Below are 72089 nucleotides of genomic sequence, written 5' to 3'. Positions count from 1 at the left end.
ATTATTATGCATTTGATGGGTTGAAAATTATTGACATTTATGGTGAATTCCCTAATGTACCCCTTAATGGTATACAAGGAAGAATTAACTACAACCCCGTTTTGGCTCGTCGTCAGCTTGGGTTCCCCTTGAAGGATAAACCTAATAACATTCAGTTAGAAGGCTTGTTCTATCAAGAGGGTAAAGATCCAGAAAGTTTGAAGAGTAGGATGGTGCGTGCTTGGCACAATGTTTATAGGAAGGGTAGATTCGAGCTTGGTCCGTGCAATTATGTAGCTTTGGAAGCTTACACTAATTGGGTGAAGAAGAGAGATTTGGAGCTTAAGATGTCGTACGCCTGCGAGAGACCTATGTCTATGGTTATGGTTGAGCCATCAACTCTCCCTAACCAAGATGTAGAGGAGTTAGAAGATGAATTTGCTAAGATGAAGCAAGAGAGAGACCTGTGGGAAGAGCGGTTCCATGCCTAGCACCGAAAGCAAGTAGAGTTACAACTTGAGTTGAAAGACAAAGATTCATTCATTGAGATTCTTGAAGAGCATACAGTGAAGAGAAAGAGAGAGAGAGAGAGAAAGAGAGAGAGATGGAGGATTTATTTTCCTCTAGTATGCCTCAGCCTTACGGTGCTTGAAGAAGATCGTCGATCAACTCATCATTGAGAAAGCTTAAATGAAGACCTCTTATGAGTCAGAGATCAGACGCATTTGAAGGAAGTACACTCATTTGGCTAGTTCAGCTGATGTAGTTGTTAGAGATCCTTAGGATGATACTTTCCTTTTTTTCTTGTATTTGTACTTTTGGTTTCTGAAATTGTACTCAGTGTAATCCTTCCAAATTTTATGAATAGAACGAGATTTTATGATCAATTCCAAATGTTATTATTGATTATTATTATTATTATTCAAATATTTGCAAGTAAGGCTTTATATGTTCCTTGAAATAATAAAATAAAAATGTTGTATTTCATGCATCATTCGCATAACAGGTTTCTTGCCTTCTCGCCCTTTGGCCAGATGTCTCATTATTCTTCGTATTTGTATCAGATAAGCTGACTCATCACTACAATACTTGTGCTAATCGTCAGAGAAGGATGGATCAGATGAAACAAGAGAATCAGAGCTCAGAGAAAAAGTTGCCAGACTCACCGTGTAGCGGTAAATTCATGACCATCGAGCTACTGGTTAGCTCAACGTCAATAAAACCAGAGTCGTCATTGCGCTTTTATTGTTTCCAAAGGAAAAGAGCAAAAGTACGAACAAAATCAAAACTAATAAAATGTTAGAGATTATAGGTAAGGGGTTTGGTTACAGAGAGGGAAGGTATTAGCACCCAAGTGTTTTTGTTAAAAAGATGTTTGATAAAGATATAATGGGGGGATGAGGAAAAAATTCATTTATTATATTTTTGTGTTTGACAAGACCTTTGGTCTTATGCCTACGTACCAACATAAAAATGAGGGATCAAAACCCCGTAGTTCGTGGTAAAAATTTCACAGAGGTTGATAAATTGATTTTATCAAAGTTTTTGAAAGAAAAGGCACAAAATGGCCAAAGGTTTGAATGAGGTTGTTAGTTCTTTCTGTCTTTTGAAATTGGGGTTAATATTATTAAGTTTCTTAACAATTTTGATTAAGATTTTTTTTGAAAATTCAATGGTATAAGGCCAAAATTTCTAATCATTAAACATGTCTAAGTTGAAAACACAAACAAAGAAGGTTTTGAAAAAGAGGGAGAGATTTTGAAATTAAAGAAGTGGGAGGAGATGAAGGGATTATCCTAGACAAAAATTAAAAGTTAAGAGTTGAAAAGATATGTCTAATGGGGTGAATCCACAAGACAAGAATGTCAGATAGAAACTCATTTCCTTTGGACTTTTGAGCAAGAAAATAAGCATAAGAAAACATCCAAGCAGATCATATGAAGACCAAGACATCAAATAAATATAGTCATAACATCCAAGCAAGCACTCCAATAGCTAGAAGTCTTCAATGTCTTCCAATGTATCAGGTGAAAGTATTCCTTGGCAAATTCTCAGAAAACAATCATCAGACATCAATCACAAAGTCAAAATAACTGATTAAACAAAGAGACCACAAAATAGATGAACCAAGGGCACTTCAAGGTTCGCATCAGATGAAAGGCACAGTCAAGGATAACCCAGTCTCAACTAGTAGCATTGGCCAGGTCCTCAAAGCATAGGGAAGTTGCCTATTCTAAGTCCAAAATTTCAGATCAAGTCCAACGGTCCACCAAGATATTTTTTAAGGCTTTTGTTGATATGAAATATTTTAAGGTCCTAAGACCACAAGCAGAACAAAATCACAAGCACACAATATATACAATCACAAGATATGGCTCAAATGAGCAAAGTGAAAAGGACTGAAACATAAACATCTTGCATGAAATGTAAATGGCAATGAATGATAAATGTACTGAAATTTAAATTGCATTAAGTAAATGACTTTAAAATAAAACAATGTTAATGAGGGGTTAGTCAAATGTTAGTGAAGAGTTCAATTTGTTTAAGTCATTCTTTGGAGAATACTCAACCATTTATTCACAAGTATGAAGGCATGAACCAAGACATCATCCATGAGAAGGGATCCAACTTGGATAAATCAAAAAGTATGCCACTAGCTTTCATGAATGGAAAAAAGGTCAAGTTTTCACTCAATGCCATGAAGAATAGGAGACTTACAATCTCTCTTACAAGAATGTTATGCCTTTTGGGACAAATTAAGCTTTATGTTAAGTAATAGTAATTAGACTTATGTAGAAGTCATAACTATCTGAGGCCGGGCAATAAAATATTGGTGTTAATGCATGTTGGAGACATGGTGTAAGACCCCAATTTTGACCCTAAGATCCCTCATGGCATCATAACATTGCATTTGCATTGCCTCAAGATCTTTAGCATCTTGGTTCCCTTTGCCTTTGGGTGGGACTCCTTGTGATTGGTTTGAGCTCACCAAGCATGCTTGAATTATACATCATTGTTTCTCTTACTTTTGTTTACTAACCAAAAGCACAAAAATGTGTCACTAACATCTTTTGTTTGAAGCTTGAGTATCATCCAAGACACTTTGTGGGTTCTATTTAGATGATCAGTCAACACAAGGGAATGGCTTGAGATACTTCCAACAGGTTCAAATGGGGTCTATTCGTCAGTCAAAACGTTAATCTTGAAGGAGCAAAAGTTTGTTCATGAGCTGTCATGCTCGCTAGGCGAGCAGAATGGGTCGCCTAGCGAGTCCCAAGAAAAGCCACCAGAATCACCTACGCTCAGAGGAATTTCTTGAACTATCATGCTCGCTAGGCGAAGCCCACGTGTTTAAAAAAATAATAATAATAAAAAAATAATAAAAAAACAAAAAAAAAACAAAAAAAAAAATTTGGACTTGGGCCTCTCTCATTTGAGCCCACAGGTCTACAAAAATCAGGTTATAAATTCAGAGTTTCGGTGAAACAAAAGGAGATTCCATTCCTATTACCCTGGAAGGAAAAAGAAAGTGAGAGAAAAGCTAACAGAGAACTCAGAGCAGCCTCCAAACCCTGAAGGGAACTCAACTGCACAGAATCACCTATGCCTCACATAAACCCTAAAGATTGTTTTGTAAACCTCACGGGTGCAACTCAATTTCAATCAAGCTCTCCAATCAGGTTTGCCTTATTCCCATAATTTTATGCTCTTAATTTGAATCATCTGAGGGTATGAGGTATTATGGGTGAAATTGATACCCTTTGGATGCATGTGTTTGACAGGAGGTTTAGGCCTCCTACCCTTGGTTGCTTTTTGTGAGCTTTTTTGTGAATTTTAATGGCATGATTCCTGTGGTTACATTTTGATTTGGGGGCAACCCTTGATTACCCTTTTTTTTGTTTCTCTAACCTGTTTGTTGAGTTTTTTTTGAGAGGGCTCACATGACTCTTGCAGAGATGGCCTGGTGTTCCACTTTATTTGTGGGATACCACCTGGAGGTTTATTCCGATTACCTGTGCTTAATGGCTTGAGATATTTGTTTGTGACTGCTTATTCCAAAGGATGGGAGCTACTTGGATCATCAATATGATCTCAAGAGGGGAACTCCTAATGTGGTTTTATTTTCTTTTCCCTTATCTCTTGTATGTTTAGGAATTTAACCCTTCTTTTTTTCCCCATTCTAACCCAAGCCAAAACTTTTTGTGCAAACAATAACTTTTGTTTTCAACATTAGAAACCTAAGCCTTATGCTTTTGATTTTCAAACTTATTTTTCATAACACTTATTTTGAATTGAACCTTTTAATCCACTTTAACCCTATTTTTGTAAATACTTTTAATTGGTAAATATAACCCATTCAAATACTTTTTGTGGTTTCAATGGCCACCTTCTTAATCAAACCTTTTTTTATAACCATTAGCTATTAGGTTTGAGTTATCCTTGAGGTAGATATAATACTCACCTTTATCCTTAGTGATGGACAATGAGTCTTCCATGCTTATTATAGGGTTAACCCCTCACTAGCATGTTGAAGCTATCCTCACATGGTGGATTTGTGGTTTTAGGTTGAGTTTTCTCCCTTTGATAACAAAAGACCTTAAGGTTTTTGGACCAATCAATTCACCAACTTTTTTTTGAATTTTTTTACCCCGAACTACGAGGTTTTGATCCTAATCCTTTTTTAAGATGGTACGTAGGCAATGGGTTCATCCATTCAAACACAAAAATGTAAATAAATTTGTATATTCTTTTCTCATCCCTTCAATCATGTTTGCACAAATAAATTTTCACAAAAAAAAAAAAAACAACAACCTTACAACAAATGTGAAAAGGGCTCCCTAGGAGTACCTAAGATGCTTTGGGTGCCTAACACCTTCCCATTGCATAACCAACCCCCTTACCCAGATCTCTGACATTTTTACTAGTTTTTGATTCGATAAAACTTTTAGGTTTTTGTTCGCTTTCTAACCATTCCTTTGGATAAATAGAAGTGCGGTGACGACTCGACTTGTATGATTTACCTTGGATTTAGCCAATATCTCTAATGGTAACGAATACCCCGCTACACATGGTACAAAGAACCAAGCTCCCAAAACATACCACACACAAAAATAAAGTGGGAAGGACTTATCTCAGTCAGGCTTATGTTGATTCATCTGACACAAAGTCATTCATGAATCAACTAGCATTAGACTTGGAGAGAATTCATTGGTCAATGATGGATGAATATGGATGAATATGAAGAAGAAGGGGGGAATAAAGATCCAAATTGATCATAGGAGGAATTTTATCTGATCAATACTATCCATTCATTTTGAGGTATGAAATGTACATTTCATCAACCCCCTAAATTCAATAGTATTGATCAAATGGAAGTTCAAATCAACCATGGTCAAGGCAAAACAGGAAGTTATACAATACAAAGTCAAACAAATGGCTAAACAATATATTTAAACAATTAAGCAATTAAAAATCAAATTAAAAAGCATTTTCCAAAGTAAAAACCTCAAATCCCATCAAATCACCAAATAAATGGCCAAGGGATTTATCCTAGGTCAAACAAGGTCTAAGGACCTTAGACAAAAAATTTGAGAATTTTTAGAAAGTCAGAAGTATTTTAAAATATTTAAAAACAAGTCCAAAACCAATTAATTCACAAAAAATATCAAAATTAATCCAAAAAATGATTTTAATTCAAAATATTGAAGAGGAAAATATTTAAATATATTTTGTGAAAGTCCCATATTTTTTGGATTAAAAATGAATTTAATATAAATTAATCAAAATAGAAGTAATTAAAATAAAATCAGAATAATAAAAATAAATGGAAAAAACAAGGGCCATCAAATCTCCCTCATTAAATTAGGTGACAAATCGGATGGCCACGTGTGTGCAGTCTACCAAAGGCCAAGTCAAACGTGTTCCAGGAATGGTAATCAAAACCAAGGGCTCTGATTAAAACATGGAACCAGGATCAAAGGGATAGGATAATGCCAACACACCATCGGAGCTAGGGCTCCGGTCATCTTCTCCGGTGGACCTCACCGGATTGGTCCACCGTCAGCCTTTACCAAAATGAAAAGTGTAGACACTAATTTGAAGAGAAAATTGTTTGGAATCCAAATTTGCCCTCAAAACTCTCCAGTTCTAAGTATATTGAAAGATACATGGAATTGAAAATTGAGGAGTATGAACTGAGTTGCTTCGATTTGACCTCGAAGCAACTCAATCTTGTTGCCTACATTGGTAGGTCTTCAGACAATCAAAGAACAAGCAAAATAATGGAGAACTGAGGGAAAACTGAAGAAGAGAAAAATCAGAAAATTCACCTTCGGTTTGCTTCAATTGAGCTTGATCTTGCTTCCAATTTGCCTTGGCTAGCCTCTAACAACTTACAGGAAGAGAAATGAGTGATTGAAAGGCTTGGATTCTTGGAGTTTCAATTCCAAAACAGAATGAGAATTAAAACTTGATTTCAAGAGAAATCTCCAAGTTTATCCTTTAATGGAGGTTTAGGGAAGAAGCAAGTCAAAACTTGGGCAAGAGGGATCCAATTCTGAGCTCAAAGAACATGTATATATAGCCTACACGTTGCTTTTCACACCATTTGAAGTTTTGCCAAAAATAGCAATGCCAGGGTGCATGCTTTAATGGGCATGTGCTAGGCCTAAATAATGATTGGAATATGTCCAAAATTCACATGTGATGCTGAAAACAATTCATGAAGCCAAGCATTGTGAAATAAAAAATGGTCATGAAAATCTTCCAAATGGAGCCATGCATTGCACCTATACACAAGTCACTCAAAAATGCTCCAAATGCGTGATCTTAGACTCTTTGGAAAGGCAACATGAAGGGGATAAACTTTTATGTTGAAACTCTTTCCATTTGGAGCTTGGATCATGATGAATTTTGAGGTGGAAGTTGGATAAATCAAACATAGTTGAAAATTTTCAAAGTTAAAAGTCAAATGATCACTTTTTCCACCTTGAATAACTTTTGCTATGAGCTTCAGATGAAAATGGTTCCTTCTTCAAAGTTGTATCTCTTTCACTCCTATTCAATTTGGTCACAAATTTGACACCATTTTAATTTTTCATGAGAGAGTTATGGATTTTAGAAGTTAAGGGAAATTGCTTGTTAAATGATGATGTCCCAAAATGACCTATAATCTTTCCTCTTAGTACATACCCTTGCAAGTATAATTTTACATTTATCAAAGAGGAAAATTTGGATAAGACATATTTAAATTAATCATGAAACTTGGATTTCCTTCATATAATAAAAAATTAGCAAGGTATGATTCTTGGAAGTTGACCTTCCATCTAGGGCACAAACAAAATGACCTATAACCTTTCACCATAAAAAATGACTTTCTAAGCAAAATTAGATCTTGATGCCAATATGAAAGTTGTTTGGAATGTCATAAAGAGTAACTATTATTTTGGAATCATTTTCATATGACAAAAAGTGTAGGATATAGGGTCTAGGGAACCCTAGATTTGACCAATTGACTTTCTCTGGTCAACTTCCTTGAACCAACTTGCAAACTTGAAGTTCTTTTGATATTTGGGGCTCATGGAGAATCATATATGATTTAGATTATGTATAATGGAGTATACCTTGATATATTTGACAAATTGATGAAGAAATTTGTTGAGGAAGTCACACAAGATACCTAGATGAATTAGGGCTTCCAAGGCAAACAAGCTTCAAACTCTTGATGAATTCTTGATCAAAATGACAATTAAAGAACATGGGGATCCATATATGATATTTAGAACCAATGTCAACTTTTCCTTGATTGATATCTTACATTGAGGGTCTCAAACCATAGATATGAGCTTGATGAGGCATAGGTGGACACACATTAACACAAGAAAGAAAGCTACACATAGATATGTATTTTTTGGCATTTTGGTTAGTAAACAAAAGAAAATAAAGTATGATACAATCAAAAGTGTTTGGTGATCTCTCCCAATGCAAACCCAATGAATGAGGATTGAGGAGGATGACAAGGTGTGATCCCAAAGCCAATGCAAATGATAGGATAACATGAGGGATCTTAGGGTCAAAATTAGGGTCTTACAACTGCCCCTATTTAAGGACATTCTAGCTGAGGATGTGAAGGTTAAAATCTTCGTATCAACTCAGTAGAATGGACTTAAATAACAACATCAAGAAACAAATTTTGGTCCCTAAGAGACCTCATGATGCAAATGATATGAATGCAAAAATAATCTTTATGGGGAATATATTGCCAGAAAGGAAAAGAAGCTGGAGAGACCAAAAGTTTGCAGGAGCACAATGCATTCCGTAAGGAACACTCACTAGGGCGACAAAGACTCTGGGATAAAAGTTACACATAGGCCAGGCTACGACATGAAAATTGCTGGAGAATGTAACGGTAAATTCATGACCATTAAGCTATGGATAAACTTAATGTCAATTAAACTAGAGTCGCCATCGCGCTTTTATTGTCTCCAAGGGAAAAGGGAAAAGTGCAAACAAAACCCAAAGATAAGAAATTTTCAAATCAAAAATAATAAAATTCCAGAGATTACAGGTAAGGGGGTTGGTTACACAGAGGGAAGGTGTTAGCACCCAAAGTCTCCTAGGGAGCCCTTTCTTGTGTGCATATGTGTTTTTATATAAAATGATGTTTGAAGTAAATAGAGTGGAGGGATGAGAACATAATTCATTGATTATATTTTTTTGTTTGACAAGTTCTTCGGACTTATGCCTACGTACCAACATAAAAATGAGGGATAAAAACCCCATAGTTCATCGTATCAATTTCAAAGTGAGTGACTTGCTTTTAAAGAAAATTTAAGTTTAACAAAGGCACAAAAGTCCTAAAATGTTTGAATGAGTGTTAGTTTTTTTTTCTTTTAAAATTTTAAGTCAAGTATAGTTAAGTTTATTTACAAATTTTGATTAAGAAAAGAGTTTAAAAATGCAATGGCATAAGGCCAAAGTTTCTAATTTGGAATAAAGTTTGAGTTTAGAAATCACAAGCAAAGAAGATTTTTAAAAGGAGAGATAGGTTTGAAATTAAAGAAATGGGGGAAGAGATGAAGAGACTAATCCTAAGCATAAATTTAAAAGTTAAGAGTTGAAAAGATCTGACCAGTGGGATGCAATCCAATAGACAAGAGTGTCATATAGAAATCCACTTTTCTATGGAATTTAAAATCAAGCAATATCAATACACAAATAGAAAGATGAAGAGCAAGGCATCAAATAAAGATATCCACATCCAAGCTTAGCAACTCCATGATCTTCTTCAAAATTTCCCATGTATCAGATGACTTCAAAGGTAGGCATTAGGCACAGGTTCAAAGTAACAAATTCAATATGATCATGTTGCAGATGAACTCAAATGTATCTTCAATATTGTATCAGATGAATGTTCACTTCATAAGCACTTGGTTTTAGAAAAGTTGGCATTGGCCAATTCCTTTGCATAGGGAATGTTGCCTAATTCTAAGTCCAATGTCTCAGATCAAACCAATAGTCCACACAAAACGTCTTTTAAGATTTTTTGTTGTTATTATGTACATTAAAGTCAAAGGAACACAAAAACAAACAAGTATATACAATCACAATATATTCACAAGATAAGGCTCAAATTAGCAAAGTGAAAATGACATTAAGTAAAAAAATTGAATGGTATGAACAATGGCAAATGAATAAAGACTTGAAATTAAAGTTCATAAAAGTAAATGGCTTGAAATTAAATGTTAATTGTTAGTTGATTAGAAGTTAGTATTGTTTTTGCTTTTGTTTTGTTTAAGTCATTCTTTGGAGAACACTCAACCCACTTATCACAAACATGGATCCTTGAACCAAGACATCTTCCAAAGGAAGGAAAAAAGGCCAAGTTTCCAAATAATACCATGAAAGGGGGGAGACTTACAATCCCACTTACTAGAATGTTATGCCTTTTGTGTCAAAATTTAGCGCTATGTTAAGCAATCGTAATTGGACTTATGTAGAAGTCACAACTATTTGAGGTTGGGCAATAGAAATTTTAGTGTTAATGCATGTTAGAGACATAGTATAATGGACTATGCTCCTAAAACATACCATACTTAAAAGAATATGCAAAAAGATGGACCTAATCTCATCCATACTTATGTTGATTTTGCAATCAACTAGCCTTAGGATATAGAGACATTATAGGTCCATGACATGAATGAATAGAGAGGGTGAATGAGATGAAGAGGGAGGGGAAATGGAATCAACACAAATTGGTCAAAGGAGGACTTTTACCAAATTAAGATCATTCATTCATTTTGGGAGATGAAATGTACATTTCATTAATCCCCTAAATCCAATGATCTTAACTCAACAAAGTCAAATCAACCTTGACCAACGCCCAACAACACAAGTCAAACTCAACAAGTCAAAATTAGAAGCTCAAAACAATTTATTTGGCATTTAAATAATTAAAATCAACTAAAATATGCATTAAATTAAATTATGGTTTATCGAGTTCCTAAAATCTCATCAAAACACCAAAGAAATGGCCATGAGATTTATCATAGGTCAAACAAGGTCAAAGGACCATGGAGAAAAAAATTCATAATTTTTGGAAGCTTAAAAAATATTTTTAAACAATTAAAATTATTCACAAAATCAATTAAATCATGAAAAATATTAATAATGATCCAAAAAATATTTTTAATTCACAAAATGAAAGAGGAAATTATTTAAGAATTTTTGGTGAAACTCTCATATTTTTTGGATCAATATTAAAATTAATATGAATTAATGAAAATAAAACCAATAAATGAAAATCAAATAATCAAAAAAAACGTGGACCACTTGATCTCCCTCATTAATTGAGGTGGCTGATTAAGTGGTCACAAGCGTGCAATCCATGATGGGCTCTAGTCAGCGCGCTGCAAACTTGGTAATTCAAACCAACACTTATGATTATTTCATTTCAAAAGGATCATGTGGCTCTGAACACGCCAACTCACCAACGATGCTACAACTCTGGTCTCCTTCTCAAGCGAGCCTCACCGGACTGGTTCAGTCATAACCATCACCAAAATTAAAAAGAAGGATATGATTTTAAAGTATAAATGGCATTGAGCTCGAATCTGGCCTCAATTCATCCTAACTCCAAGTATATGGGAAGATACAAGGAGTTGAAATTTGAGATGCACGATCTGAGTTGCTTCGATTTGACCTCAAAGCAACTCAATCTTGTTGCCTACATTGGTAGGACTTCAGACAACCAAGGATCCAAGAGAATTATGGAGAATTGAGTAAGAATCGAAGAGATGAAAATTTCTAAAATATACCTTCAATGTAGGTCTGAATTCGATGGTTCTTGCTTTGATTCGTGCTTGATCTTACTTAGAATGCTTGCAGCAGTAGATTAGAATGATCAAAAGGCTTTGGATCCCTGGAGTTTTTAATCTCAAAACAGTGAGATTCAAACTCAATTTCCAATGAAAATTCTCAGGTTTATCCTCTCAAATGGAATGGTTTGGTGTTTGGGGTCAAAGCTGGTGCGAAGGAGTCCTCATTTCTGATGCATAGGGCCTCTATTTATAGCCAATCCAATTAATATTTGCACACTTGAACATGGAATCCAAAAATAGAAATGTGTGATGCATGGATGCATGGGCGTGTACAAGCCCATGAGATCATGTCATTTGGTCCATAATTGAGTACACACAAGTCTGAGATCATGTTGGAATGTTAGGCAATTGTGCATGGAAGTTTGAAGTTCAATCTTGCCAAATGATGATGCAAAGTTCAAGCCATGCGTATCCCATTCAAATCTTGTCCAAAATGGATGAAATTGTACTTTTTGGAAAGGTTAGATCACGAGGAACAACATTCATGTTGAACACTTTTTAATTTGAGGTGGAAGTTTGGAAAGTTAAACATATCAAAAACAAATTTAAGTGTCAAGCCATATGTTCACTTATTCCACCTTGGCTAACTTTTTTATGTGATCTTCAAATGAGAAAAGTTCCTTCATCAAAGTTGTATCTCTCTCAAAGTCCTTCAAAATGGTCACAAATTTGACCTCATTTGGATTTAAGATGAAGGAGTTATGCATTTTTGAAGTCGAGAAAAATCACTTGTTCAATGGCATTGGTCCAAAATGACCTAAAATGTATCCTCATATCACATGCTCATAAAAGTTGAAATTTATCTTCCTACAAACATCAAAGTTGAATTAGACATCTTGGATTTGATTGTGAAACTTGGAAATCTTTCATCTCATAAAAAATGATCAAGTTATGGTCTTGGGAACTTGACCTCCAAATTAGGGTTTAGACAAAATGACCTATATTCTTTCACCATAGAAAATGACTTTCCAAGCAAAAATAGATCTAGACCTAAACATGAAACTGTTTTGTAATGTCATTTAGAGTAACTTTGATCTTGAAATCATTTTCATATGACAAATATTGTAGGAGATGGGGTCTAGGGGACCCCAGATTTGATCAAATGAATTCTTCTGGTCAACCATCATCAACCAACTTGCTAGCTTGTATTTCTCTTGACTTTTGGGACTAATGGGAGATCATATACGCATAAGATGATGAAATTTGAAGTATCCCTTTAAATATTTGATCAATTGTTGAATAATTTTGTTGAAGAAGTTACACAAGATACCCAGATGAATTAGGGTTTCCAAGGCAAACCAATTCCAAACTCTTGATGATTTCTTGATCAAAATAACATATGAAGATCATGGGGATCCATATATGATTCTTAGATCCATTGTAGACCATTCTTGATTTAACTCTTAAACAATTAGGGTCTTAAACCCTAGATATGAACTTGCTAGATCAAAGGTGAGCATATGCCCTACCTACAAAAGAGTTAGACAAAATGCAAAGACATATTTTTGGTATTTTGGTTAGTAAAAAATGATAAAATACAAAGTATGATACAATCAAATGGTGCTTGGTGATCTCTCCCAATACAAACCCAATGAATAAGGGGTAAGGAGGATACAAAGATGTGATCCCAATGCTAATGCATATGATGAAATAACATGAGGGATCTTAGGGTCAAAATTGGGGTCTTACAGCTTCCCTTATTTAAGGACATTCTAACTGAGGAGGTGAAGAGTAAAGTCTTTGTATCGACTCCATAGAATGGGCTTAAAATAACAACATATAGAAAAAAACGTTGGTCCCTAAGATACCTCATGATGCATATGATATGAATGTTAAACTAAATCTCTGTGGGGAAATATTACCATAAAGGAAAAGAATCTGGAGACACCGAAAGTCTGCATGAGCGTAATGCATTCCGTAAGGAAAACTCACTAGGGAACAGAGACTCTGAGGGGATAAAAAGGTTGTGCGTAGGCCAGGCCACGACTTAAAATTGCTGGGGGACTCGAGGAATTCCATGAAAATAAATCAATGGAAAGACTCAGCCGGGGAGTAAAGGGAATAATCTGCAGGGGGGAAACAGGTAAATCAGAACAAAGATGAAATGCCTGAACCAAGCAGGGGATAGTGACTCCATTGGGGAAGCACGCACTCGAACTCAACTGGGGAAGAAAAGACCTTCAACACAAGAGGAGAAGAAATATATTACCCACTACCGGTTACTGGGTACGGGGATAACAAAATCTGACAGGGAGGACATCTGTTACCGGTTAGGGTAAACATATTAAGGATGACTCGCCGAGGGTAGCCAGGAGGTGTATTCATTATCGGTTACTGGGTAAGAATAGACTTGTCGGGGAAAAATAGGATTTACAACAACCAGTTACTGGGCAAAAGACTGAAGGTGGAGAATACCCGTCACTGATTAAAGTGAACATATCAAGGATAAACTCAAAGGAAAGAAAATCCGTCATCGATTAAGATGAACATATCAAGGACAGTCTTGCCTGGGGATGTTAAGGAGGATACCTGTCATCGATTAAAATGAACATATCAAGAATAAACCTCCATAACGGAGTAGGAATTACATCTATCAAATGTTGGATAGAATACCAAAAGGGAAAATATATGTCACCGATTAGGATGAACATATCAAGGATAGACTCTAAGGGGAAGAATGAGAATTATATCTATCAGTTACTAGATAGAAAACCACAGGAGAATATCTGTCACTGGTTAAAGTGAATATATCAAGGATAAACTCTGCAAAGGGGAGAAAAAACAGGATTTACAACTACCGGATACTGGGTAGAAGACCGCGAAGAGAAGGAAACCCATCATCAGTTAGGATGAACATATTAAGAATTAACTCTCTGGGGAACAAAATAAAGATTACAACTACCTTTTTACTGGGCAGAATACCAACAAAAAAAGAATATCCGTCACTAGTTAAAGTGAACATATCAAGGATAAACTCAACAGAGGGGAAGAAAATATCCGTCATCGGTTAAGATGAACATATCAAGGATATACTTCCTGGGAAACGTGAAAACGAATCCGCTGGGGAAGAAAATGGGGGTTACTTTTGCTGGGTATTGGGCGAGAAGTAACAAACTGCAAACTAAGAAGAATATTACCAGTTACTGGGTAATAGACTCTTAGAGGACCAGGGACATCTATCTAGGTAAGATCTTGAAAGAGACGGTCAATCAAAGACTCAACCCAGTGAGGATATAACTCAAGGGGAGTGGTTCCATCCAGATAATCAACTGGGAAGGAAACTGAAATAATAATCATCCACGAGGAAATAACTCAGTGGGGAAGGGAGAAAGGTTAAAGTCGTTCTGCTTAGGGGGGCTGACACTCTACAATTGAAGGAGGACAGACACACCGAACCTGCATGGGGATAAAGTACCACCATAACAGTGGATTACTAAATACAATAATGCAATAATGGAAGCTATATGAGTGGATATGTATATGTATATGTATATGTATATGCATATATGATGATTATGCTGACAAAACAATCACAAAGGATACAAAATGTCGCTGGTTTGAATCATCGATAAAATTCTAGGCCAATCTTCACAGGAGGGAAACAACTGCTAGAGAGAGATCAAACATCTCGAAGGCTCAACCCTAGCTGGGGAAGAAAGGAGAAGATCTGCTGAGGAAACTACTGTCAATCCTATGGGGAATTTTAGGTCAACCCCATATTACATGGGAGACAACCCTGCAGGGGATGACCATAAATAACTGCTCCAAACTCCGACCCAGGACGAATCTGATGGCGACTTGTGGGGAAACAAAGTTATTTCGAAACCATGGAAATTGCTGCAATGAAATGCCTACAACCCGAGGGAGGACAATCACAAACTCAGCTGGAGAAGATGAACAACTCGGCTGGGGAAATCAATAAACATCAGGTCCTGATGTGCTGTCGGTAATGAAAGGGGAATTACACCAACTGCTTGGGGAGAACCAATAATGCTCCACACTTAGGGCTTACCTCTTTCAAACCACTGTGGATATTCCTTTTAAATGAGATTGATTGCTTAAAATTAATGCTTTTATATGTTTAAGAAAATAGGATTTTGATAAAAAAATTAATTTCAAAAATGATCATAATAAAAATTTAAATCTATTTGGCTAAATTAAACAAGAGTAGAAACAATTGGATAAAAGCTCAATTTTATTTAAGAGAATGGTAGTCTGTAAATGACAAGACTCCATAGATCTTTACAAAAGTCGAAAAATGGTAATTTACACAGAAAAGGGCTACATTGAATACAATGATCACTAATCCTCCTGCCAATTCTTGATATCCACTGTGCTCTTGGCCGCTACTGGGGATGATGGATCAAAATCTGACAATATGCTCAAGAATGTCTTCAAAACTGAAGATCAGCAGGATGCAATTACTTGCCATAATCCCTAATTTTTGCATAAATTTCCCCAAGGTGGGGTACTCAATTTATCGGGATAACCATCCATAGTTGTAAGAATCAAAGCACCGCCTGAAAAGGCTCTCTTAACAACATATGGGCCTCCATAATTAGGAAACCATTTGCCCCTAGAATCTGGTTTGAAAGATAGAATCTTCTTGAGCACAAGGTCACCTTCTCTGAATACACGAGGTCTGACATTCTTATCAAAAGCTTTCTTCATCCTTTGTTGATTAAACTGACCATGGCACATGTCAGTCAACCTCTTCTCTTCAATCAAACTCAGCTGGTCAAATCTGGTATGACACCACTCAGCCTTAGACAACTTAGCTTCCATCAAGACACGCAGTGATGGGATCGCAACCTCTACCAGGAGCACAACTTCCATGCCATAAACAAGTGAGAAAGGGGTTTCCCCTGTTGAAGTGCGGATGGATGTACGATACTCGTGCAAAGAAAATGGGAGCATCTCATGCCAATCCTTGTACGTTACAACCATCTTCTGAATGATCTTCTTGATGTTCTTGTTTGCAGCTTCAACAACCCCATTCATCTTCGGTCTAAAGGGAGAGGAATTATGATGTGCAATCTTGAAGTCTTTGGAAAGAGCTTCTACCATATTATTGTTCAAGTTTGATCCATTATCAGTAATGATCTTACTTGGCACACCATAACGATATATAATCTGATTCTTGATAAACCTCACAACAACTTACTTGGTTACATTTTCATACGATGTCGCTTCAACCCACTTTGTGAAGTAGTCAATTGCCACCAAAATGAAACGATGTTCGTTCGAAGCTTTGGGCTCAATCATGCCAATCATGTCAATTCCCCATATGGAGAAGGGCCATGGAGAGGAAATGACATTCAACAGTGTCGGAGGAAAATGAATTTTATCTGCATAGATTTGACACTTGTGGCACTTCTTCACAAACTTGCAACAGTCAGATTCCATTGTCAGCCAATAGTAACCTGCTCGCAACATTTTCTTTGCCATAGCATGTCCATTGGAATGAGTACCAAAGGAACCTTCATGGACTTCAGTCATCAACATGTTTGCTTCGTGTCTATCCACGCATCTTAGCAAAACCATATAGATATTTCTCTTGTGAAGCACATCACCATTCAAGTAGAAATTGCTGGCTAATTTTCTCAAAGTCTTCTTATCTTTCAAAGATTCCCCTGACGGGTAAATCTGATTTTGGAGGAAACACTTGTTATCAAAATACCACGACTTCTCATATTTGACCTCTTCAACAGGAAACACATGAGCTGGCCTATCAAGACGCATCACAGTAAGGTTGGGAACTTCATTCTAGAATTTGACGACAATCATTGCAGCTAACGTTGTAAGAGCATTTGCCATCCGATTTTCATCTCGAGGGATATGATGAAACTCAAACTTTGTGAAGAAAGTTGAAATCCTCCTCGTATAGTCTCTATATGGTATCAAACCGGGTTGATTCGTCTCCCATTCACCTTTGATTTGATTTACAACCAAAGCTGAGTCTCCATAGACGTCCAAATACTTGATTCTGAGATCAATGGCCTCTTCGAGCCCCATAATGCAAGCTTCATACTCCGCATTATTGTTTGTACACTTGAAAGTCAATCTAGCTGTAAACGGAAAATGCGTGCCTTGAGGAGTAATAATCACTGCCCCAATGCCATTACCATACTGATTAACAGCTCCATCAAATACCATGCCCAACAGGAACCAGGTTCTGGCCCTTCTTCAAGCAATGGTTCATCACAATCTTTCATTTTTAAGTACAAAATCTCTTCATCAGGAAAATCATACTTCACTAACTGGTAATCTTCGATTGGTTGGTGAGCCAAGTGGTCATCCAAAACACTACCTTTGAAGGAACCAAAATAAATAATAATTGGTACGTAGGCATAAGTCCGAAGGACTTGTCAAACACAAAAATATAACCAATGAATTCTTTTCTCATCCCTCCACTCTATTTACTTCAAACATCATTTTATACAAAAACACATATGCACACAAAAAAGGGCTCACTAGGAGTACCTAGAACACTTTGGATGCTAACACTTTCCCTCTGTGTAACCAACCCTCTTACCTGTAATCTCTGGCATTTTATTAGTTTTGATTTGAAAACTTTTTATCTTTGGGTTTTGTTCGTACTTTTCCCTTTTCCCTTGGAAACAATAAAAGCGCGGTGGAGACTCTGGTTTAATTGACGTTAAGTTTATCCATAGCTTAATGGTCATGAATTTACTAGAAAGCTTTTGACAATATCAAAGAGTATCTGCTTGAGCCCTCGATTTTGTCTCCGCCTGTTGAAGGAAGACCGTTGATTATGTATTTGACTGTGCTTCATGAGAGTATGGGTTGTGTTCTAAGGTAGTATCTTGGCTGACCATCTGGCTCACCAACCAATTGAAGATTACCAGTCAGTGCAGTATGACTTCCCTGATGAAGAGATCTTGTACTTGAAAATGAAAGATTGTGATGAACCATTGCTTGAAGAAGGGCCAGAACCTGGTTCCCGTTGGGGCATGGTATTTGATGGAGCCGTTAATCAATACGGTAATGGCATTGGGGCAGTAATGATTACTCCTCAAGGCACACATTTTCCACTTACATCCCGATTGACTTTCAAGTGTACAAATAATATGGCAGAGTATGAAGTTTGCATTATGGGGCTTGAAGAGGCCATTGATCTCAGAATCAAGTATCTTGACGTCTATGGAGATTCAACTTTGGTCGTGAATAAGATCAAAGGTGAATGAGAGACGAATCAACCCGGTTTGATACCATATAGAAATTATGTGAGGAGGATTTCAACTTTCTTTATAAAGTTTGAATTTTATCATAGCCCTCGAGATGAAAACTGGATGGAAGATCCTCTTGCAACGTTGGCTTCGATGATTATGGTGAAATTCTGGAATGAGGTTCCTAATTTAACTGTGATGCGTCTTGAAAGGGCAGCTCATGTGTTTGCTGTTGAAGAGGTCAGAGATGAAAAGTCGTGGTATTTTGATATCAAATGTTTTCTCCAAAGTCATATTTACCTGCTTGGGGCATCTTTGAAAGATAAGAAGACTTTGAGAAGATTAGCCGGCAATTTCTACCTGAATGGTGATGTACTTTATAAGAGAAATTTCGATATGGTTCTGCTCAGATGCGTGGATAGACATGAAGCAAACCTATTGATGACTGAAGTCCATGAAGGGTTCCTTTGATACTCATTCCAATGGACATGCAATGGCAAAGAAGATGTTGCGAGTAGGTTACTATTGGCTGACAATGGAATCTGACTGTTGCAAGTTTGTGAAGAAGTGCCACAAGTGTCAAATTTATGCAGATAAGATTCATGTTCCTCCGACACTATTGAATGTCATTTCCTCTCCGTGGCCCTTCTCCATGTGGGGAATTGATATGATTGGCATGATTGAGCCTAAAGCGTCGAATGGACATCGTTTCATTCTGGTGGCAATTGACTACTTCACAAAATGGGTTGAAGAGACATCGTATGCAAATGTAACCAAGTAAGTTGTTGTAAGGTTCATCAAAAATCAGATTATATGCCGTTATGGTGTGCCAAGTAAGATCATTACTGATAATGGATCGAACTTGAACAATAATATGGTGGAAGCTCTTTGCAAAGACTTCAATATTGCACACCATAATTCTTCTCCATACATACCTAAGATGAATGGGGTTGTTGAAGCTGTAAACAAGAACATCAAGAAGATTATCCAGAAGATGGTTGTAACGTACAAGGACTGGCATGAGATGCTCCCATTTGCTTTGAAGGGGTACTGTACATCCATCCGCACTTCAACAGGGGCAACCCCTTTCTCACTTGTTTATGGCATGGAAGTTGTGCTCCCCGTAGAGGTTAAGATCCCATCATTGCATGTCTTGATAGAAGCCAAGTTGACTAAAGCTGAATGGTGTCAGACCAGGTATGATCAGCCGAATTTGATTGAAGATAAGAGATTAACGGTCATGTGTCATGGTTAGTTATATCAGCAAAGAATGCAAAAGGAATTTGATAAGAAGGCCAGGCCTCCTGTATTTAGAGAAGGTGACCTTGTGCTCAAGAAGATCCTATCTTTGAAACCAGATTCCAGGGGCAAATAGACTCCTAATTATGAAGGCCCATATGTTTTTAAGAGAGCCTTTCCAGGCGATGCTTTGATTCTTACAACTATGGATGGTGAAGAGTTCACTCGTTCTGTAAATCCGGATGCAGTCAAGAAATATTTCGCCTAAAAAATAAAAGAACAGCTCGCTAAGTTGAAAACACGAAAGGGCGACTTAGGCAAAAGTGACCGCCTCGGTGGATTGAAAACCCGAAAGGGCGATCCAGGCAAAAGTTAGAGACATAAAAAGAATTATCCTGATAAATTGAGTACCCTACCTTGGGGAAATTTATGCAAAAATTAGGGATTATTGAAATTCTAGTTAACAGACTTTCGATGTCACACTGGATGTTATGACATCCAATTCTACGCAGACAGGAATGTATACAACAGGTAAATGTAAAGGATAGTAAATAACACAGAGAATTGTTTACCCAGTTCGGTGACAAACACACCTACGTCTGGGGGCTACCATGCCAGGGAGGAAATCCACTATTAGCAGTATTAATTCAGGCCTTAAACCAACTGTTTAATCCTATCACTTAATACCTACCCAATGCAATTTCAATGTAAACTAAGACCAGAGTTCCTACTCACTCCCCCTCAATCACCACAGTGATTACAACCTTTAATTAGTTTAAAGTTAAATGGCGAAGTTATACTTCAAACAACTCTTGATTGTGCTTAACAACTTTAATCAAGAAACACAGCACTCACGCTTAAAAGCTTAGAGTGACACAACACTTACAACTCAATGAACACCCTAGTCCAATGCAATCATCTAGGTGATAATTGCCTGGCTCACAAGATAAAACCTAATACAAAACACACATAAAAATACAGCAGTGAAGTATGATGGTACAATGAATGCTTCACGCTTAAAACCCCTGAGTTCTGAAAGAAGGATTTCCATCCTTTTATATTGCAGCACTTGGGCCTTGTACTTGTATTTCCTAAAATTAAGGTTAAGCAAGTTAACCTAATTTCCACATATTAGGGTGCTAACAAATAGGCTATTTGTTAGGTTCATTAATTGTAGCTCAGTTGTTAGTTTCCTGGATTTTAGCTCAGCTGTTAGATTCCTGAAAAATAGCCTGAGAAAAATACTGAAACAGAAAAACTAACCATCCTACACTTTAGCATATGCTGTCAGGAATGAATGTCACAACATTCAGTTTGACGTCCAGAACATAGGCCATATGCTAGGTCTGTTATTCTCCTGAAGAACAGACTGGACTAAATGTTGAACTGTAACAGAAAGTCCAACCAGTCTATAATACAGCATCTGCTGTGAGAGATAAATGTCATAACATTCAGTTTGACATTTAGACAATAGGCCATATGCCAGGTCTGTTATTCACTTGATAAACAGATTGAAATACATACTGAACTGTAGCAGAAAAACCAACCTGCCTATAATTCAGTATCTGTTGTCAAGGATGAATGTCATAACATTCAGTTTGACATTCAGACAATAGACTATGTGCTAGGTCTATTATTCACTTGATAAACAGACTGAAATACATATTGAACTGTAGCAGAAACACCAACCTGCCTATAATTCAGTATCTGCTGTTAAGGATGAATGTCATAACATTTAGTTTGACATTCAGACAATAGACTATGTGCCAGGTTTGTTGTTCTCCTGAAAAACAAACTGAAATAAATACTGAGTTATAACAGAAAACCAATTATTTTATAGCCCAGTATCTGCTGTCAGGGATGAATGTCATAACATCGAGTTTGACATTCAGTAAATCTTGTATTAGCTACTCCTGCAGCATACTACTCAAGCATGTCATGACATCAGTCAAGACATCAGAGTACAGTTAGTGTTTTAACATAAAATGCAGCCAATCAAACATCTACAAACTCCCCCTTTGGAAATTTTTTGGCTAAAACAACTTGGCATCACAACAGAGTTCACGGCAGCGGAAAACACACATCTAGCATAGAACTTAACATAGCTAATACCCTCAGAACAACAACACACTCAGCACACATAGAAGTTAAAGAAAAACTTCACACAGCAGCACACATAGAAGTTAAATTAAAAACTTCAAACAGCAACACACACAAGTAACACACTCACACTCATCACACATAGAAGGTGAACATTAAGCTGCAGCACAACCTCTGGATTAGAGGATCTTCGATATATGTTCAAGCACATAGCAAATCTGTTGTCCTGGGGCACAGGTGTTACTCCCCCTTTTTGTCAAAAATGTTGCCAAAGCAACACTTAAAATTACAGACCAACAGAAATAAAATTACAAGCAAATTTCAGAAACACACACTTGATTTTACTTCATAGTTTCAATCAAGAATACACACTCTTGATCTTGCTTTACAGCTTTGATTAAGACTACACCCACTTGATCTTTCTTCACAGCTTTGATCAAGTAGATACACACTCTTGCTTCACAGCTTTAGAGTGATGAATTTCATCCACACATCAGATCTTCAATCAAACACAGATTGCCATTAAGTGTGCAATCACAAAACACCAGACATTCACACTGAATGTTTTGTGTACAGGTTGTCATGACATCGGGTCTGACATCCTGGAAAAATCCTGCATAATTCCATAATTCCTTTTATAACTTCCAGCAGGTACAACCATATCAGATGCCATGACCTTGTGTATGACATTCTGAAACAATCCTGCATGAACATGTTCTTGAACTCCAACATGTACATATCATATCAGATGCCATGACCTTGTGTATGACATTCTGAAACAAATACTGCATGAACATGTTTTTGAACTCCAGCAGGTACATAGGACATCTTATGTTAAGACATCACATATAACATCTTGTGAACACTCTTTGTTTTACCAAAATTGCTCCCCCTTTGGCAAATTTTGGCTAAAACATATATCTTTCCTTTTTGTTCACAAGGTAAACTATCAGCAATTAAACACCATAACAGTAGTTTGAATAGCAGCAGGAGCAACATAATTACTAGCTTTATAGTTACTAGTACTACACACATGCACAAGGGTACTTCTCCTCCCCCTAAATCTGTGCAACAAAAACAGAATTACTAGTTAAGGATGCAACTAGTAAGACACACAAATGCACAAGGGTACTCCTTCTCCTCCTAAATTTGTGCATACATCAGATACTAGTAACTCCAGCACCTGTACCAGCCAGAATGTCATTCTGACATCTGCTTCAACATCAACACCTGTGAACCATATCAGACATCCTCTTTGACATACTGTAACTCAGAATAACATTCTTGTTTTAACACCTGTGCATTTACTTCAACAATAGTTGTCCTTCAGTTCAGCTACATACACAACTGCTTCCACATTCCACATTAACACTTATCAACCCTTCTCCCCCCCCCCCCCTTTTAGTCAAAATTTACCAAAGGTGACAAATTAGACAAAATAAATGTCAATTAGTCTATCAGAGAATGTTAGGACAGATGTTATAACATTAAACATGTTAACATAATAGTTAAGCAGTGCAAACCATCATCATACACAGCTGAGATAGCTGAGATAATGAACAACTCCAAGGAACTCATTAAGAGCCCAAAAAAAAAATACAAACAGGCATCAATGAGGACTGCAAGCATCCAACCATCAACACCACATCTTTTGCCACAACACATTCTTCACACAAATTAACAATAGCTTCCTTTACCAACATCTCATAACATTTGTTGCAAGTGAAATAACTAGTATCTGTTGACCAATCAGAGCATACTTTCAATTGTTTAATACTCTGAAATATTAAATAGTAAATTCCTAACATCATTAGTTGCTATAATTCCTCAGAAGGACAAATTCCCACTTTGCCCCTTAAATTTTCAAACTGAGTAGCATCCAATGTCATGACATTCTAAGTGACATTGTGCTCAGTCTGCATCTGGTTCATCCATACCAATGGGGAACAACTACTACCAGATGCTAGGTACTTAGCTTCTGCAGTGGATAATGTTACACAATTCTGTTTCTCCCTTGCAACTACACCATTTTGCTGAGGACTAATAGGTGAGGACAACTCATGACTTTCAATCTGCATAGGTACCATTAAGTCCATCGGCAAGCATTCCAGAATTTTGGATGTTTTTAGATGTCCAATCTTGGGATGTGACATCTTGGTTAGCTTGCCCACCTGACATTTTCCACAACCTTTTCTTTCATCCATAAGCAGAGTTGGGATTCCTCTAACTACTTCCTTGGATATGATCTTCTTCATTCCTCTTAAATGAAGTTGTCCAAGTCTTCCATGCCACATCACTACGCCAAAAAGGTTTTTTAACAGCGCATCTTAGACAGCGCTTTTAAAAGAAAGCGCTGTCTAAGGTTAAAATAAAAATAAAACACGGAAAATGTTCTAAAAATTTAATGAAAGCGCTGTCTAAGGGGGGGTCTTAGACAGCGCTTTTGAGAAAGCGCTGTTTAAACTGATTTTAATTTTTAACGATGTAAGAGAAAAGTAGCAGAAGAAAATAACACCAGTTTAGTCAGCGAGTGACTGAGTGATGAGCATGAAGATGAAAATGGAGGAGCAAGAAAATCTAAACCTAATCCCCCCAACAGCAACCCTAGAAATAGACAAAGACCTCACTCTCCTACCACGCATCAAACTCAACCTCACCGTACACCCTTCCACACCTTCATCCTCCATAACAAACCAAATCGACGAATGGAAAACCAAACGAGCCTTACTCGATTTTCTCCAAACCTCTCATTCTCTTCCCTTTCCTCTCCCCGAAGAAGATCTTCAATTCAAACGCTTCAACAAAGACCTCAAAAAGCGTAAACGCGAAGATCCCGTCGTTTACGGTACACTCCACATCTGGGACCTGTCGTTTTTGAGTGAGAAGAATGAAAACGACGTTGTGAAATGGAGGAATGGTCTTCGGAATGTCAATCGGAGTTCCAGGCGCGAACCGGATACGGTTGTTGTTAGTGGTGTGCCGTCGCGGTGGTTCGCGGAGACTAGGGTTTCTTCTAAACCTTCTATGCTTGTTACTCATACCATTTTTTCAAAGTTTGGCAAGATAAGGTTTGTTTTGAATACAATTTATAGCTTTTATGTGCTTATTTTGGGATATCATGGGGGTATTTGATCTATGTTGCTGATTCCACCTTAATGTAAACGACCTTTGTTGTTATCGTAAGATTTTGTTGTAGAATGTTCAAATTTAAGTGTCAATTGGCTTCTGCTACCATTTCATAATATATGCAAATTGTTGATCTTATGTCACAAAAATTATTCCCTCTTTTGCAGCTTACTACCGTGGAGCCATGGGTATTTTGCTTGTATATGACGTTACTGACGAATCTTCTTTTAACAGTAATTTTCTCTTCCTCACACTCTCGTGTTGCATGCTATTCCTCTTTCATCATTTCCACTCCTTAAATCCGGATTTACTTAAATCTTAATGTCTTAGTAGAACACCCATTATATTCAGCCAATTCAATTATTCAACAGTTCAATTGGACAATTTGGCTTGCAATGTGTTTTAAGTTCTTTTACATGACAATACAACTTATTTTACTGTGTCCAGATCATGTGCTTCAAATGTATTTTTATTTCTTTTCTACATGGCAAATAGTCTTATATCATCTTGTGTCCATATATCAGGAATTGGATTCGTAACATTGAGCAGCATGCTTCTGACAATGTTAACAAGATACTGGTAGGCAACAAAGCTGATATGGATGAAAGCAAACGGGTATGTCATCTATCATCCTTACTTATACTCTTGCCAATCGCGCCTTTCTTGAAACCAAGAAGGCTCAAAGCAGGAACCACAGACTGCACCTGGCTTATGGTCATGGTGTTTGTTGTTAACAACTATGGTATTCCTAAATTTCTGAATATGTGTGAATATAGATCAAACCTATGTTGTTGTGACATCCACATCTTCATTCTTTAGTTTAACTGTTTATCCAAATAGGCATTAATTTGCTTAGTTAGTATGTTTGAACTTGTTAATAGCTAGTTAGTTAATTCTTTAATAAGCTTTATATATCGATGTTTTTGAACGGGTGAGATCTTTGGGTCATGGTTTTGAATAGCTTGAGCTTAGGTGAAAGTGTGATTGATCCGGTCAAATAGCCGAAGTGTAAACAATGCAGTTCACAATTCTACTGGTTGAATGGCTCGCGGTTTAGTCTTTGAAACATTGCGAGCTTCTTGTATGCATCTTTTCATAGCTTTTGTGTGCTTATAAATTTAAAATTCTTCACTTATGATGAGTTTCAAATGGCTAGATGTATGACTTTATCAAATAGGTCATGCCAGGTTTGTAGTATGTAATGTATGGTTGGTTTTTATTTTTTGATTGATGGCTCTTGATGACTTACATTTGATTGCCTGTTCTGTGTTTACCTAGGACTGAGGTGCACGTGTAATGATTATTGTGGCCAGTTATGAAATAGGAAATTCTTGGTTAAAAACTCAATATTTGGAATAGTTAATCTTCTATTTCCATAAAAATAACCTATCTGTACTAACTTCAAACAGAATGTGTGTGGATGCTGTGTGTTTTGTTCAACACATGCAACTGGTTGTTTGTGGTTGTGCTGTGCCCCAGCAGTGTTTTTGTTATTCTTCTGAGCAGTAGCTATTTTGCTGTTGCCACTACCCTTGGCTGTTCTGTGGTTTTTGACGGTTCTGTTATTGAATTTCTGTTCAGTTCTGCTTAATCTTTTCAATATTGATGCATTATGTAATTTTGCTTTTTTCATTGGTTGGTAGATATGGTGTTGGCGCTGGGTTTGGGAGGCATTCTGTCAGAGTTTGAGTTTAAATAATGAAAGGGAAATGTATAAATTTTTTAAAAACATTCAAGTCAATGTTAATTATACCTTGTATCTTCTATTAGAGTTAGAAACTAGTATTTCATATCATAGATCATTTAATGAATTTCAGCACTTGTTTTTTTGGCTCAAATTGTTTATAGTTTTATTGGATATGAATTATATAGTCAAGCTTTCATATCTCATTTTGACATATATTCTGTAAGGATTATATGGTGATATAATAGTTTATGTATTTAAAACTGCTTTACCAACCTGATTTTTCTATGCGTCATTCTAGCATAGTACAAATAGCATGCACGCCATAAGGAATTGTCACAATCTACACTGTTGAATAAATCTATTAGTATTTGAATGACATGGCCTTGTAGTTTGTAAACTTGTCCTTGTAATGGAAGTGGTTTTCTGGTCAAGGAGTCAGTCTTTGACCGATTGAGATATAAGTCTCAGTTTGTTTTTACTAGTACTTGTGAATAACTGTTCTTGCCTTATCTTATAGGAAAGACAAACAGCACGAGAAGGTACCGATGCACCATGTGCTTTCAGGATATCATCTGAAGGATTGCCCCTTATTCTCCCATACATAACAAAGCAAATTATACAGGCTTCTCCCGTGGACTTCAAGCATCTTCTGCAAGACAAAGATGTAAAATTTACAGATTTTGCTGATGCCAAGTTTGGTAAAAAGGCAGAAAATCTATTGCCAGGCTGTTACGTGATAGTTCTGGGTAAAGGTATGTATAATCCCAGGTGATGCTCTAGAAAAGTTTAAACTATCCCGTTGACATCGATATATCTGATTACTGGCATTTTTCCTTTTCTGCAGAGAACACAGTTACTAAAGAGTCCCTCAAAGTTGATGAGTCAACAATAGCCATCGGATGCTGGAGGGGTAGGGCAAGGTTGTCAGTGATGGTTACTGCAATGGACTGCCAAGAATTGCTTGAAAGGCTTTTAATACGTCTAGACACAGAAAAGGGCTCTTCTGGGCATGTCGGAGGTGAAGCCTGTACAGAAGTTGAACAATAAAGACCATGATGTTAAAGCTACTGACAGTTAGAGGACTCCTCAACTGATATTTAATACTCTGTTGTAACAGATATTTATTCACTCATGAAATGATGATTTTTTCCTTCACTCATGAACTTTCAATTATAAGTTTTTGTTATTAGTTTCTTAGACCTTGGTTCATTTTTGTACTAGTACTCATAATCTAAAGCTTGAAAAGTTTGCCTAAATTGTTTGAGAAACACTCTACAGTTGAGAGGTTCAGCATGAAAGATGAGTCTAATTCTACCATGCATCCAGCTTAATTCAACAAAATATAGTGTAAAAAAGCGCTGGCATAGGGGGGTTTAGACAGCGCTTTTTCAGTAAAAGCGCTGTCTAAACCCCCCCTATGCCAGCGCTTTTTTAGTTAATTTCAACATGAAATTAACTAAAAAAGCGCTGGCATAGGGGGGTTTTAGACAGCGCTTTTACTGAAAAAGCGCTGTCTAAACCCCCCCTATGCCAGCGCTTTTTTAGTAAATTAAGCGCTGTCTAAGACCTATACCAGCGCCAGTATAGCCAGCGCTTTTAAGCGCTGTCTAATGTCAAAAAAAGCGCTGTCTAATCCCTTGTTTGGCATAGTGCATCTTCACTTCCCGTTCTTCCTTGGCTAAGGGGCACTTTAAGGAGTAGTTTGAGACTTTAGATTCCCACAGATAACAATTATCTTTGGATCTGGATCCTCTCATAACTTCCTGATTGTCTCCATTCATCACCACACATACTTCCTTAGTGAACTGTACCTTGAAGACTTGATCACATAGCTGGCTTATGCTGATGAGATTAACAGTTAGTCCTTTTACTAACAGCATATTATTCAGTTCTGGAACTCTAGGACTGTCCAGCTTACCAAACACCTTTGATTTTTCCTTTAGCTCCATCACCATAGGTCACGTAACTGGTAGTATGAGGTTGTATATCTACCAATAAGTTCTCCATCCCAGTCATATGTCTTGAGCAACCACTATCAAAATACCAGTCTTCTCTGGTAGATGCCCTTAGAGATGTGTGAGCTAATCTAGCAACCCATTGTTGTTTCTTGATGGGGGCATTATGCTTAGATGCCTTCTGCTTAGGTCTGACTTGAGGGGTCTGGTTAGGATAACCATGTGTCGCAACCTGAAAAATCACAGAAGGCGAAAAAACAACCGGTAAAAAACAAAGACAGAAGAGTCGCCACCGTGCGTTATTTATCCCGAAGGAGGGAAAGGAAACGCTCGAAGTAAACCTGGAAAAAGGAAAGGAAAAGACAAGGTCTCGCAACCAAATCTTAGGTTGGGGAGTCGGTTATGTGAAGGGAAGGTATTAGCACCCCTACACATCCGTAGTACTCTACGGGATCCGCTTTTGTTGTTCTTGTCTAAAGGGTGTGGGTTTATCTAATGTACTATTTACTAAAAGAGGGGTCAAAAGAAAATGACTCGCACGGATGTCGCATCCACTGCATACGTATCTCATCTGAATATGAGAATCAGAATCTTCGTAGCTCGGCTACCTATGGGTTAGGGGTTAGTGTGTTCGGTAAGACATCGCGTCTTATGCCTACGTATCTCATCTGGAATGAGAATCAGAGCAAGCCGTAGTTCGGCTAACTACGGGTTAAGGGTTGTGTTTTGGGGTGAACGACGTTACTACGCAATCTACCGGATGCTCGACCTTTGGAGGCTTACTCGCCTGTAGTAGAAGGAGTTAAAGTGTTCTTAGGAGAAGAAAAATCAATGAGTTTGTTTGTGTTTTTAGGAATGCTCATGCAAAAAAGGAAGTCCTAGATGAAGGAATCGTGCTACCTTAATTGACATGCAAACGAGAGACTATACGAAGCCTAGCAATCCTATGGGAGACGATCACCCTACAAAAACATTGCCTCCTGTTGAGGTCTTTCAGCTAAGAAAGCGATAAAATGCGGGAAAGAGGTAAAAATACCACACGAATAAAGATCTGAAGTAACAGCAACTAAGGGGACAAGAAACCCAAAGATCTCTCAAGCTGGTACCATCAAAGAAAGCGAGTCAGTACAGGTAATCGGAATAAACCTCCAAGGGGTATCCCACAAATAAAGTGGAATACCACGCAAGCCATCTCTTTTAAGGTCATGTGAGCCCTCACAAAAACTCAACAAACAGGTTAGGAAGCAACGCATGGATGCAATAGAAAACATATCACAACAGAACACAAAACAGATTAGAGCAAACAGAAAAAACAACTACTATCGCGATCGTTGCTGCATCGCCTAGCGAAAGCTTAGCGAAGATGCTAGCGAACGCCTGCGGGTTTTGGGTTCTTCATGGATAACAGTACGATCTCGGAAATCCCAAACCCTATGGTACACATTTCAGAAATTAAACGATTAAACACTCAAGGCATTGATTTACAGATTCATATACATCTAAACCCGTGTGCAAAACCTAACGATACCTCATACATTAAGAGTATTCAAATTGAAAGCATAGAGAGTAATGGGAATAAGACAAACCTGATTGGAGAGATCGATTACAATCGAAAGGCACGGTTGGGTTTGCAAAGCACTGTTAGGGTTTTCGTGAGATGGAGGTGAAAAAGTGTGTGAGTCCGAGTGAACTTCTCAGAGCTGTCTGGAGGCTGCAGATTAGTTCCTAGGTCTTTCTCCTTTTCTTCCCCTTTTTTCTCTCTTTTTTTTCCCTTTCTCTCCAGGGTTTTTCTCTCACTGAAACTCTAGTATTTATAACCTGATTTTGTGACCTGGTGGGCTCAGATGAGGGCAGCTCAAGCCCATGACTTTCTGTCATATTCTGAAAACGCGTGCCCTTCGCCTAGCGAAGGATCTGCTCGCCTAGCGAGCATGACAGTTCAGTTCGCTTAGCGAACCATGTTGCTCGCCTAGCGAGCATGACAGCTAAGGAACAAATTTTTGCTTCTTCAAGATTAGTGTTCTGAATGGTGACTAGACCCCATTTGAACCTGTTGGAAATAGCTCAAGTCTTTCCCTTGTGTTGATCGATCACCTGGATAGAACCCACAAAAGCGTCTTGGATGATGTTTAAGCTTCTTGGATCTGATCCTGATTGACATGATGAAATGCAATATGAAATGCTAAATGACCTAAAAATGGATGCATGAATGAGGGGGGCAAATTTGAGGTGCTACAGCTGCCCCTATTCAATCAACTGTGAACCTGAACGGATGAAAGCAACGGCTATCAGACTTTCAAGGTAAATATGGATTGAATACCAAAAGAACCAGAGAATTTGCACTCTATAGGTGACGAATCAAGGAAAGCAAGGCCATTTACCGATGCCGGCTTCAAAACAAATTTGATATTTACCGATATCAAAGAAAGCAAGGCCATTTACCGATGGCGGCTTCGTTGGGGGAAAAAGATGTTTACAAGTGAAACGAGACCAGACATTTACCGATGACTGGGATGGAACTCGATGTTTACCAACATCGAACAAGATATTCATAACGAAACAAGACCAGACATTTACCGATGACTGGGAAGGAACTCGATGTTTACTGACAAGACCAGCCATTTACCGATGACTGGGAAGGAACTCGATGTTTACCGACATCGAACAAAGGTGTTTACCGACACCAAGGAAAGAATACATTTATGAAACGAAACCATTTACCGATGGCGAAAATGAAGTATTCGATATTTACGGATATCGAATCTGCTAGGGAATCTTAGACGACAAAACCATTTACCGATGGTTAACAAGCGGCTGATGTTTACCGACATCGAACAATGATGTTTACCGAAACCAAAAAAGGAAAGGACACCCACGGGTGTTGACATAAGGATTTTTTTGTAGACATCATGAGAGACATGCCATTTACTAATGGTCAACAATTGGGATTCGACGTTTACCGACATCGAAAGATGATGTTCGCCGACATCAGAGAAAAGCACGGACACTTACGGGGGATCAGCACGACACCTACCGGTATCGCCAGGATGATATTCACGTATGTCAAAATAAGGCAAACACTTGTCGGGGGCTAAATCGGAAGAGAATCAAGCTTTCTTTTCACGGACTGGTGAGAAAATAAATCTCACTGGGATTATCGGTTATGACTGTTACCAAGAGCAACTGTTGCAAATGTGCTACACTGATGTTGAAAAATGATCCGTCTCTGGTGGGGATAAGATCCAATCTGGTTTAATGCATGTATGCATATGTTTGAGTTTTTTTATGGTGTAATGCTCCATACTGAGAGGATGCAATGCAATATGATTCTACATGCAGGGATGCGAAATGCTAGGTTAGAAATAACGACAAGCCGAGGCAAGGAACTCTGCTGGGGAGAATGCCAAGCCGAGGCAAGAACTCCTGCCGGGGAAATGATTACACTCTTCTTGACCCAGGCAATGCTGTTGGAGATACACAACACAATGAACTCTGTGGTGAAATGACCGGTCATGCGGTGTTCAGGCAATGACACAATACCGAGACTCTGACTGGGGAGAGAATGGCACTGGAAGCTTGTTGTTGAGGAAAGCGACAGTGGTTTTGGCAAACATAATCTGCGAGAGAGACGACTTAGCAGGGGAAGCGAATACCGATACGGTACCAAGATTCTGCTTCAAGGAAAGAGACCATGGATCTGGCGTCGAGATCATCGATCTGGCATCGAACTCTGAGGAGCAGCCGCTTCTGCTGGGAAGATACAGTTTGGCACTGTCAACTCCGCTGGGGATATGCAACAATTCTGCTGAGGATACTTACTGATCTGACATTCTCGGAACGGTATAGAAACCAACTCAACTGGGGAGTCACTTGTTGGGAAAACACCAACCTCTCGACCATGCTGGGGAAACAAATTCTGAACTTGACTTAGACGACCTAACTTCTTACACGACTAGACAGTATTGAAACAACAGGGTCTTCCTCCGATCAAACTTTGGCTCATCTGCTTTAGCCATCAATCAAAGATAGTAACCTGCAAAACGGCAAGACATACATGCCCCAGGGGATCGTATGGACAAAATATACTCAAGTGTACTCAACATTCAAAATGATTTTCAGATGTTTTATCTTTCCGCACGTCATTGTCTAGCCTTCATGTTTTTAGATGCAATGTTTATCAAAAATTCAGACGTTTTTGCAAACAAAACAGTAAAAATAAAAAACAAGAGAGCAATTTGACTGAATGACGACTTTTATTGATTGAAAATGGCCTATAAAGGCGAATACATCAGGAAGCACTTCCTAGGAAGAGGTAATTGCGCCAAAAGAGAAAATAAACTATCCTATTGGCAATGTGAACACGTCATTCCACTATTTTCAAATTCTGTTAGGACTCATAGATCTTCAATTTCCCCCAAATTCTTTGCTTTCTGAGAAGAATGATTGGACTGATCATATCCTTCAAGATGGTAGACACTGAAACGCGATGAAGTACAGATAACTCAGACTGTAGTCTTCGCTTTAATCCCTCTTTTGCCTGGACCGCCTTTTCAGGTTTTCAATCCACCGGGATACCCATTTTTGCCTAAGCCGCCTTTGCAGGTTTTCGACTTACCGGGTGTACATGTTTTTTTTATTCTTTATCCCTAACTTTTGCCCGAACCCCTTTTTTTCTCTTGGTTCGTCGGGATGCCCATTTTTGCCTGGACTATTCTTTTTACTGTCCAGCGGGTCAGTTTATGCGAAGTATTTTTTGACTACATCTGAATTCACAGGACACGGAAAACCTTCACTATCCATAGTTGTAAGCAACATATGGACCTTCATAATTCGGAGTCCACTTGCCCCTGTTATCTGTACCGGGAGGAAGGATCCTCTTCAAAACTAAGTCACCTACCTGATAGCTTCGAGGACGCACCTTCTGATCAAAGGCCTTCTTCATCCTTCTCTGATATAGTTGTCCATGGCACACCGCTGCTAATCGCTTTTCCTCAATTAAATTTAACTCATCAAACCTGGCTCGAACCCACTCAGCCTCGTCAAGTTTTACATCCATCATCACCCTCAAAGAAGGGATTTCAACTTCTACTGGCAAGACTGCCTCCATGCCATACACAAGTGAAAACGGAGTTGCCCCGGTTAACGTACGCACTGAGGTACGGTACCCATGCAAAGCGAAAGGCAACATCTCATGCCAATCCTTGTACGTCACAACCATCCTTTGCACAATCTTCTTAATGTTCTTGTTTGCCGCCTCTACAGCACCATTCATCTTTGGTCTATAAGGAGAAGAATTGTGGTGTTCGATCTTAAAGTCTTTGCAAAGCTCTTTCATCATCTTGTTATTGAGATTCAAACCATTATCAGTGATGATTCTCTCAGGAACCCCATAACGACAGATAATTTCTTTCTTAATGAATCGAAACCACTTGTCTGGTAACATTGGCATAGGAAGCTGCTTCCACCCATTTGGTAAAGTAATCAATCGCGACTAGGATGAAGCGATGTCCATTAGAAGCAGTAGGTTCAATCTTTCCAATCATATCGATGCCCCACATCGCGAATGGCCAAGGAGAATTCATCTAAAGCAGCCCCTATTTTGATTTCTTTCTTTACGTCCTCAGTACCAAGGTTAATGACTTCCAACTCTTCCTGATGACGTTGAATGACCCTTTCCTCCTATTTCAATAGTCTGGCCAAGTCTTTGGGGAGTTCACAATCTTCTTCACTCTCCTCTTCGGCTTGGTAAATAGGATTATCGAAATCATACTGAGCCATAACAGAACTGTTTTTAATGGAATCCGTAAGATCAATTCTGCACGAACGATGCTTCATGCTTTTTTTTAGAAAAGAGTTCAAGAAAGTCACAAAAAAAGAAAAAAACATTGCCATTTTTATTGTTTCGAAAATGAGAGTAATAAAAATAGAAAGACAGGGAACACAAATTTGATGGCAAAATGTCCTTTATTGATGATAATCATTGAAAATTTAAAACATGATGTGGCCCTACAATGAACCACTACGCCTTGGGCGGAGCGTAGGGCTTTCATGCAAAATGCAAAACAAAAGAAAATTACTCTGTCTGAAGAGTAACTTGGACTATTTCTTCAGCAATCCAGTTGTTGATCTTCTCCCCTAGAGCACACGGGCGCACCATATCACAATCACTGTCACCATCTTCATTGTCTGTTGCAAAGACATCCCCGTGATTCATCAATCCAGCACTAGTGAAAGTACACGGCCCTTTCTGATCCTGGACACCCTTCTCTGATGATTGAAAAGGCTGATAACCAATGCCAAACATGTCTTCTTTTACGGGCACATCAATCATCTTGCCCTAGCCTTCCGCGTCACCTGAATGAATGACCTCCAGAGCTTGTTTATAGGACGCAATCGAGGTACCTGGTTTGTTCTGTTCAACAAAAGCCACCTTCTCAATACTGACAGTCTCAAAAGCTTGACATAGAGTTTCATGAATTTCGCCATCCATCTCCACATATTTGAAGGAGGATAAATGGCTCACAAAGATGTCTTCTTCGCCACACACGGTCACAACTTGACCATCCCACACGTATTTTAGCTTTTGGTGGAGAGTCGAAGAAACTGCTCCGGCTCCATGTATCCAGGGACGCCCCAACAGACAACTATATGCTGGTTGAATATCCATCACATAGAAGACATGATTAAATACTTCCGGGCCGATCTTCACAGGCAACGTGATTTCACCACAAACTGATCGCTTGGATCCATCAAAAGCACGGACAACAAGATCACTTGGTGTGGGAACAATCCCTTCGGCATCAAGCTTACTCAAAGCCTTTTTGGGAAGCACATTCAAAGAAGAACCGGTATCAACCAAAACATGCGACAAAACGGCGCCTTTGCATTCCATCGTGATATGCAGAGCTCTATTATGATTGCGACCCTCAGGTGTCAAGTCTAGATCCGTGAATCCCACACCATGTCTCGTGTTAACATTTGCAATAACACCTTCAAGCTGGTTAACAGAAATCTCTTGAGGCACATAAGCCATATTCAAAATTTTCAAGAGGGCGTTACGATGTGCCTCGGAACACATCAACAGAGAGAGAATAGAGATTTTTGACGGTGTCTGGTTCAACTGGTCCACGATCTTGTAATCACTCTTCTTGATAATTCTCATAAATTCCTCCACGTCCTTCTCAAAAGAATTCTCGGGCACTTCCTTTCGCACTGGTTCTTCTTCAACTACAACTTGTTTTCCTTTTTTTCTAGCAAGAGCCTCAGCATTGTTATCATTCGGAACCTGAGGCGCAAACAAACGACCATTTCTCGTAAATCCTTCGGGTCCTCCCACATTATCCACAGCCGAACCAACTATTACTGGAGTCTTATTTGACGAACCAATCATCACTGGAGAAGAAGCATTGTCATATTGCAACGGAATTGCTTTACTATTCTCATAGAGTCTTCCACTAGAAGCAGCAATGGTGGTAGGAGTACTGATAGTTACTGGAGCATTAATAGTCGCGGGAACACCAATAGTCACCGGAGAAGATATGGTCACGGGCGCAGCTACGGTCACAGGAGTACCAATAGTCACAGGCGCACTTGGAGCACGTACAGAACCTTCTGACGGTGTAAAGTAAATGGTAACGGTCAATACCTCTTCACGGTCTTTCACTATTCGATCAAACTGTAAACAACCTTCATTCATCAATTCCTGGATACCTTCTTTCAATTTCACACACCCGTTTTCATGATTACCACAATCTGAACAATTCTTATCACATCCCGGGAATACTCCCCCTCTAAGCAGACGTTTCTTCACTACAAACAACGAAGTCTGAATGTCATCAATATTGACTACCAAGTTCAAATTTTCCCCATCTTCCACATTGTTCACCCTGGGCCCTCCGTGCTGAGGTATAGGATTATTCACCACATTCGGAGTAGGAGCAAAGTTAATCGTCTTGGTGTCAATCAAATCTTGAACTTTATGGTGAAAAGCCCGACAATTCTCAATATGGTGCCCTGGCGCACCAGAATGAAAATCACAACGGACATTAGCATCATAACCAGCGGGAATCCTTGTTAATGGAGCCATAGTGCGAAGTTCAACAAACTTTAACCTGAGCAGTTCAGGGAGTAATTCAGCATAAGTCATAGACGGCGGATCAAAATGTCGATCTGGCATTCTTTGTCTTGGTTGGAATTGGCGTTGCTGTTGTTGTTGTGGTTGTCCTCTCTGTGGTTGTTGAGGTTGGGTTACTGGAATAGTCACAACAGCAACTTGACGGTATTGTTGTCCTCTGTTTCCATTGCTCTGATTATATATAGCATTTGTCTCACCCTCTCTCCTTCTGGGTGCCCCTGAAAATGGTTTCTTAGCACTTGAAGAACTTGAAGAACCAGGGTCTTGGATTTTTCCCGCTTTGATGAGACTATCAGTTCTTTCTCCGCAAATCACAACATCCGAAAAACTACCAAACGGGCAACTTCCCATACGATCCATGAAAACACCTTGCAGGGTTCCAATGAACATATCAGTCAATTCTCTCTCCAACATCGGAGGTTGTACTCTCGCAGCTAGTTCACGCCACCTCTGGGCGTATTCCTTGAAACTCTCACCGGTCTTTTGAAACAAACTCTGCAACTGGGTTCTGCTCGGAGCCATGTCTATGTTATGCTTGTACTGCCTCAGAAAAGCTTCACCTAACTCTCTCCAGCTTCTAACAGATTCTTTTCTCAAGTCCATGTACCAATCCAAAGATGCTCCAGACAAGTTGTCTTGGAAAAAGTACATCCACATTTTTTCATCATCAGTATTAGCGGATATCTTTCGGTAATAAGCTTGCACATGAGTTCGGGGACAAGAAGTGCCATTGTATTTGTCGAAAGATGGCGCTTTGAACTTGTATGGGATCCTCAACTTATCAACTAAACCAATATTAGAAACATCAAAACCCAACGAATTCTGGAACTCCATGGCGCGAATCTTTTCAGCAAGGGCGTCGACCTTTCTATCTCTCTCTTCCACTTTTCCAAATTCATCATCATCACTGGGAATGGTGAACATATCTTCTTGCTTGTCAACCAAATGAGAAGGATGGTGAACCGGAGCACGTGTCGCTCGAGCATTAACAACCTCTCTAATGATGGGTTGTCCATTGATTCTGATACCACGCAATTCGTCACTATTGGCATGGTTGTTGACAGGGTTGGTAACAGCAGCGTCATCGACAGGGGTCTCCTCTGGCGGACTCTGACCGATAGGGGGAATCACAGTTTCTTGTCTCTGGACCAAGGCTTGGAGTTCCTCTTGCCCTTGCACTACCCCTTGCATCATACTCATGAACTGGGCCATGTTGGTCCTCATCTCTGCTAGTTCTGCTTGAACTTGATTCATGATCCTCTATTGATTCTGCCTTGTTGCGTAATGGTGCGGACGATACTCACCAATCCTGCCTGAAACGGGAACCGGAATGAGAAATCCTCCTCAAGAACACCTGTAATGATGCAAGAATGATATGTGCATGATGCGTATGCTATTTTTTTCTCAGATATGCATATGCGGGTTAACTTTTTTTCTTTTATATGCACTATATTTTTTTGAAAATAAACATGATGCGATGCAAAATGATGTGATGCAATGCAGTGACATGGAAATCAGGGTTGCTATATCCGCTTGAACATCTGTCGTGTTGCACTGTCTGAAGAGAAACCCACTGAGGAATATAATACAAGATCAAAACTCCGCTCCAGAAAACCGGGTTGGTTGAAGGTTAAGGTTTCCTGAATTTAGTCCGCCCCTCACTGGTAGGTTCTAGGAACAGAAGTTCGTCAACTTCGGCCCTTCAGTCGAGAGTAATACGTTTACCATTGAAGGTTTGGCATTATTACGGGATAAAAGACCTCCGCTGACTCCCCTCAACAGGATATCCTAATAGCAAGTTCCCAGCCTCGGGGTCCTAGGGTTGAGCAGCGAGAATGCGCCCACCAAAGCTAACATAAACGCATCTCGGAGGAGAGGCCTCAACTGAGTTCTCGGGAAATGGTCACCAGAGTCGACGATTTCTAGAGGAACATCATGTCGTTATGGAACACCCATAGGACATAATATATCCAAAAGAAACCTCGTCTGGATGTGGGTCTTCATGAACAACTTAACATAGCAACATGCCACGCAAGCCTCATGACTATCCACTCTAAAACCTGTGTGTACACTCAAGCCTGGGTAATGGGCTTATCTCTCATAGAACATCCCATCCCAATAAACAAACAAACCAACAACAGAGCCAACAGATACAGCAGACATATATACATGAATGCAAGCAAGTAAATAAATAACTGTACAACCGAAATAAACGCCCAACCAACAAGAAACCTACAAAAGCTAGGAGGGACTCGCTTAGGGAAACCGGGTCCCCAGCAGAGTCGCCAGCTGTCGCAACCTGAAAAATCACAGAAGGCAAAAAAACAACAGGCGAAAAACAAAGACAGAAGAGTCGCCACTATGCGTTATTTATCCCGAAGGAGGGAAAGGAAACGCTCGAAGTAAACCTGGAAAAAGGAAAGGAAAAGACAAGGTCTCGCAACCAAATCTTGGGTTCGGGAGTCGGTTATGCGAAGGGAAGGTATTAGCACCCCTACGCATCCATAGTACTCTACGGGATCCACTTTTGTTGTTCTTGTCTAAAGGGTGTGGGTTTATCTAATGTACTATTTACTAAAAGAGGGGTCAAAAGAAAATGACTCGCACGGATGTCGCATCCACTGCATACGTATCTCATCTGAATATGAGAATCAGAATCTTCGTAGCTCGGCTACCTATGGGTTAGGGGTTATTGTGCTCGGTAAGACATCGCGTCTTATGCCTACGTATCTCATCTGGAATGAGAATCAGAGCAAGTCGTAGTTAGGCTAACTACGGGTTAAGGGTTGTGTTTTGGTGTGAACGGTGTTACTACGCAATCTACCGGATGCTCGACCTTTGGAGGCTTACTCGCCTGTAGTTGAAGGAGTTAATGTGTTCTTAGGAGAAGAAAAATCAATGAGTTTGTTTGTGTTTTTAGGAATGCTCATGCAAAAAAGGAAGTCTTAGACGAAGGAACCGTGCTACCTTAATTGACATGCAAACGAGAGACTATACGAAGCCTAGCAATCCTATGGGGAGACGATCACCCTACAAAAACATTGCCTCCTATTGAGGTCTTTCAGCTAAGAAAGTGATAAAATGCGGGAAAGAGGTAAAAATACCACACGGATAAAGATCCGAAGTAACAACAACTAAGGGGACAAGAAACCCAGAGATCTCTCAAGCTGGTACCATCAAAGAAAGCGAGTCAGTACAGGTAATCGGAATAAACCTCTAAGGGGTATCCCACAAATAAAGTGGAATAACACGCAAGTCATATCTTTTAAGGTCATGTGAGCCCTCACAAAAACTCAACAAACAGGTTAGGAAGCAACGCATGGATGCAATAGAAAACATATCACAACAGAACATAAAACAGATTAGAGCAAACAGAAAAAATAACTACTGTCGCGATCGCTGCTGCATCGCCTAGCGAAAGCTTAGCGAAGCTTCGCTGCAGGCTCGCCTAGCGAAGATGCTAGCGAACGCCTACGGGTTTTGGGTTCTTCATGGATAACAGTACGATCTCGGAAATCCCAAACCCTATGGGACACATTTCAGAAATTAAACGATTAAACACTTAAGGCATTGATTTACAGATTCATATACATCTAAACCCGTGGGCAAAACCTAACGATACCTCATACATTCAGAGTATTCAAATTGAAAGCATAGAGAGAAATGGGAATAAGGCAAACCTAATTGGAGAGATCGATTACAATCGAAAGGCACGGTTGGGTTTGCAAAGCACTGTTAGGGTTTGCGTGAGATGGAGGTGAAAAAGTGTGTGAGTCCGAGTGAACTTCTCAGAGCTGTTTGGAGGCTGCAGATTAGTTCCTAAGTCTCTCTCCTTTTCTTCCCCTTTCTTCTCTTTTTTTTTTCCCTTTCTCTCTAGGGTTTTTCTCTCACTGAAACTCTAGTATTTATAACCTGATTTTTTGACATGGTGGGCTCAGATGAGGGCAGCTCAAGCCCATGACTTTCTGTCATATTCTGAAAACGCGTGCCCTTCGCCTAGCGAAGGATCTGCTCGCCTAGCAAGCATGACAGTTCAGTTCGCTTAGCGAACCATGCTGCTCGCCTAGCGAGCATGACAGCTCATGAACAGATTTTTGCTTCTTCAAGATTAGTGTTCTGAATGGTGACTAGACCCCATTTGAACCTGTTGGAAGTAGCTCAACTCTTTCCCTTGTGTTGATCGATCACCTGGATAGAACCCACAAAAGCGTCTTGGATGATGTTCAAGCTTCTTGGATCTGATCCTGATTGACATGATGAAATGCAATATGAAATGCTAAATGACCTAAAAATGGATGCATGAATGAGGGGGGGCAAATTTGAGGTGCTACACCATGCAACCTGTAACAGAAGGGTTTTATGTGACCAAATCTACCACAGTAGTTGCATCTCCGTCTTTGAAATTTCTTCTTTTGATGGTTAAACCTCCTGCTTCCATGATGTTGTGACATTGGTTGTGACTTTTGCTTGGTTTTCTGAACTTCAGCGTTTGAGTTGTTGAATTCAGATGGGGATTCCTTAACAAAGCCTAAACCAGACATGGTTCCTGATTTCTGTCCCACCTTTAGAATTTCTTCCAAAGTGTCGGTTCCTTTATTCAGATTTCTGATGGATTTTGTCATGTGATCTAGCTTAGAGGACAACAAGGTTATCTCACCATTTAGACCATCTATGACTGTCAGATGCTTCTTCTTCTCAGCTTCCAGCTCCTTGATGAGTTTCTTCTGCTTTTCTCCTTGAGTACACACTTTTGCACTTTTGACACATAACTCTTTATATGAAGCAGCAAGTTCATCAAATGTAAGTTCATCTCCACTTGAGTCATCATCAGAGGCACAGACACTAGTTAGTGCAGTGACATGTTTTGCAGATTCTCCTTCTGATTCACTCTCAGAGTCTCCCTCAGACCAGGTGACAGATAGTCCCTTCTTTTGCATCTTGAGGAAGGTAGGACATTCAGCTCTAGTGTGTCCAAAACCTTCACATCCATGACACTGGATTCCCTTGCCTTGGTTGAACTTTTCTTCAGATTTTGATCTTCTACTGATGTCAGATGAAGAGTTCTTGACATTTGGTCTACCTTTTTGATCAACCTTCTTTATGAACTTGTTGAGCTGTCTTCCAAGCATGGCTATAGCTTATGATATGCTTTCATCACCTCCAATACTTCCCTCTTCTGAATCCTGTTCAGTATTTGATATGAAAGCTATGCCTCTGTTTTTCTTTTCAACATTATCACACAAGCCTGTAACACCCCAAAATTTGCCCTCCTTATTCACGCATTCAGTTTTAGGTAAATAAGAATTAGATACATTGCATTTCATCATGTCAATCAGAATCAGATCCAAGAAACATTATTTAAAAAAAACGGAAAAAAAATGAAAAAAAAAATGAAAAAAAGAAAAATTTAATTAAATAAATAAATTAAAAAATATATATATATAATAGAAAAATCTTGGACTTGGACCTCTCTCATTTGAGCCCACAAAGCCATGAAAATCAGGTTATAAAAGAGGGAGAACAGACAAAAAAAGGAAGAGAAGCAAAAAACACTCTGAGGTTTCCTTGGAACAAAACCCTGGACAAAACCTGAAGAGAAACCTAGACAGAGAGAGTGAGAATTAATCTGCAGCAACCTCCATGCAACTCTGAAAGGTTCATTCTGACCCACACACTTTCAGCTCAAGCAAACCCTAACATTGGTTTGCAAATCCAGCCGTGCCATTTGATTTCAACCGATCTCTCCAATCAGGTTTGCCCTATATTCATCATCTTTATGCCTTCAATTTGAATTTTCTGAATGTATGAGGTATTATGGGTGAATTTGATACCCTTTTGATGCATGTGTTTGACAAGAGGTTTAGGCCTCATACCCTTGGTTGCTTTTTGTGAGCTTTTTGTGAATTTTAATGGCATGATTCATGTTAACCCTCGATTACCCTATCTTGTTTCTCTAACCTGTTTGTTGAGTTTTGTTTTGTGAGGGCTCATATGACTCTTGCAGAGATGGCTTGCCTGGTGTTCCACTTTATTTGTGGGATACCACCTGGAGGTTTATTCCGATTATCTGTACTGACTCTCTTTCTTTGATGGTGCTAGCTTGAGAGATCTCTGGGTTTCTTATCTCTTTATTTGCCGTTACTTCGGATCTTTATCCGTGTGGTACTTTTACATCTTTCCCGCATTTTACCGCTTTCTTAGCTGGAAGACCTCGATAGGAGGCATTGTTTTCTTTTGTTTATTTACTTTTGTGCCCAAAGACCTCCCTGAAGAGGAAATTGACAGATAAAAGGGATCAGTAATCAATCCCCCGTTATTCAGTGTGTCGTCCTTTAAGATCACACTACGTGTCGATGCTTCAGAACAAAAACCCCAGATCTTTTGTCCGGTCAGTCAGTGGAGAGGGTTCCACCTTTCTGAACCCCCATTTTTTGTCATGAGCTCACCCTGTCCAGGGTTAAGAGCTATGAGGTCTTATCCTTATTACCCTTTTTGCATGAGCATCCCAAACCCTAACCCTTCATTGATTTTTCTTCTCCTAAGAACACGTTAACTCCTTCTACTACAGGCGAGTAAGTCTCCAAAGGTCGAGCATCCGGTAGATTGCGTAGTAACGTCGTTCGTCCAAAACCCAATCCATAACCCCGTAGTTAGCCGAACTACGGCTTGCTCTGATTCTCATTCCAGATGAGATACGTAGGCATAAGACGCGATGTCTTAGCGAGCACAATTACCCTTAACCCCTAGGTAGCCGAGCTACGAAGACTCTGATTCTCATATTCACATGAGATACGTATGCAGTGGATGCGACATCCGTGCGAGTCATTTGCTTTTGACCCCTTTTTTTAGTAAATAACATATTAGATAAACGCACACCCTTTAGACAAGAACTACAATAGTGGATCCCGTAGAGTACTACGGATGCGTAGGGGTGCTAATACCTTCCCTTCGCATAATCGACTCCCGAACCCAAGATTTGGTTGCGAGACCCTGTCTTGTCCTTTCCTTTTTCCAGGTTTACTTCGAGCGTTTCCTTTCCCTCCTTTGGGATAAATAACGCACGGTGGTGACTCTCCTGTCTTTCTTCGCCGGTTGTTTTTTTTCGCATTCCATTTTTCAGGTTGCGACAGCTGGCGACTTTGTTGGGGACCCAGTTTTCCTAAGCGAGTCCCTCCTAGCTTTTGTAGGTTGTTTGTTTATTGGGTGTTTATTCTTTTGTACAGTTATTTATCTTTCAGCATTTACCTGCTTTATTGCATTGTGTACATATGACTGCCGTATCTGCTGGTTCTGTTTGTGAGATGAGTTCTATACCCGAACTCGAGTGCACTTAGGATAGGAGAATGGCATAGTCTTGTTGACTTGTGTGGAGTTATTCCTTAGCAAGTTGACTTGCAAGCCCATTCACTTGGTGGAGGTCATGTTGGGATCAATAATGTCACACAAGTAAGTTGTGGTTAGACATTACTTTTTCCAATATAGACCTTAGAAGCCAAGGACCTTAGTTTACCAAACCCATCTTGGCCTATTTGTAGGACGTAGTGCGAAAGTCGTTCAAGTGTAAGATTTGATACGATTGTTACACGATACTACACTCATAAGAGTCTCTCTTGAGAATATTTTTGGAATACGAGTAGTCGTTCCTCCGATAATATCCGAAAGATGGGATTATGACTATGGGAACCTTTTGTAGAACATGTTTGGCAGGTTTAAACCTTAGTACACTCCCTTTGGGTGGTTCTTAACCTAAACTCCATGCTCGTGACTTGCAACAAACCCTTTATTCATGGTTGATCCGTTCAGGTATCCTTAATATCAATGAAACTTGGGTGTTGATAAGGTGTAAACCATAATCCACCAAAAAAATGGATGGTTGATATTAAGGATAATATGATCCATCCCATGACCTTTGTTTGGTGTGCTTTGCTTGATCCTCTTAATTTCTCTCCAGGAAGTACAACCTGACAGATGTTCAAGTGGATCCAGCAATTCTGATTGACATGCCATTGCATTGCATAACATCATCTGCATATTTGCATCCAACATCTCATGCTTATTCATTTGCAGGGTATTCCCTTTTTAAAGGGGGGCCTTAAAATCGAATAAGCAGTGCATCGCATACCATACATACTAACCCTTGTTTGTTTCGCAGGTGTCACCGCAGTGTCTAATGTTTGTTCCCTGTTGCAGGCAGTTATTGGTCCCAAGCGAGTTCATAGGTACCCAACAAAGGAAAACCGTCCACGACTAGCAATGGACCAGATACAGAAAGAACTGGCTGATATGCTTGAAAGGATGGATCAATTTCATGACATTGATGACTGGTATGGCAGAAGGCCAGGCGAAGCTGAAGGAATTGGTTGAGCAACCGAGGCCCGATCCAGAGGTGGAAATACCAAGTGCTGAGGGGAACCCTGGTAACCTTGGGAATGCTGATAACCCTGTGAACACTGGAAACATGGGTAACGCAAATGTTGATGGTAACCCGGGTAATGTTGGCAACACGGGAAATGTTAGGAATGGTATTGGCGGAAGGTACAATGTGAATCAAGGGATTCGGATTAACGGGCGCCCCGTTACTGAAGATTGTCAATATGATCAATTTTCTTTGCACGGCGAGGCCCTCGAGACCACTCGCCGTATGGATGAGCTTGCTGAGAAGCTCAAATCTTTGGAGTCTCAAAATTCCTTAGGTTTTGATGTCACCAATCTTGGTCTGGTTCAGGGAGTAAGGATCCCTCACAAGTTCAAACCCCCTACTTTTGAGAAATACGACGGGGCTTCTTGCCCACGCACTCATCTCCAATCTTATCTGGGAAGGTTGAGAGCTCACACTGAAGATGAAAAGTTGTGGATGTACTATTTTGAAGACAGTTTAACTGGAGCTTCTCGTGAATGGTATTCTCATTTGTCTCGTACTACCATCAAGAGCTAGAAAGACTTGGCAGAGGCTTTTGTCAAGCAATATCAATACAACTTGGACATGGCTCCAAATCGGACCTTGTTGCAAGGAATGTCTCAGACTGCCAAAGAAACCTTTAGAGGATATGCTCAGCGTTGGAGACAGATTGCTGCATCCGTCCAACCCCCTATGTCTGAAAGGGAGATGGCGGACATGTTCATGAACACTCTTTAAGGCAATTATATCGAGAGATTTGCTGCTTGCCCGTCAATCAGCTTTGCAGAGATAGTGATTGCTGGAGAAAGGATCGAGAGTCTGTTGAAGATGGGCCGAATTCAAGACAATAGTGCTTCCAACTCATCAGTTCCCAAGAAACCGTTTGCTGGTAACGGTCAACGAAGAAGAGAAGGTGAGACGAGCATTGTATATGCCGGCAGAGGCAGGGGAAAAGGACGCCCTAATTATTATCAAGATCAAGTGGCCACAGTCACTATTCCAACACCTGCTCCTCAACAACAACAACAACCGCAGTATCATCCGCAACAGCAACCCAGGTACAACAATCAACAACAAGGAGGTAATCCGGGTTAGCAGAGACCCTATCAACAACATCCAAGGGAGGCGGACCGGGTCATTGAGCCAATCCCAATGCCTTATTATGTATTACTTCCCAAGCTGATTGACATGAATCTGGTTACGTTGAGAACTCTGGCCCCACCGGTCGATCCCAACAATCTGCCTAGAGGTTATGATGTCAACGCCAGATGTGCTTTTCACTCCAACGCACCTGGCCATACTACAGATAATTGCAAGGCTCTCCAGCTAAAGGTACAAGATCTGAGAGATGCCTAGGCCATCAATTTTTCTCCGGTGCCTAATATTATCCAAAACCTGATGCCAGCTCACGGCGGGCAGAGGATTAATGTTGTTGATAGTGGGGAAACTTTGAATTTGGTTTCTGATGTGACTAAAGTGAAGACTTCGCTATCGGTGGTCAAAGACCGACTCTTGAAAGGACGGATATTCCCGGGCTATGGGGAAGAGTCCAGAAATTGTCAAGACGCCGAGAATGGATGTGATAGTTTGAGAAGGGGTATTCAACAACTGATAGATGAAGGTTGTCTTCAGTTCGATCAGACTCGTCTAGTGAAGAATGATGTGTCGACAGTAACGTTTTATTTCACTCCTGAAGAAATATATGTTCCCGAGAGACCCGCTCCGACAACAATATATTTCCCAGAAAGTCCAGCACCAATTTACTCTGACAACCCTCAACCGGTTTTGGTTAGTCCGGTCACCATCACGGTGCCAGGACCTGTTCCGTATGAGAAAGACAGTGCTATCCCGTGGCACTATGGGGCTGATATCTACTGCCAGGGACAAAAAGTTAACAAAGAAGACATTGACATTGGTAGCTCCGCTGTAGACAATGTTGGAGGAATTGGTGGCTTCACTCGCAGTGGACGCCTATTTGCACCATCAACATTGCGCACGAATGCTGAAGCTGAGGCAGCTGCCAAGGCTAAAGGAAAACAGGTATCCACCGAAGAGGTTACTATCGAGGAAGCTCCTCCTAAGACCGCATTCGAGAAGGAAGTGGATGAGTTTATGAGGATTATCAAGAAAAGTGACTACAAGGTAGTCGACCAGCTAAATCAGACACCCTCAAAGATCTCCATTCTCTCACTATTGATGTGCTCTGAGGCACACAAAGCAGCCTTGTTGAAAGTACTGAATATGGCTTATGTTCCCCCAGAGATAACTGTTGACCAGCTGGAGTCGGTAGTTTCGAATGTACACACTAGCCATGCGCTAGGTTTCACCGATTATGACCTAACATCTGAGGGCAGAAATCACAACAAAGCCTTGCATATCACAATGGAATGCAAAGGGACGGTGCTTTCCCATGTTTTGGTTGATACAGGTTCTTCTTTGAATGTTCTCCCAAATAAATCCTTAACGAAGTTGGATTGCGATGACGCCACCCTGAGGCCGAGTAATTTAGTTGTAAGAGCTTTTGATGGCTCTAAGCGAGCTGTTTGTGGCGAAGTTGAGTTTCCAGTTAAGATTGGACCGCAGGTATTCAAGAGTACCTTTTATGTGATGGATATCCAGCCTGCCTATAGCTGTCTGCTAGGTCGACCCTAGATTCATGCTGTCGGTGCTGTTACTTCTACTCTACACCAGAAGCTCAAATATGGACTAGAAGGTCAGATCGTCACCGTCTGTGGTGAAGAGGATATTTTTGTTAGCCACCTGTCTACATTTAAGTATGTGGAGATGGATGGCGAGATGCATGAGATGCTGTGTCAGGGCTTCGAAGCCATAAACATCAGTGACGTCGCGCCCGAAACTGTCTTTTCACCTGAGTCTGAGAAGGTCGGGACTTCTATCTCTTCATACAAGCAAGCTGTTGAAGTGGTTAAGGCTGGTAATGCCCAAGGTTGGGGCAAATTTGTGGAGCCAATCATAAAAGAAGACAAGTTTGGATTGGGGTATACTCCGGGGTATCAGAAGAATGAAGCCGGTACTTTCTCCAGCGGGGGTTTGGTTTCTCCCCACACCGTCAATGCGCAGATGAAGACAAGGCTGACAGCGACTGTGACTTAGATAGTTGGATTCGCCCGTGTGTCCCAGGAGAAAAGCTCGACAATTGGTCGTCTGAAAAAGTCATCCGGTTTACTCTACTAAAGGAGTAATTTTTATTGTTTTCCTTTTATCACATGCATAACAAAGTCTTACACTTTGACCAAGGTGTAATGACTCATCTGTAGGGCCAACCATTTAGTTACATTTCGCAATTATTTTCATCATCAATAAAGGACAGCTTTTGCAAACAATTTTGTGTTCTCTTTCTTTCAATTATTTTTACTTTTACAAAAACGGAAATGTTTCTTTTTCATGTTTCTTTTTCGTTTTTCTTTCCAAAAAAAACACCTTGTAAAACTGATCACCCGGATCTCCCTGCTAACGACACTGCTATGGCCAAGTATGACTTCGACAATCCTATCTATCAAGCCGAAGAAGGGGTTGAGGAAGATTGTGAATTGCCTGAGGAGTTAGCCAGGTTGTTGAAACAGGAGGACCGAGCTATCACACCTTATCAGGAGGTGGTTGAGACCATCAACATTGGTACCGAAGACGACAAGAAAGAGATCAAGATCGGGGCCGGTCTACAGGCCGAGAGGAAAAGACTGTTGATCATGTACTTAACTGTGTTAGAAAGGTCAATGGGTTGTGTGCTCGGTCAGCATGACGAGTCAGGTCGAAAAGAGCATGCAATATACTACCTTAACAAAAAGTTTACCGACTGTGAACAAAGATACTCACTGCTCGAGAAAACTTGTCGCGCTTTGGCATGGGCTTCTCGCCGACTAAGACAGTATATGTTGACTCACACGACTCTATTGATATCAAAGATGGATCAAGTCAAGTATATTTTTGAAAAAGGCAGCAGGGTTGCTAGGTGGCAAATGATGCTGACAGAGTATGACATCCAATACACTTCACAAAAAGCCATCAAAGGAAGTGTCTTGTCAGACTATCTTGCCGCGCAACCGATTGATGATTACCAACCTATGAGGTTCGACTTTCCTGATGAGGACATCATGTTTCTCAAATCGAAAGATTGCGAGGAACCACTCCCGGGAGGAGGGGCCTGACCCTGAATCCAAATGGATTATGATGTTTGATGGGGCGGTCAACGTCAATGGTCGCGGAGTTGGTACAGTGTTGATCACACCGGAGGGGGTTCATATGCCATTTTGTGCCAGAATAACTTTTCCCTGCACCAACAATGAAGTCGGACGAAGCAGAATGGGTTCGTTCTCGATACAATCAGCTAAGCCTAGTTGAGGAAAAGAGACTAGCAGCTATATGCCATGGCCAGCTATATCAGAGACGGACGAAGAGAGCGTTTGATCAGAAAGTGCGCCCTCGGGAGTATCGAGTCGGTGAATTGGTATCAAAAGAATTCTTCCTCCCAACACAGATCACAGGGGCAAATGGACACCGAACAACGAGGGTTCATACGTGGTTAAAAGAGTTTTCTCTGGCGGAGCTCTGATGCTAACAACCATGGATGGCGAAGACTTCCCGTCCCCTGTCAACTCAGACGCAGTTAAAAAATACTTCGCATAAAATAGACCCGTTGGACAGTAAAAAGAATAGTCCAGGCAAAAAAGGGGCATCCCGACGAACCAAAAAAAAGAATGAAGAGGTTCAGGCAAAAATTAGGGATATAAAAATCAAAAAATGTACACCCGGTGAGTCGAAAACCCGAAAGGGAGGCTCAGGCAAAAAAGGGTATCCCGGTGGATTGAAAACCCAAAAGGGCAGTCCACGCAAAAGTTAGGGAATAAGCGAATAACTGCGATCTGAGTTCATCCGTGTTACATCACCGTTTCATTCAATCCGGCAATCTTCGAAGGTAAAAGATCGACTAACCATCCACTTCAGAAAGCAAGATGAGCAGAGCGTCTTGAGGACATACGAGCCATAGCAGAGTCGAAACTCGGTGGGACCCCGTTTCCACATTGCCATTAGGATAGTTTCTCTTGTTCAATTTATAGCGATCGCCTCTTTCCAGGGATCAGCTTCCTGATGTACTCGCCTATTCCTGACACAAATTTTTCAACCAACAAAAGTCGAATAATTCAGTTAAAAAGCCTATTTACTTTTCATTTATCAGTTTGTTTGCAAAAGATGTCTGAATTCTTGAGGAAATATATTGCATCTGAATGTAATGGTGGCTTTTGCAGATGACTTGCGCAGGAAAACAATCAAAATTGCTTTGAATGTGCTTAATCCCGGACGGTGAATTCAAACCGAGTAATTCCCCGGATGCCAAGTCATGAATCCTCACCCCCAAGCGGTTGACAAAGCCTCTCCTCTGCAGAGCAGGTTCCCCAGTAGAGTTGACAATATCCAGACTGTATATCCCCAGTAGAGTTGACGGTATCCATACTGTATATCCCCAGCGGAGTCGACAGTGCTAGACTGTATCTTCCCAGCAACAGCGGAGTAGTCGCATACCCAACAGACAAGAGGGTGGTGTTCCCAGTGTTCATCTCGTCCCCAGCAGATTATTTTTTTTAATTTATTTTTTTAATCCCCAACCTGAGGACGATTAGCAAGTTCATATCCCCAGCAAAGGTCGATTCCTACGACATTTCCCCAGGAAGTGCTTTCCTCACAGACTCTCCTCGCAGAGCCTCGCCAAGCAAAGTTTCCATAGTTGATACTTCCCCAGCAAGGTCAACTTTTCAAAAAAGGCCGATTTATTTTCGGTGGCTCCCCGGTCCCGGCAGACGGATCATTCCCCACAGAGCACTCAAGGATTGATACAACGATCCGCTCCCTACCAGAGTTGCTTCCCCAAGCAGGTTTCTTTTTTCTTATGCACCATGCTTAACATTTGCATTTGCATTTGCATGCATATCAAACATACACATAAGCTGATAAACAGGTTCTTCAAAGCATACTGAAAAATTACTTTACAACCAAAGTCATGAGATTCGGCCAGAGGATCAAGTGTGTGTGTGACCCAGCATGAGGGTCATTTCGAAGATTCAGCCTGAGAATCGTTTTCCAGAGATCCAGCTTGAGGGTCATTTCGAAGATTCAGCCAGAGAGTCGACTACGAGTGTTATTTCCCCAGCAAGCCAGCTGAAGGAATAGATTGACAGCTCAATAGAAAATCAACCTACAAGAGGATCCAGCCCGCGGATCGCATTAAAAAAACAAAGTCTAATCGAAGAGTCGTTATAACATGTTCTAGCCTGAAGAATATGTACGAAGCCCAAAAGTGGGATATTCTCGAAGCTGCATATCTAACATGAAGATTGTAGATTTCGAAAGAGGGTCAACCAGCGCATGCCCCAGATGCGAGATCCTGATGATGGGAATTTATCATCAAAACAATCCAGATCTAGCCAGAAGATCAAAGTCAGGTCTAGCCCGAAGACCGAAAAATAGATAGATTCAACTAGAGTATCAAAGAAAATAGATTCAGCCAGAGAATCGAAACAATTCAGATCTAGCCAGAAGATCGAAATAGATTCAGCCCGAGAATCGAAACAATTTAGATCTAGCCAGAAGATCGAAGAAGATATAGCCAGAAGATCGAAGTCAGGTCTAGCCCGAAGACCGGAAATAGATTCAGCCAGAGAATCGAAACAATTCAGATCTAGCCAGAAGATCGAAGTCAGGTCTAGCCCGAAGATCGGAAATAGATTCAGCCAGAGAATCGAAATAATTCAGATCTAGCCAGAAGATCGAAGAAGATCTAGCCAGAAGATCAAAGCCAGGTATAGCCCGAAGACCGGAAATAGATTCAGCCAGAGAATCGAAACAATTCAGATCTAGCCAAAATATCGAAGTCGATTCAGCCAGAGAATCAAAGAAAATAGATTCAGCCAGAGAATCGAAACAAAGGAGATCTAGCCAGAAGAACGAAGAAGATCTAGCCAGAAGATCGAAGAAGATCTAGCCAGAAGATTGAAACCGTATCCAGCCCGAGGATCAAAATTAACATCCAACCAGAGGACTAAATTGAGTATAGATTCAGCCAGAGGATCGAAACTCCAGATTAAGTCAGAAGACTGATTCAGATTCAGCCAGAGGATCGGAAGAGAAATAAACAGCGCGGTGTATTTCAGCATTTTTGTGGTGTTCTCGGAGCGCAAATTTTCGATCTGTCTTTGGTATTCAATCACAGCTCACCCTGTTTGTCTGATAAGCTGTTCGCTTTCATCCTGCTCGGGTTAGCTGATGGCTGAATAGGGGCAGCTGTAACACCCCAAAATTTACCCTCCTTATTCCCGCATTCATTTTTAGGTCAATCAGAATTAGATACATTGCATTTCATCATGTCAATCAGAATCAGATCCAAGAAACTTTATTTAAAAAATAAAAAATAAAAATAAAAATAAATAAATAAATAAATAAATAAATAAAATATAATAGAAAAATCTTGGACTTGGACCTCTCTCATTTGAGCCCACAAAGCCATGAAAATCAGGTTATAAAAGAGGGAGAACAGACAGAAAAAGGAAGAGAAGCAAAAAACACTCTGAGGTTTCCTTGGAACAAAACCCTGGACAAAACCTGAAGAGAAACCTAGACAGAGAGAGTGAGAATTAATCTACAGCAACCTCCAGGCAACTCTGAAAGGTTCATTCTGACTCACAAACTTTCAGCTCAAGCAAACCTTAACATTGGTTTGCAAATCCAGCTGTGCCATTTGATTTCAACCGATCTCTCCAATCAGGTTTGCCCTATATCCATCATCTTTATGCCTTCAATTTGAATTTTCTGAATGTATGAGATATTATGGGTGAATTTGATACCCTTTTGATGCATGTGTTTGACAAGAGGTTTAGGCCTCATACCCTTGGTTGCTTTTTGTGAGCTTTTTGTGAATTTTAATGGCATGATTCATGTTAACCCTCGATTACCCTATCTTGTTTCTCTAACCTATTTGTTGAGTTTTGTTTTGTGAGGGCTCATATGACTCTTGCAGAGATGGCTTGCCTGGTGTTCCACTTTATTTGTGGGATACCACCTGGAGGTTTATTCCGATTATCTATACTGACTCGTTTTCTTTGATGGTGCTAGCTTGAGAGATCTCTGGGTTTCTTATCTCTTTATTTGTCGTTACTTCGGATCTTTATCCGTGTGGTACTTTTACATCTTTCCCGCATTTTACCGCTTTCTTAGCTGGAAGACTTCGATAGGAGGCATTGTTTTCTTTTGTTTATTTACTTTTGTGCCCAAAGACCTCCCTGAAGAGGCAATTGACGGATAAAAGGGATCAGTAATCAATCCCCCATTATTCAGTGTGTCGTCCTTTAAGATCACACTATGTGTCGATGCTTTAGAACAAAAACCCCAGATCTTTTGTCCGGTCAGTCAGTGGAGAGGATTCCACCTTTCTGAATCACCACTTTTTGTCATGAGCTCACCCTGTCCAGGGTTAAGAGCTATCAGGTCTTATCCTCATTACCCTTTTTGTATGAGCATCCCAAACCCTAACCCTTCATTGATTTTTCTTCTCCTAAGAACATGTTAACTCCTTCTACTACAGGCGAGTAAGTCTCCAAAGGTCGAGCATCCGGTAGATTGCGTAGTAACGTCGTTCGTCCATAACCCAATCCATAACCTCGTAGTTAGCTGAACTACGGCTTGCTCTGATTCTCATTCCAGATGAGATACGTAGGCATAAGACGCGATGTCTTAGCGAGCACAATTACCCTTAACCCCTAGGTAGCCGAGCTACGAAGACTCTGATTCTCATATTCAGATGAGATACGTATGCAGTGGATGCGACAACCGTGCAAGTCATTTTCTTTTGACCCCTTTTTTTAGTAAATAACATATTACATAAACCCACACTCTTTAGACAAGAACTACAAAAGTGGACCCTGTAGAGTACTACGGATGCGTAGGGGTGCTAATACCTTCCCTTCGCATAATCGACTCCCGAACCCAAGATTTGGTTGCGAGACCCTGTCTTGTCCTTTCCTTTTTCCAGGTTTACTTCGAGCGTTTCCTTTCCCTCCTTTGGGATAAATAACGCACGGTGGCGACTCTCCTGTCTTTCTTCGTCGGTTGTTTTTTTTCGCATTCCATTTTTCAGGTTGCGACAAAGCCCATTTCAAAAGTTTGAAGAGAACCAATAAGCTCATCAACCTTCATATTGCAGATATCTTGAGCCTCTTCTATAGCAGTGACCTTCATGGCAAATCTCTTTGGCCATGATCTGAGAATCTTTCTTACATGTTTTTCTTCAGACATTTTCTCTCCTAAGCCACCAGAAGTGTTGGCAATTTCAAGAATATTCATGTGGAAGTCATGAATAGTCTCATCCTCTTTCATCCTCAGATTTTCAAACTTGGTGGTCAACATCTGAGGTTTAGACATCCTCACCTTGGAGTTACCTTCATGAGTTATCTTGAGGGTATCCCAAACTTCTTTAGCCAACTCACAATGATGCACCAGTCTGGAGATGTTCTTATTTATCCCATTGAACAGTGCATTCAAGGCCTTAGAGTTTCCACGGGCTAATGCCTCTTGCTCCTTGTCCCACTCTTCTTCAGGAATTTGCATAATGATTCCATCTTTACCTGTCTTCGTTGGATGTTCCCATCCTTTGTTGACAGCTCTCCAGACCTTGCTATCTAGAGACCTCAAGAAGGCTATCATACGAGGTTTCTAGTCATAGTAGTTAGAACCATCCAACATGGGTGGTCTATTTGAGTATCCTATATCCTTGTCCATGGTACTAGAAAGTAACGTCCCTAGATCTCACCCAGACATTAACAGGCAGCGTGCCTGCTCTGATGCCAATTGAAATTCTAGTTAACAGACTTTCGATGTCACACTGGATGTTATGACATCCAATTCTGCGCAGACAGGAATGTATACAGCAGGTAAATGTAAAGGACACTAAATAACACAGAGAATTGTTTACCCAGTTCGGTGACAAACACACCTACGTCTGGGGGCTACCAAGCCAGGGAGGAAATCCACTATTAGCAGTATTAATTCAGGCCTTAAACCAACTGTTTAATCCTATCACTTAATACCTACCCAATGCAATTTCAATCTAAACTAAGACCAGAGTTCCTACTCACTCCCGCTCAATCACCACAGTGATTACAACCTTTAATTAGTTTAAAGTTAAATGGCGAAGTTATACTTCAAACAACTCTTGATTGTGCTTAACAGCTTTAATCAAGAAATACAGCACTCACGCTTAAAAGCTTAGAGTGACACAACACTTACAACTCAATGAACACCCTAGTCCAATGCAATCATCTAGGTGATAATTGCCTGGCTCACAAGATAAAACCTAATACAAAACACACATAAAAATACAGCAGTGAAGTATGATGGTACAATGAATGCTTCACGCTTAAAACCCCTGAGTTCTGAAAGAAGGATTGCCATCCTTTTATATTGCAGCACTTGGGCCTTGTACTTGTATTTCCTAAAATTAAGGTTAAGCAAGTTAACCTAATTTCCACATATTAGGGTGCTAACAAATAGGCTATTTGTTAGGTTCATTAATTGTAGCTCAGTTGTTAGTTTCCTAGATTTTAGCTCAGCTGTTAGATTCCTGAAAAATAGCCTGAGAAAAAAACTGAAACAGAAAAACTAACCATCCTACACTTTAGCATATGCTGTCAGGAATGAATGTCACAACATTCAGTTTGACGTCCAGAACATAGGCCATATGCTAGGTCTGTTATTCGCCTGAAGAACAGACTGGACTAAATGTTGAACTGTAACAGAAAGTCCAACCAGTCTATAATACAGCATCTGCTGTCAGAGATAAATATCATAACATTCAGTTTGACATTTAGACAATAGGCCATATGCCAGGTCTGTTACTCACTTGATAAACAGACTGAAATACATACTGAACTGTAGCAAAAAAACCAACCTACCTATAATTCAGTATCTGCTGTCAAGGATGAATGTCATAACATTCAGTTTGACATTCAGACAATAGACTATGTGCCAGGTCTGTTATTCACTTGATAAACATACTGAAATACATACTGAACTGTAGCAGAAACACCAACCTGCCTATTAATCAGTATCTACTATTAAGGATGAATGTCATAACATTCAGTTTGACATTCAAACAATAGACTATGTGCAAGGTCTGTTGTTCTCTTGAAAAATATACTGAAATAAATACTGAGTTATAACAGAAAACCAACTATTCTATAGCCCAGTATCTGCTGTCAGGGATGAATGTCATAACATCCAGTTTGACATTTAGTAAATCTTATATTAGCTACTCCTGCAGCATACTACTCAAGCATGTCATGACATCAGTCAAGACATTAGAGTACAGTTAGTGTTTTAACATAAAATGCAGCCAATCAAACATCTACAATTATGGAAAGTAACTCCATCCAGCTGATCTTTAGTTCTGAAGACTTTCTTGAGCATATCGTCAGATTCTGACTCCCGGTAGCGGTCAAGAGCACAATGGATATCAAGAGTTGGTAGAAGGATTAGTGATCATTGTATTCAATGTAGTCCTTTTCCATGTAAATTACCAATTTTCAACTTTTGTAAAGATCTATGGAGTCTTGTCATTTACAGACTACCATTATATTAAATAAAGTTGAGCTTTTATCCAATTATTTCTACTCTTGTTTAATTCAGCCAAATAGATTTAAATTTTATTATGATCATTTTTTAAATTAAATTTTATCAAAATAATATTTTCTTAGACATATAAAAAGCATTAATTTTAAGCAATCAATTTCATTAAAAGGAATATCAACAGTGGTTTGAAACTAATAAGCCCTAAGTGTGGAGCATTATTGGTTCTCCCCAAGCAGCAAGTGTGATTCCTCTTTCATCCCCGACAACATGATTAGCACCCGATGTTTGTTGATTTCCCCAGTCGGGTTGTTCATCTTCTTCAGCTGAGTTTGCGATGGTCCTTCCTCGGGTTGTAGGCACTTCATCACAAAAGGTTTCGGCAGAATTTTGATTTCCCCACAAGTCGCTATCAGGTTAGTCCCCAGTCAGAAAGACTTTGTGTTCCTGGGAAGCTATTTGTGTTTATCCCCCTGTAGGGTTGTCTCCCATTTGATATGGTGTTGACCCAAAACTCCCCGCAGGGTTGATAGTAATTTCCTCAGCAGATCTCCTCCCTTATTACCCATCTAGGGGTGGGCCTTTGAGATGATGATCTTTTCTCCAGCAGTTGTTTCCCCTTTTTGTGGATTGGCTAGGATTTGTATCGATGATTCAGATCGGAGACATTTTTGTATCCTTGTGATCGTTTTGTCATCATAATCATCATCATACATATATATATATATATATATATATATATATATATATATATATATATATATATATATATATATATATATATATATATATATATATATATATATATACATATACACTCATATAACTTCATTATTGCATCATTACACCCTGAGATTCATTTTTGTGATTCTCTTTTATGGTGGTACTTTATCCCCATCCTGGTTTGGTGTGTTTGTCCTCCTTCAATTGTAGAGCGTCAACCCCATAAGCAGAAAGACTTTAACCTTTCTCCTTTCTCCATTGAGTTATTCCCTCGGGGATAATTATCATTTCAGCTTCCTCCCCAGTTGATTATCTGGATGGAACCACTCCCTTTAAGTTATATCCTCATTGGGTTGAGTCTCGATTGACCGTTTCTTTCTATATCTTACCTAGATAGATATTTTTGGTCCCCTAAGAGTTTATTACCCAGTAATTGGTATTATTTTTCTTAGGTTACAGTTTGTTGCTTCTCGCCCAATACCCGACAAAAGTAAACCCCTTTCTCTAGCGAATTTGTTTTCACGTCTCCCCCAGGAAGTATATCCTTGATATGTTCATCCTAACCGGTGACGAATATTTTCTTCCCCTGCTTTGAGTTTATCCTTGATATGATCATCTTAACCGGTGATGGATATTCTCTCTTTTGGTATTCTACCCAGTAAAAAGGTAGTTGTAATCCCTATTTTTGTTCCCCAGAGAGTTAACCCTTGATATGTTCATCCTAACCGATGACGGGTTTCCTTCTCTTTGCAGTCTTCTGCCCAGTAACCGATAGTTGTATACCCTACTTTTCTCCCCTTCGTAGAGTTTATCCTTTATATGTTCACTTTAATCAGTGATAGATATTCTCTTCTTTGTGTTCTTCTATCTAGTAACTGATAGATGTAATCCCTATTTTTCCCCTCGGAGTCTATCCTTGATATGTTCATCCTAACCGGTGACGAATATTCTCTTTGATGGTATTCTATCCAACATTCGAGATGTAATTCCCACTTTTTGTTCAGGTGGTTTATCCTTGATATGTTCATCTTAACCGATGACGGGTATTCTCCTTAACATCCCCAGACAAGTCTATCCTTGATATGTTCATCTAAACCGATGACGATTTTTCTTTCCTTTGAGTCTATCCTTGATATGTTCACCCTAACCGGTGACATATATTCTCTCCTTTTGGTCTTCTGCTCAGTAACTGGTAGTTGTAAATCCTACTTTTTCCCCTGCAAGTTTATTCTTACCCAGTAACTAGTAATGAATATACCTTCTGGTGCCTCTCAGCGAGTCATCCTTGATATGTTTACCCTAACCGGTAGTGGGTAATATATTTTTGCTTCTTCTGTGTTGAAGTTTGTTTCTTCCCCAGTTTAGTTGAGTGTGTATTTCCTTAGTGAAATCACTGTTCTTACTTGGTTCGAGTATTTCAACTTTGTTCTGATTTATTTGTTTCCCCTACAGATGTTCCTTTTTTCCCGGCCGAGTCTGTCCATTTTCATGGAATTCCTCGTGTCCCCCAGCAATTTTTAAGTCATAGCTTGGCCTACGCACAACCCTTTATCCCCCGGAGTCTCTGTCTCCCCAGCATGTTTTCCTTACGGAATTGAATTACGCTCCTGCAGACTTTCAGTCTCTCTGAATTCTTTCCCTTTGTGGCAATATTTCCCCATAGAGAGTTTATTTTTAGAATTCATATCATATGAATCATGAGGTCTCTTAGGGACCAAAATTTGTTTCTATATGTTGTTATTTAAGCCTATTCTACTGAGTCGATATGAAGATTTTAACCTTCGCCTCCTGAGTTAGAATGTCCTTAAATAAGGGCAGCTGTAAGACCCCAATTTTGACCCGGGATCACTCATGCTATCTCATCATATGCATTAGCATTGGGATCATACCTTGGCATCCTCCTCCATTGGGTTTGTGTTGGGAGAGATCACCAAGAACCATGTAATTGTATCATACTTTGTATTTTTCATCATTTTACTAACCAAAATACCAAAAGCATGTCTTGGCATTTATCTAACTCTTTTGTAGGTAGGGCACATGATCACCTTTGATTTATCAAGTTCATATCTAGGGTTTAAGACCCTCATTTCTAAGAGCTCAACCAAGAAATGATCCAAAATGGCTCTAAGCATCATATATGAGTTCCTATGATCTTTACATGATATTTTGATCAAGAATTCTTCAAGAGTTTGGAATTGGTTTGCAATGAAAACCCTAGTTCATCTAGGTGTCTTGTATAACTTCTTCAACAAGATTCTTCAATAATTGATCAATTATTTCAAGGGATACTTCAAATTTCATCATCTTATGCATATATGATCTCCCATGAGTCCTAAAAGTCAAGAGAATTGCAAGCTATTAAGTTGGTTGATGGTGGTTGACCAAGGGAATTCATCTGATCAAAACTGGGGTCCCCTAAACCTTATCTCCTACAATTTTTATCATATGAAAATGATTCCAAGAGAAAATTTACTCTAAAATACATTCCAAACAACTTTCATGTTGAGGTATAGAGCTAGTTTTACTTGGAAAGTCATTTTTTATGGTGAAAGATTATAGGTCATTTTGTCTAAACCCTAATTTGGAGGTCAACTTCCCAAGGACATAACTTTCTCAATTTTTATGAGATGAAAGATTTCAAAGTTGTACAATCAAATTAAATGTGTCTACTTTAACTTTTATGTTTGGAGTAAGAGCTAATTCAACTTTTATGAGCATGTGATTTGAGGAGACATTATAGGTCATTTTGGACAATTACCATTGAACAAGTGATTTTCCTCAACTTCAAAAATGAATAACTCATTTATCTTAAATCCAAATTATGTCAAATTTGTTACCATTTTGAAGTATTTTAAAATATATACAACTTTTATGAAGATACGTTTCTCATTTGAAGCTCACACAAAAAGTTAGCCAAGGTGGAATAAGTGAATATATGGTTTGACACTTAGAAATTTTTTTGATATGTTAAAATTTCCAAACTTCCACCTCAAAATTCATCATGATACAAGTTTCAAACGGAAAAGTGTTCGATAAAAAAAATTGTTCCTCTTGATCTAACCTTTCCAAAGAGTCCAATTTCATCCATTTTGGACAAGGTTTGAGTGGTCTACGCATGGCTTGAACATGACATCATCATTTGGCAAGAATCAAACTTCAAACAGCTCTACACATTTGCCTTGCATTCCAATTCACTTTCAGACTCAATTACACTTGATTATGGACTTAAGTGAGTAGCATCATGGACATGTACACGCTCATGCAAGCATGTATCTTCCATTGCTAAATTTGGAATTTCAAATTCAAGGTGCAAATATCATGAACTGCAGCTATAAATAAGAGCCTCTAGCATCAAAATTGGGGACCCACGCGTGCCAGCTTTGCTCCAATACCTCAAACCCGCACATTTGAAAGGAGAAACCTGAGAATTTTCTTTGAAAATTGAGTTTGAATCTCACTGTTTCGAGATTCAAAACTCCAGCGATCCAAGGCTTTTGTTCAATTCTAAACCACTTCTACAAGCTTCCTGAGTGAGATCAAGCAAGAAGCAAAGCAAAAGCAATCGAGTTCTGCACAACATTAAAGGTATTTTCCAGATTTTTTCTTCTCTTCGATTCTCTCTCAATTCTCATCAATTCTCTTGGATCCTTGGTTGTCTGAAGTCCTACCAATGTAAGCAAGAAGATTGAGTTGCTTTTAGGTCAAATCGAAGCAACTCATTTCATGTACCTCAAATTTTAACTCCATGTATCTCCCAATATACTTGGAGTTATGATGAATTGAGGTCAGATTCATGATCAATGCCATTTTTACTGTAAAATCATGTCCTCCTTTTTCATTTTTGTGATGGTGATGAGTGGACCAATCCGACCAAGGTCACCTGAGAAGATGAACGACGTTTTGCTTAGGTGGTGAGCTGGAATGGCCCAGAGATCATTTCATTTTGTTTTAATCAAAAGCGTTGGTTTTGAATACCTCTTGTATGGCGTGCTGACTCAAGTGCATGGTGGAATGCGCGTTTGGATCCACTTGATCTGCCACCTTAATTAATGAGGGAGATCAAGTGGTCCATGTTTTTTCTGATTAATTGATTTTCATTTTAATTGTGTTATTTTCATTAATTCATATTAAATTTAATATTGATCCAAAAAATATGACAGTTTCACCAAAAAAAATTAAATAAATTCCTCTTTCATTTTCTGAATTAAAATTATTTTTGGGGTCATTATTAATATTTTTCATGATTTAATTGATTTTGACCAATTTGTGTTGAATCCATCCCCCCCTCTTCATCTCATTCCCCTTCTCTATTCATTCATGTCATGGATCCATAATATGTTGATATCCTTAGGCTAGTTGATTGCAAAATCAACATGAGTATGGATGAGATTAGGTCAACCTCTTTGCATATTCTTTTTGTGTGTGGTAAGTTTCATGAGCACAGTCCATTATACTATGTCTCTAACGTGCATTAACACCAAAATCATATTGCTCGGCCTCAAATAGTTGTGACTTCTACATAAGTCCAATTACGGTTGCTTAACATAGCGCTAAATTTTGACACAAAAGGCATTGTGTGGAAACTTAGCCTTTTTTCCTTCCTTTGGAAGATGTCTTGGTTCAAGGATCCATGCTTGTGATAAGTGGGTTGAGTGTTCTCCAAAGAATGACTTAAACAAAACAAAAGCAAAAGCAATACTAACTTCTAATTAACTAACAACTAACATTTGATTTCAAGTCATTTACTTTTATGCACTTTAATTTTTAAGCTTTAATTCATTTGCCATTATTCATATCATTCAACTTGTTTACTTTAATGATATTTTCCATTTTCCCACTTGGGCCATATGTTGTGATATATTGTATTTGTGTATACTTGTTTGTTTGATTGGTCCTATGACCTTAATATACATAATAAGAACAAAAAACCCTAAAAAACATTTTGTGTGGACTGTTCTAAGACTATTGGACCTAGAATTTAGGCAACACTCCCTATGCAAAGGACTTGGCCAATGTCAACTTTCATGAAACCAAGTGCTTGTGAAATGAAAATCCATCTAATATAATATTGAAGATCCATTTAACTTCATCTGCAACATGATCATTGTGAAGCGGTTATATTGAACCTGTGGCTCATGCCCTCTTTGAAGTCATCTGATACATGGGAAATTTTGAAGAAGATCATGAAGTTGCTAAGCTTGGATGTGGCTATCTTTATTTTATGCCTTGCTCTTCACCTGACTATTTGTGTATTGATATTGCTTGATTCTAAAGTCCAAAGGGAAAAATGGGTTTCTATATGACACTCTTGTCTATTGGATTGCATCCCACTGGTAAGACCTTTTCAACTCTTAACTTTTAAGTTCATGCTTATGATTAGTCTCTTCATCTCTTCCCCATTTCTTTAAATTTCAAATCTCTCCCTCCTTTTAAAATCTTCTTTGCTTGTGATTTCTAAACTTTGACCATATTGCAAATTAGAAACTCTGGCCTTATGCCATTGCATTTTTAAACTTCTTTTCTTAATCAAATTTGTAAATGAACTTAACCATATTTGACTTAAAATTTCAAAAAGACAAAAAGAACTAACACTCATTCAAACTCTTTTAGGCCTTTTGTGCCTCTTTTAAACTTAAACTTTTGTTAAAAGCAATCAACTCACTTTGAAATTGATACCACGAACTACATGGTTTTGATCCCTCATTTTTATGTTGGTACGTAGGCATAAGTCCGAAGGACTTGTCAAACACAAAAATATAATCAATGAATTGTTTTCTCATCCTTCCACTCTATCTTACTTCCAATATCTTTTGTACAAAAACACATATGCACACAAGAAAGGGCTCCCTAGGAGTACCTAGGACACTTTGGGTGCTAACACCTTCCCTCTGTGTAATGAACCCCCTTACCGGTAATCTCTGGCATTTTATTAGTTTTGATTTGAAAATTTCTTATCTTTTGGATTTTGTTCATACTTTTCCCTTTTCCCTTGGAAACAATAAAAGTGCGGTGGCGACTCTGGTTTTATTGACGTCTGGCTTATCCATAGCTTGATGGTCATGAATATACTGCTACAATATATGCATAAGATGATGAAATTTGAAGTATCCCTTGAAATATTTGATCAATTGTTGAAGAAGCTTGTTGAAGAAGTTACACAAGATACCCAGATGAATTAGGGTTTCCAAGGCAAACCAATTCCAAACTCTTGATGATTTATTGATCAAAATAACATGTGAAGATCATGGGGATCCATATGTGATGCTTATAGCCATTGTAGACCATTCCTGATTGAACTCTTAACAATGAGGGTCTTAAACCCTAGATATGAACTTGATAGATCAAAGGTGAGCATACACCCTACCTACAAAAGAGTTAGAAAAAATGCAAAGACATATTTTTGGTATTTTGGTTAGTAAAAAATGATAAAATACAAAGTATGATACAATAAAATGGTGCTTGGTGATCTCTCCCAATACAGACCCAATGAATGAGGGGTAAGGAGTTTAAGACCCTAATTTTGACCCTAAGATCCCTCATGGCATCATATCATTGCTCATTGCATTGCCTCAAGGATCATAGCATGTGTGGCTCCTTAACCCTTCGGTTGGGGCTTGTGTGAGTTGGTTTGAGACCACCAAGCATGTTTGAATTGTATATTTTTGCTTTTCTTATTTTGTTTACTAACCAAAAGCACAAAAATATGTCACTAACTCATTTTTGTTTTAGTGATCACATGTGCCCTTGCTCCTAGGAGGCTCCTATGCTCATTGAAATAGCTAGATGAAGATGAAAGCAAGCATGCAAATGGATCCCAAAGATCCTAACCATCATATATGTCTCCTAAGTATCTCAATTTCCAATTTGCTCAAGATAAACCAAATGGCTTGAGGATTGTTTCCCAAGGAAACCCTAATTCAACTGTGCATTGATTGTGCCTTGCTCATATAGCAACCTCAAACTATGATCAAATTCAATCAATGGAAGTTCTTTAATTCATTATTTTATGCATATATGAGCCTATGTGAGTATCCTAAATCATTCATTCATCAATATTTCAAGTTTGGCTTTGAGAAGTTGACTAGTCAAGTCATCTGACTAATTTGAGATCCATTGAGACCTAACTTTTAATTTGTTTGTCAAATAAAGATGACCCCAAGAGAAAATATGTTCTTAATAACCATATGAACAACGTTTATGTTTATCAAATATTCATTTGAAACTTGGAAGGTCATCATTAATTTCAAAACATTATAGGTCATTTTGACTGAAACCCTAATTTTGGGTCAATTTCCCAAGGACCTAACTTCCTTATTTTTTATGATTTTGAGGTGAGACCAATTGCATTGGAAATATTAAGGTGTCTACTTCAAATTTTATGTTGGACAAAATTTCATAATCCCAAATTAAACACATGTGATAATACAAAACATTATAGGTCACTTTGGACCAAAACCATTGAATGTTGAAAATGTCCAACTTCAAGTGCCCATAACTTTCTCATCAAAATTATAAATGATGCAAAATTTAACTCTAAATTGATCAACTTGAAATAATCTACAACTTTAGTGTTGGAGGTTTTTCCATTCGAGGCTTTCATCATTGAAACAGAAGGGCTAGAAGTTGGTCACTTTTGGCAAAACATTTCAAAGGGAATTTATATATGTTTTGTACCTCAAACTTTAAGCCCAGTTTTCACAAATTTCCAAACTCCAAATGGATTTTTTCCCAACATAGCTTTTGTTCCTTATGTCAAGACCTTTTCAACCATTACTCACATGCCTATGTTTGGATTTTCTATATGGGACTTTCGAGGAGATGAATGTGTAGGTCCGAATATGCAATTCACATTGAATCTTCATGCACAAGAAAACACAAGGCTAATTGCACGTCCAATTCAATTCAGAATGAGCTCAGCTTGCAAATACACTTGAGTTTGGGCCTCACATGCGCCTGTACAGGCTCATGCATGGAGTACCCAATGATCATGCACACGAGTTTTACCTTGCCTTAGCATCAAGCTCGATTATAAATAGAAGCCTCTCCTCATTCAAATCTGAACCTTAAGGCAATCTGAAGCTCTGCTGAAATCAAAACCCAACAATACTCAAAGGAATTCTGATTTTTATTTCTCAATTTCAAACTTGAATTTCAACACAATCAGTTGATCTTCAAGTTCCAATTCCTAAGCCTTGCATCATCATCATCATCTCCTGATCAAAGTAGAAGCAAGAATTTGAGTGGATCGTGCTGTTTAAAGTTGCACTTCAAAGGTTTATCACTTGATAGAGATCTTGAGGACAATCCAAAGTTACAGGGGTGATGTACATCACCCTAGCTTCATTTTGGTACCTAGTTCGTGCATTTTGGTTGAGGTTCAAAAACCTGCAACTGGTGGCCGGAATTGGTTGGTCCACCGGAGAAGATGGTGGTTTCTACCACCATCCCCACGTGGTTGAATCTAGACCCTTGGATGAGGCTCCCACGTTATAATCTCAGCCATGCATTTTGTTTACTTGTTTTAATTGAGTGTGTGATGCGTTTGACTCATGACCATGGTGGGAGCGTGCTTCTGGACCGCTTGATGTTTCCACGTCATTTAATGATGTGGATCCAGCGCTCCTAATTTTTTAGCATTTTCTATATTTCTGTTTTATTTTCTTTTAATTTCTTTTATTTCAAAAATTCATAACTATTTTATTTGAAGTCATAAAAATATGAGACCAATGGCAACATTTTTCTTGAAAAATCTAGTTTCATAATCAGATTTTTAATTGTTTTTGTGACTTCATTTAATATTTTTTGTGAATTATTTTGTTTTTAATAGTTTTTAATTCATTTTAAATACTTTTTGATATCCGAAAATTCAAAATATATTTTTCTTAACACATATGAATCATGATAAGTCTATGAAAAATATTCTCATCAATTTCTTAATTGATTTGAGATTTATTTAAGATTTTAATTCATTTGTGTTATATTTTATTGTTTTTAATTGATTTGAAATAGTTTATGTTTTCAAAAAATGTTGAGAAAATTTGTCAAACCTTGTTTGACCATGTTAGACCTATGATGATTCAATTGGACTTGTTGAAGTTGATTTGAATTGATTTTGAGGTTTGACCATATTTTAACCATTTTAATTTTGCATTTATTTCAATTTCAAAAATACCAAAAAATATGTTTGACTTTGTTGACTTCTAATCTTCATTTCTCTTCTGTTTTACATTGGTTGAGGATGATTTAATTCACATTTGATCATTGTATTTTGATTATGTCATTTGAATTCTCCCTTTATTTCATTTCATTTCATCTTCATCTTCTTCTTTTTATTTTGGCCAATGAGTTAATGATTTGTGGTTGGTCTTGACATATGAGAGGCTTAACCTTCTTTGATCCAAATAAAATTCAACTTGATCAAAGATCAAGTGAATTGCTTTGTGTCCAAGATAGGTTGCTTCTTGATAAAGCAAAAAACCTAAAATCCATACAAGGCCTTTCCTTCTGTTCTTTTGGCATGGCAAGTTGTAAGAGCTTGGCTTACTAGTCATGATCTATAACTTATGTTTATTTGCCTATAGTTTTATTGACCGACCTCAGATAGGTGTGACTACTACATTAGTCCACTTACGATTGCTTAACATAGCGCTAAATTGTCTTATGACACACTAACATTGACTACTAACTACTAACTTTAATTCAAGCATTTAATTTCTTGCAATTTACTTTAATGAAATTTACTTTCTTGCTCATTTATTCATATTGCATTTTCCCTTTCCTCACTTGAGCTCATATTTTATGCTTATGCCATTTTCCTTTTGCTCATTTGAGCACATTATTGTATATAAATATATTGTTGCTTTGTGATTGTTTTGTCTTTGTTTGTGTGAATTCAATGCAGAAAGGAGAAAGGACTTAGAATTAGGACCTTACCTATGCTTAAAGAAGTTCAAGAGCAACTAGGCCTCATGCATTTAGAATGCTAAGTTTGTTGAAGAGCAACTAGGCCTCATGCCTTTAGAATGCTAAATCTTAAGATTGACTTCCAAGGACCCCAATTCTAAACTCATTCTTTGTCCTTTTCTCTTATTGTGTTGTGGACTCTTTGATGTTTGTTCTTGTGTGATAGGGATCCAACCTTGAAATAGTAAGGAGGACCATTGTCATGAATAGCCAAGTTAAGAGAGACAAGCCAAATGGAGATCCTAGGAGCTTGAATCTAATATTTGCTTTGATTGCTTGAGTTGATTGCTAAGTCCAAAGGAAAGGAGCATCTTGAATCATCTTTATGATTTCAAGAAAAGGAACTCCAAGGGTTTTATCTCTTCTCTTATCTTTGCATGTTTAGGACTAGCCCTTCTCTTCTTCTCCTCACTCTAACCCAAGCCAAACTCATTTTGTGCAAACAATGACATTGTTTTTTTTAAATTAGAAACCTAGGCCTAATGCCTTTGACTTTTCAAAATCTTTTCATTAATACTTATTTTGAATGAATCTTAAGTCTACTTTGACTTCATTTTGTGAATACTTCTAATTTGTAAATACATCTCACTTCAAGTTGTTTTTGTGGTTTCAATGGCCACCTTTGTTAAAACCTTTTTTCATAAACATTAGCCATAGGTTTGAGTTATCATAGTGGTTGATGTAAACCTCACCTTATCCTTAGTGATTGGACTATAAGTCTTCCATACTTATTATAGGGTGGATCCCTCACTAGTATGTTGAAGCTCTCCTCACATGGTGGATTGTTAGTTTAGGTTGAGTTTTCTCCCTTTGATAACAAAAGACCTTAAGGCTTTTGACAAATCAATTCACCCATATTTTGAGATTTTTACCCCGAACTACGAGGTTTTGATCCTACCTTTGTGATGGTACGTAGGCAACGGGTTTATCCATTCAAACAACAAAATTGTAAATATGTATATTCTCTTCTCATCTCCCCAACCTTGTTTGCACAAATCTTTTCACAAATACCAACCTACAATACACACTTGCAAAAAGGGCTCCCTTAGAGTACTAAGGATGTTTTGGGTGCTTAAAACCTTCCCATCTCATAACCAACCCTCTTACCCAGATCTCTGACATTTTTATTAGTTTTTGATTTGATAAAACTTCTTACTTGGCTTTTTCTCGCTTTTTAGCCTTTCCTTTGGAGAAATAAAAGTGAGGTGGCGACTCGAATTGTATGCTTACTTTTGATTTAGTCAATAAATCTAAAGGTAACGAATATTCCGCTACAAGGAGGATACTAGGATGTGATCCCAATTCTAATGCATATGATGAAATAACATGAGGGATATTAGGGTCAAAATTGGGGTCTTACAGAGACACGAGGGGATTTTCCATGAAAATAAATCATTGGAAAGACTCGGACTGGGGGAGAAAAGAATCTGCAGGGGATGCGAGTATATCATAACAAAGCCGAAATACTCAAGTCAAAAGGAAATTCAATTTCACAAAGAAATATGAACCCAAACTCAATTGGGGAAGAAAATCTTTGACACATGAGTAAAAGAGATATATTATCTACCACCGGTTACTAGGTAAGAAGATAATATACTCGGACAGAGGGGCATCCGTTACCGGTTAGGGTAAACATATCAAGGATGACCCGCTGAGGAAAATGAGGAATATTTATTATCAGTTACTCAGTAAGAATGGCCTACTGGGCAAAAAGAAACCGAATAGGATTTACAACTACCTTTTACTAGGTAGAAAAAACAAAGAGAGAGTATCCGTCACCGGTTAAAGTGAACATATCAAGGATAAACTCAAAGGAAGAATATTCGTCACTAGTTAAGATGAGCATATCAAGGATAGACTGCCGGGAAAAAAAATAGGATTTATAACTACCGGTTACTGGGAAGAAGACCAAAGAGAAAGTATCTGTCACCAGTTAAGATGAACATATCAAGGATAAACTCAAAGGGATAATAAGATTTATATATACCATTTACTGGGTAGAAACTGACAAATAGGTATTACAACTACCGGTTACTGGGTAGAATACCACAAAAAGAGAAAATCCATCACCGGGTAAAGTGAACATATCAAGGATAAACTCTCTGGGGAAAGAAGGAATTACAACTACCTTTTTACTGGGTAGAACACCAAACAGGAAGAATATCCGTCATCAGTTAAGATGAACATATCAAGGATAGACTTGATGGGGAAACGAAAAAACGAACCCTCTAGAGAAAATCAAAGAAGTAAATTACCTTTTACTAGTTACTGGGTAAATTAACACAAGTAAAATACTCAAACATCAAGAAGGATATTACCGGTTACTGGGTAACAAAATCTATATGACCAAAAGATCTATCTAAGTAAGAACTAGAAAGAAACAGTCATACAAGACTCAACCCAATGAGGATATAACCCACGAGGAGTGGTTCCACCCAGATAATGAATTGGGGAGGAGACTGAAGTAACAATCATCCACGAGGCAATAACCCTGTGGGGAAGGAGAAAGGATAAACTCTTTCTGCTTAAGGGGCTGATACTCTACATTTAAAAGAGGACATACACACCAAATCTGCATGAGGAAATAATATCACCAAAGCAGGGGATCAAAAGAAAGGTTAATGTGATAACAATGCACAATGAAATATATGATGTCATGTTTATGCATGTATATGCATGAATAGGTATATGATTATGCTGAGGATTGAGCACAAAGGATATAAAAATGAAGATCTGAATCATCACAACTAGATACCCGACTAATCTTAACAAGATGGGAATACCAACTGGAGAACCTGCTAGGGATGAAAATAAATCATCGAGGATATAAATCCTAACTCAAAATAAATTCAATTCCCGGGGGTGGCACACAGCCATAGCTCCAGGGAGACCGAGGTTACATCAATCTAAATAAAAGCCTAACTTCGGTTGGGGAATGACTTGGAGAACATCCATCCAACCCAAAATGCTTAAAGATAAAGGGAGATTTGCTGAGGATCCAGATCTCAAGCTGTGGGATATATATATACTTTTCAAAGCAGTAAGTCACCACTGTGGGGAATTTTAAGTTAACACCATATCAAATGGGAGACAACCCTGCAGGGGACATCATTAATACTGCTCAGAACCAAAATACTACCTGAAGGAAGAAACCTTCTATTAGAAAATGGAACTCCGCTTGGGTCTCAAGTCACAACGAGAGGTAAAAACTTTGAATGGGGGAAACCAAATGATCTACTAGGGATTCCATCCATAAACATCTTTGTGGGGCTTCACCAGGGATTCAACAAATCTGCCAGGACAAATAAAAGTCCACAAGAGGATACAAAGATCAACAACAACTTCCTCAAATAGGAAAACAATAGTCATCAGACTCTTCTCGAAGATTGAGAAATAAACCAATTCGAAGCTATCAATATAGCAACCGGATCTGCAGACTCACACAGGGGAGAAATTGTCACGGCTATGCAACATACAAATAAAGGTGTTGGGGATCTAAAAACCAAATAAAGGTTCCACAAAGATCCAAGGTTCATACAAAGACATAAATGAAGATCATAAATTCTTAGTTGGGGATAGATGATGAAGTACAAAGAGAACAACACATAATCTCTATTGGTGATGATAAATTGCTTAGGGAGAAACTCATCAACCATGTTGGGGATGAACGAAGAACTGTTGTGGAGGTAAAGTCACCAAACAACTGCTCGGGGAAGACCAACAACGCTTCACACATCAAGACTTACCGTTCTTAGATTGTTGTTGACATTCCTTTTTTGAAATCGATTGTTCTTAAAGTAAATGCCTTATTATTTAAGAAAAATGATTGTTCATTGATTTATTTATTTCAAAATTATCCTCATAAAAATTCAATTTTAAAACAGAAATAGATAAGAATAAGCAATAATTGGATAAAAGCTCAACTTTATTTGATGGAATGGTAGTCCGCAAATGGCGAGACTCCATGGATCTTTACAAAGTTTTAAGATGGTAATTTACATGGAAAAGGGCTACATTGAATAAAATGAACACTACTCTTCCTTCCAACTTTGAAATCCATTGTGTGCTTGTCTTCGGTTGAGAATGATGAATCAGAACCAAATGACTGTTCAAAACTTCTTCAAAGATTAGGACCACCCGAGTGTAGTTACTTGCCATAATCCCTAATTTTTGCCTAGATTTCCCCAAGGCGGGGTACTCAATCTACCGGGATAAATTTTTTCTATTTTATGTCTCTAACTTTTTCCTGGATCGCCCTTTCGGGTTTTCAATCTACTGAGACACTCATTTTTTCCTAAGCCGCCCTTTCGGGTTTTAAACTTAGCGAGTTGTTCTTTTATTTTTTAGGCAAAGTATTTCTTGATTGCATCGACATTCACAGAACGAGTGAATTCTTCACCATTCATAGTTGTAAGAATCAATGCACCGCCCGAGAAGGGTCTCTTAACAACATATGTGCCTTTATAATTAGGAGTCCATTTTCCCCTAGCATCAGGTTTGAAAGATAGAATTTTCTTAAGCATGAGGTCACCTTATTTTAACACACGAGGCTTGACCTTCTTATCAAAAGCTTTCTTCATTCTCTGTTA

The 72089-nt window shown here is 38.9% G+C and overlaps 1 protein-coding gene across 1 annotated transcript; it reads left to right on the top strand.

The window, feature by feature from the left end:
• Positions 1-24393: 24393 nt before the first annotated feature.
• Positions 24394-25811, top strand: LOC127107354 (uncharacterized). Its single transcript, XM_051044641.1, has one exon. It carries the CDS (start codon positions 24428-24430, stop codon positions 25016-25018), a length of 591 nt encoding a protein of 196 aa, XP_050900598.1. The 5' UTR covers positions 24394-24427; the 3' UTR covers positions 25019-25811.
• The last annotated feature ends 46278 nt before the right edge of the window (positions 25812-72089 follow it).

Source organism: Lathyrus oleraceus, chromosome 7 (assembly GCF_024323335.1).
Source record: "Lathyrus oleraceus cultivar Zhongwan6 chromosome 7, CAAS_Psat_ZW6_1.0, whole genome shotgun sequence".
Taxonomy (NCBI): Eukaryota; Viridiplantae; Streptophyta; class Magnoliopsida; order Fabales; family Fabaceae; genus Lathyrus; species Lathyrus oleraceus.
This window is presented reverse-complemented; position numbering and strand designations above follow the sequence as displayed.

Bases quoted from the DNA above. Each gene is read 5' to 3' on its own strand.
- LOC127107354 (XM_051044641.1), top strand. From the start codon at position 24,428: ATGAGCATGAAGATGAAAATGGAGGAGCAAGAAAATCTAAACCTAATC.